The sequence below is a fragment of the Phoca vitulina genome, unplaced genomic scaffold, assembly GCF_004348235.1.
Source record: "Phoca vitulina isolate PV1807 unplaced genomic scaffold, GSC_HSeal_1.0 scaffold30, whole genome shotgun sequence".
Taxonomy (NCBI): domain Eukaryota; kingdom Metazoa; phylum Chordata; class Mammalia; order Carnivora; family Phocidae; genus Phoca; species Phoca vitulina.
Window position 1 is genome coordinate 374,591 of NW_022589733.1, and position 69,195 is coordinate 443,785.

The 69,195-nt window shown below is 40.3% G+C and overlaps 1 protein-coding gene across 1 annotated transcript; it reads right to left on the reverse strand.

The window, feature by feature from the left end:
- Positions 1-15,235: 15,235 nt before the first annotated feature.
- SHCBP1 (SHC binding and spindle associated 1) lies at positions 15,236-43,659 on the reverse strand. Its single transcript, XM_032424425.1, has 13 exons — positions 43,551-43,659; positions 39,996-40,163; positions 39,704-39,819; positions 38,056-38,264; positions 32,595-32,687; positions 29,404-29,637; positions 29,145-29,313; positions 28,728-28,848; positions 25,563-25,694; positions 24,806-24,924; positions 18,873-18,959; positions 18,351-18,492; positions 15,236-16,575 (listed from the first exon to the last, which is right to left on the reverse strand). Exons 1-13 carry the CDS (start codon positions 43,657-43,659, stop codon positions 16,250-16,252), a joined length of 2,025 nt encoding a protein of 674 aa, XP_032280316.1. The 3' UTR covers positions 15,236-16,249.
- Positions 43,660-69,195: the final 25,536 nt, after the last annotated feature.

The following is a 69,195-nucleotide window of genomic DNA, read 5'->3' on the forward strand; positions in this document are numbered from 1 at the left end:
TTAGTATGCCTAACACCTTCAGAAAGTTTTTTAGAGATCTAAAATAAAACAGTATGTGAGTTCCTAAAAGCCTTGATGGAAAATATCACCAGCTATCATCTAGAGAGCTGCCTCTAGCTCAAGGGCCAAGTATAAATTAAGGATACTTGATTTTGCAAGAACATTCACAAGTAACTGCAATGTATTATGCTTCCCATGAAAATAATGCATAGATTCTAATTAGTTTTTAATTGCTTGCTAAATTGGTCCTTTTATTCAAAATGTCCTTTAAAGAGCTACCCATGAAGATTATTTCCAATATTTCAGTAAGAAAGTTGTCAGCCCACCTGGCCTGAAAGTAGTAAAAGCTAAGCTCCAGAAGTAGGTACACATGGTGAGCTCACACAGGCTTCTTAGTAAGGTAAGAGTTTGCCAACCAGCCATGACCTCACCCACATAAATAAGCCTGAATGCAGAAAACTCTTAATTTTGGCTGTAAGCAAATGAAATTAAGGTTGACTGAGATTCTGGAATGTGTATGTATTCAGCTGAAAGAGTTAATGCCTTGTGATACTACCCCACCCACATTCCCCTTTCATTAAATATTTCAAAAATGTTTTTATGGTCAAATACTAACTGTTCTAGGAAAGATTTCAACAGAAGTGAGCTAGAGAAACTCAGAAATTTGAACTGGTTACCAATTGGTTACTAATATAGAGTCCCTCACTTCCTTTGAAAATGGTTCCAACCAGGAGGATTCAAAAAGAGTTCCAGTTTTAGTCAAGATTGAGTAACAAGTATCAGATCTACCATCCTGCCTTAATAAATAGAAATAACTAGAAATCTGGACAAAATAAATGGAACAATGGTTTTCCAGACATCAAACAACACAAGACTGTGTGTGATACCTGAGAAGAGAAAAAAAGGGAAGTTTTATAATTACACTAGTCTTGTGCCTACAGGCACTTTTCAGTCCTCAACACAGGGAGGGGAAACAGACGCCAGTTGATTCATGAAGGTAAAGAAACAGAAATCCGAGTTTAGGAGACAAGGCAACCAGAATTTTCCAAGGTGGAATACTGGAAGAGGGAGAGGCACAGAGAGCTCTGGAAACCTGCAGTGGGTCACCTTGAGTATTGGTTGAGTACCAATCTGTGTATGTGTGAGAACTACCCAAGGCTGGGGAAAGGCCACCAGAAAATAATAAGCAAAAAAAAAAAAAATTGACTCCTACCAGCCAGAGTGAAAAGATCTTACAATACATGTGGCACCAGATAGAATTCTAAAAGGGGGGGATGGTGGGGTGGGAGTAACTTAGCCCTAGAATAAAAGCTGCTCTGGTCTTGCCCAACCAAAGCTTAACAATAAACAGTAAAAGGATCCAAGTGATTCCAAATAATGGCATTCCAGAAAAATATCCAACACTAAAGGAATAAAACAAATTACAGCAATAACATAAAATTCATAATGTCCAGCACCCAATCAGAAATAATGAGACAGCAAAGAAACCAGAAAATATGATCCATAACCAAGAGAAAAATCAATCAATAGAAACAGACCCAGAAGCAATAGAGATGATAAAGCTAATAAATAAGGATACTAAAATAGCTATTATAAATATGCTCTACATATTCAAGAAAGTAGAATATGATCGTGGTGAAAAGAGAAAGGGAAGATATTTTAAAAAGTCCTCCCAGGGGCACCTGGGTGGCTCAGTCGGTTAAGCGTCTGCCTTTGGTTTGGGTCATAATCTCAGGGTCCTGGGATCAAGCCCCATGTGGGGCTCCATACTCAGTGGGGCGTCTGTTTCCCCCTCTCCTTCTGCCCCTCCCCCCACTTGTGCACGCACTCTCTCTCTCATATAAATAAATAAAATCTTAAAAAAAAAAAAAAGAGTCCTCCCAAAATACCATTGTGGGATAAAAGATATATCTGGGGTGCCTGGGTGGCTCAGTCTGTTAAGTGACCAACTGTTGATTTTGACTCAGGTCATGATCTCAGGGTGGATCGAGCCCCACATGGGGAACAGCGCTCAGCAGGGAGTCTGCTTGAGATTCTCTCTCCCTCTCCCTCTGCCCCTCCCCCACCAAATAAATAAATAAATCTTTTTTTTTTTTTAAAGTGCAGAAGAAAAGACTGGTAAACTTGAAGACACAGCAATAAAAACTACCCAAAATGAAACACCAAAAGAAGACTGAAAGATGAATAAAGCATCAGTGACCCATGGGACAAAATAAAACAGAGTAACATGCATGTATTAAGAGTCAAGGAAAGAAATAACAACAACAAAAAAAAAACCTTCACACAATGAAGAAGTACAATAAACTCCATGCAGAATAAACATAAAGAAGTCCACACAAAATACAGGATAATGAATTGCTGACAACCAGTGATAAAAACTAAAACAGCCAGGAGAAAAAGATATATGACAGCAGTCTACTTGTCAGAAACTATGTAAGCCAAATGGCAATGGAGCAACATCTTTAAATACTGAAATAAACTGTCACTTTAGAATTCTCTAAGCAGCAAAATTCATCTTTCAAAATTGAAGACAAAATAATGACATTTTCACGAATGCTAGAAGAATTCACTGTCAGCAGACCTGTACCAAAAGAAATGATAAGGGAAGGTATTGAAGTTATAATATGATACCAAATAGAAATTTGGATCTACACAAAATGATAAACACCAGAAATGGTATAAATGTTAATAAATATAAGAGATATTTTAAAAATCTTTTTGAAGAATAATAGTTCAAAGCAAAAATAACAGCAAAATATTGAAGAGCTTATAACATATGTAAAATATTTGACAGCAATAGCACAAAGGATGGAAGGGGGAAATTTCCAGACCTTACATATAAGGTGATAAAGTATTATTTGAAGGGGGCGTAGGGGATGGGATAACTGGGTGATGGATATTAAGGAGGGCACATGATGTAATGTGCACTTGGTATTATATAAGACTGATGAATCACTGAACTCTACCTCTGAAACTAATGATACACTATATGTTAATTGAACTTAAATTTTTTTAAAAAGGAAAAAAAATAATTTTAAAAAATTTATTATTTGGTTTTTGGAAAGATGGCGGAGGAGTAGGGGACCCTATTTCAACTGGTCCCCGGAATTGATATCTACCAGACCACTCTAAGCACCCACGAAACCAGCCTGAGATGTAAGAAGATCTGGATCTCTACAAACAGAATATCACAGGCAGTTGGTTTCAAGGGACGAAGCAGGGAGCCCTGATTCCGCGGGCAGATATCGGAGGATAAATGGCAGCGGGAGTGTGCCTGGTCGTGGGGATCATACACCGCCGGTGAGCGACAGCTTCACGCACTGGGGACAGGGCACAGACTCGCAGACCAGTAGTGGCAGGGAAAGGACTTTAGGCAGCCCCTGGGGCAGAAACCCAGAGCGGTGGGGTCATACGTTAGAACTGGGAGCAGCTGGCAGTTTTAGAAGCACAAAGGGCAGAGACGTGCCCTGACCTGGAGGCAGGACTGGGAGTACTGCGGAGGGACGCACAACCCAGGACGCTGCAGTTTATAGCAGCACAGACAGAAACGGACACGGTGTGGCCTGGGGAGCTCACTGAAGAACAGACTGAGGTCTCTCTGCTCTGAGGCAGAGGGTTGGAAACAGTCTCTTCTGCTCTGACTCGTGGAAGAGATGCGGAAAGCCGCCAGGGAAAGCCGCCAAAGAACAAAAGCCCCAAAAACTGTTTCCCGCTGAGCCCATCCCCCGCCACAGGGGGGCAGGGCAACTCCGCCCAAACAGGGTTGCCTGAGTAACAGCGTGGCAGGCCCCTCCCCCAGCAGACAGGCTGGGAAAACAAGAGGCCAGCAATCCTAAGGTCCCAAGAAAACAGGTGCATCTTGCTTGGGATCTGGTCAATAATTTGGACTCTATACATTCCCTCAAACACCCATCAACAGAATGACTAGGAGGAGGAGCCCCCAAAACAGAAAAGACTCAGAGATTATGACTTATGCTGCAGATTTACAAATGGATGCAGATATAACCAAGATGTCGGAGATGGAATTCAGGCTAGTAATTGTGAAGACAATGGCTAGAATGGAGAAATCAATTAATGGCAACATAGAGTCTCTAAGGGCAGAAATGAAAGGTGAATTGGCAGAACTTAAAAATGCTATCAATGAGATCCAATCCAATCTAGATCATCTAACAGCTAGGGTAAGTGAGGCAGAAGAACAAATAAGCGACCTGGAACACAATATAATAGATAAAAAGGGAAAAGAGGAGGCCAGGGAAAAACAACTCAGAATCCATGAAAATAGAATCAGAGAAATAAGTGACACCATGAAGCGTTCCAATGTCAGAATGATTGGAATCCCAGAGGGAGTGGAGAGAGAGAGAGGACTAGAAGATGTATTTGAGCAAATCATAGCTGAGAACTTCCCTAATCTGGGGAAGGAAACAAACATTCCCATCCTAGAGACAGAGAGGACCCCTCCCAAGATCAAGGAAAACAGGCCAACACCCTGGCATGTAATATTAAAACTCACAAATCTTAGAACCAAGGAAACCATCTTAAGGGCAGTTAGGGGGAAGAGAGTCCTTACGTACAGAGGGAGGAACATCAGAATAACGTCAGACCTATCCACAGAGACCTGGCAAGCCAGAAAGGCCTGGCAAGACATATTCAGGGTACTAAATGAGAAGAACATGCAGCCAAGAATACTTTATCCGGCAAGGCTTTCATTTAGAATGGATGGAGAGATCCAGAACTTCGAAGAGCGGTAGAAACTGAAAGAATATGTGACCACTAAGCCAGCCCTGCAAGAAATATTAAGGGGGTTCTATAAAAGAAGAAAGACCCCAAGAGTGATATACAACAGAAATTTACAGGGACAATCTATAAAAACAACATCTTCACAGACAACATGATGACAATTAATTCATATCTTTCAATAATCACTCTCAACGTGAATGGCCTAAATGCTCCCATAAAACGGCACAGGATTGCAGATTGGATAAAAAGACAGGACCCATCCATATGCTGTCTACAAGAGACTCATTTTGAACCTAAAGATATATCCAGACTGAAAGTGAAGGGATGGAGATCCATCTTCCATGCCAGCGGACCTCAAAAGAAAGCTGGGGTAGCAATTCTTATATCAGACAAACTAGATTTTAAACTAAAGTCTGTAATAAGAGACACAGAAGGACACTATATCATTCTTAAAGGGTCTATCCAACAAGAAGATCTAACAATTGTAAATATCTATGCCCCCAACATGGGTGCAGCCATCTACATAAGCCAACTGTTAACCAAAATAAAGGTTATATTGATAACAATACGTGAATTGTAGGAGACCTCAATACTCCACTCTCAGCAATGGACAGATCATCTAAGCAGAAAATCAACAAGGAAACAAGAGCTTTGAATGATACATTGGACCAGATGGACCTCATAGATATTTACAGAGCATCCCACCCTAAAACAACAGAATACTCATTCTTCTCGAGTGCACGTGGAACTTTCTCCAGAATAGACCATATACTGGGTCACAAATCAGGTCTCAACCGATACCAAAAGATTGAGATTATTCCCTGCATATTCTCAGACCACAATGCTCTAAAACTGGAACTCAATCACAAGAAAAAATTTGGCAGAAATTCAAACACTTGGAAGCTAAAGACCACTCTGCTCAAGAATGTTTGGGTCAACCAGGAAATCAAAGAAGAACTTAAACAATTCATGGAAATCAATGAGAATGAAAACACATCGATCCAAAACCTATGGGATACTGCAAAGGCAGTACTAAGGGGAAAATACATAGCCATCCAAGCCTCACTCAAAAAAATAGAAAAATCCCGAATTCACCAACTAACTCTACACCTTAAAGAACTAGAGAAAAAGCAACAAACGGTGCCTAAGCCATGCATTAGAAGAGAAATAATTAAAATTAGAGCAGAAATCAATGAATTAGAAACCAGAAACACAGTAGATCAGATCAACGAAACTAGAAGTTGGTTCTTCGAAAGAATTAATAAGATCGATAAACCACCGGCCAGACTCATCCAAAAAAAAGAGAAAGGACCCAAATTAATAAAATTATGAATGAAAGAGGAGAGATCACGACTAACACCAAGGAAATAGAAACAATTATTAGAAATTATTATCAATAACTATATGCCAATAAACTGAGCAATCTGGATGAAATGGAGGCCTTCCTCGAAACCTATAAGCTGCCAAGACTGAAACAGGAAGAAATTGACAACCTGAATAGGCCAATAATCAGTAACGAGATTGAAGCAGTGATCAAAAACCTCCCAAAAAACAAGAGTCCAGGGCCTGATGGATTCCCTGGGGAATTCTACCAAACATTCAAAGAAGAAATAATACCTATTCTACTGAAGCTGTTTCAAAAAATAGAAACAGAAGGAAAACTTCCAAACTCATTCTATTAGGCCAGCATTGCCTTAATCCCCAAACCAGGCAAAGACCCCATCAAAAAGGAGAATTTCAGACCGATATCCCTGATGAACATGGATTCCAAAATCCTCAACAAAATCCTAGCTAATAGGATCCAACAATACATTAAAAGGATCATCCACCACGACCAAGTGGGATTTATCCCCGGGAGGCAAGGGTGGTTCAACATTTGCAAATCAATCAATGTGATAGAACACATTAATAAGAGGAGAGAGAAGAACCATATGGTCCTCTCAATTGATGCAGAAAAAGCATTCGACAAAATACAACATCCTTTCCTGATTAAAACTCTTCAGACTATAGGGATAGAGGGAATATTCCTCAAGTTCATAAAATCCATCTATGAAAAACCCACAGCAAATATCATCCTCAATAGGGAAAAGCTGAGAGCCTTTCCCTTAAGATCAGGAACAAGATCATGCCCACTCTCGCCACTATTGTTCAACATAGTACCAGAAGTCCTAACAACAGCAATCAGACAACAAAAAGAAATAAAAGGTATTCAAACTGGCAAAGAAGAAGTCAAACTCTCTCTTTTTGCAGACGACATGATACTTTATGTGGAAAACCCAAAAGACTCCACCCCCAAATTATTAGAACTCATCCAGCAATTCAGTAATGTGGCAGGATACAAAATCAATGCACAGAAATCAGTTGCTTTCTTATACACTAACAACACAACTGTAGAAAGAGAAATTAGAGAAACGATTCCATTTACAATAGCACCAAAAACCATAAGATACCTCGGAATAAACCTAACCAAAGAGGTAAAGGACCTATACTCTAGGAACTACAGAACACTCATGAAAGAAATGGAAGACGACACAAAAAGATGGAAAAATATTCCATGCTCATGGATCGGAAGAATAAACATTGTTAAAATGTCTATGCTACCCAGAGCAATCTATACCTTCAATGCCATCCCGATCAAAATTCCAATGACATTTTTCAAAGTGCTGGAACAAACAATCCTAAAATTTGTGTGGAATCAGAAAAGACCCCAAATTGCCAAGGAAATGTTGAAGAAGAAAAACAAAGCTGGGGGCATCACGTTGCCCGATTTCAAGCTATATTACAAAGCAGTGATCACCAAGACAGCATGGTACTGGCACAAAAACAGACATATAGACCAATGGAACAGAATAGAGAACCCAGATATGGACCCTCAACTCTATGGTCAAATAATCTTTGACAAAGCAGGAAAAAACATGCAATGGAAAAAAGACAGTCCCTTCAATAAATGGTGCTGGGAAAATTGGACAGCCACATGCAGAAGAATGAAACTCGACCATTCTCTAACACCATTCACAAAGATAAACTCAAAGTGGATGAAAGACCTCAATGTGAGACAGGAATCCATCAAAATCCTAGAGGAGAACATAGGCAGTAACCTCTTTGACATCGGCCACAGCAACTTCTTTCAAGATACATCTCCAAAAGCTAGTGAAATAAAAGCAAAAATGAACTTTTGGGACTTCATCAAGATAAAAAGCTTCTGCACAGCCAAGGAAATAGTCAACAAAACAAAGAGGCAACCCACAGAATGGGAGAAGATATTTGCAAATGACACTACAGATAAAGGGCTGGTATCCAAAATCTATAAAGAACTTCTCAAACTCAACACCCAAAAAACAAATAATCAAGTCAAAAAGTGGGCAGAAGATATGAACAGACACTTCTCTGAAGAAGACATACAAATGGCTAACAGACACATGAAAAAATGTTCATCATCATTAGCCATCAGGGAAATTCAAATCAAAACCACATTGAGATACCACCTTACACCAGTTAGAATGGCAAAAATGGACAGGGAAAGAAACAACAAATGTTGGAGAGGTTGTGGAGAAAGGGGAACCCTCTTACACTGTTGGTGGGAATGCAAGTTGGTGGAGCCACTTTGGAAAACAGTGTGGAGGTTCCTCAAAAAACTAAAAATAGAGCTACCCTATGACCCAGCAATTGCACTTCTGGGTATTTACCCCAAAGACAGATGTAGTGAAAAGAAGGGCCATATGCACCCCAATGTTCGTAGCAGCAATGTCCGCAATAGACAAACTGCAAAGAGCCGAGATGCCCTTCAACAGATGAATGGATAAAGATGTGGTCCATATATACAATGGAATATTACTCAGCCATCAGAAAGGATGAATACCCAACTTTTACATCAACATGGATGGGACTGGAGGAGATTATGCTAAGTGAAATAAGTCAAGCAGAGAAAGTCCCTTATCATATGGTTTCACTTATTTGTGGAACATAAGGAATAGCATGGAGGACACTAGGAGAAGGAAGGGAAAAATGAGGCGGGGGGGGGAATCGGAAGGGGAGACAACCATGAGACACTATGGACTCTGAGAAACAAACTGAGGGTTCTAGAGGGGAGGGGTAGGGGTATGGGTTAGCCTGGTGATGGGTATTAAAGAGGGCACGTACTGCACGGAGCACTAAGTGTTATACGAAAACAATGAATGATGGAACACTATATCAAAAACTAATGATGTATTGTATGGTGACTAACATAATAAAATTTAAAAATATATATATATAAATATATTATTTGAAGGTAATACATGTATATTGTAAAACCTAGAGCAGGGGTCAGCAAACTCAAGACACAGGCCAAATCCAGCCTACTACCTGTTTTTGTACAGTTCAGAGCTAAGAATGGCTTTCACAATTCAGAGGGAGTGGAGGGTGGAAAGGAGATGTAAGACCATATATGTCATACAGAGCCTAAAGTATTTACTATCTGGTTCTTTAGAGAAAAAGTTGCTGAGCCCAGTCCTGAAGCAGGATTTCTCAACCTTGGCACATTTGACATTTTAGGCCAAAATGTCATTCTGTGATGTGAGGGTAGTCTTGTGCATTGTAAGGTGTTTAGTAGCATTCCTGGCCTCTACCTAATAAATGCCATTAGCACCACTCCCGGCTGTGACAACAAAAATGTCTCCAGACACTGGCAAATGTCCTTTTGGGACTGGGGTAGGAGGCCAAACTTGCCTGTGGTTGATAACTATTGCCCTAGAGCACAACTTAAAAAAAAAAAGTATAGCTAATTAGCCAAATCTATATATATATATAGCTATATACATTAGCCAATAGTAAGGATTAAAGGGATCCACTAAAAAATATGTTTTAAGCCCTCAATCCAAAAGAGGGCAGGAAAAAAGATTTTTAAGATAAGACATAAAAAACTGTAGAGAGCAAAATGGAGTGTCTCGTGTCAAGCAGGAGCCCGTGTCAAACAAGGACACAAGCAGGTAAGGTCCTGCAGCTAGGAGATATCACCAGGACCTGCGTCAGCTGAGACCCCCACCCCCCAGAACTGATAACGAGCAGAACCAGAGAAGGTCTGCAGAGACCCAAAACTGATTAAATCCCTTTAAAAGGGGATTTGGGCAGTAAACCATCAGACTCTTCACACCTGACCCCTCTATGTCTGACCACTTAAAAAAGGCAGCTGCCCCCTAAGGCTCTGCCCGATGGGTCTCCGAACAGAACCAAGAGCCTTCCCTGCTTGAACATCAGAAGCAGTCAGTGCCGAGAGCTGACCCCGACCCGACCGAGCCCTTATCTCAACTGCACCCCCACAGACCGACTTCGCGTTTGGTTCGTTCACTTCCTGCACCCTTCTGTTAGCTTGTCTGTTGTGTGGCTTGTCTTCTGTCCTGCTTTGTGTGCTGTAAAAAGCCAAGTTTAATCACTTGGTGAATTGTCATTGAGTTTGGAATCCTGAACCTGCTTTATAATTGTGATTTAACTTCGCTTTATGATTGACTAAAGCTGACACCGTGGAAAGACACAACTCGTGTGTGCACCTTCTTAGCGTGCTCATGACAAAAACACAAACCATAAAAGAAAATATTGATAAACTGGACTTGATCAAAATTTAAATTTCTGCTACTCAAATTATACTGTTAAGAAAGTGAAAACCCAAGCCACAGATGGAAAGAAAATATTTGCAAAACATATATTGGATTAAAAACTTGCATCCAGAATTAAAAACAAACAAAACTTACTACTCAATAAGACAAATAACCTGATTGGGGCAGGGGAGGGAATAGGCAAAAGATTTGAATACACACTTCACCAAAGATAAAGAAATGGCACATAAGCACATTAAAAAGATGCTGAACATCGGGGTGCCTGGGTGGCTCAGTCGTTAAGCGTCTGCCTTCGGCTCAGGTCATGATCCCAGGGTCCTGGGATCGAGCCCCGCATCGGGCTGTCTGCTCAGCGGGAAGCCTGCTTCTCCCTCTCCCACTCCCCCTGCTTGTGTTCCCTCTCTCGCTGTGTCTCTCTCTGTCAAATAAATAAATAAAATCTTTAAAAAAAAAAAAAAGATGCTGAACATCATTAATCATAAGGGAAATGCAAATTGAAAACACAATGAGCTATCACAGCATACTCATTAGAACACTTAAAATTTTAAAGACTATGTCAAATATCAAATATTGGAGAGGATGTAAAGCAACTAGAACTCTCATATACTGACGGTAGGGAAGCAAAGTGGGATAGCAACTTTGGAAAACAATTCGGGATTTTCTAACAGAGTAAAATGTGCACTTACTAATCAGCTTAGCAATCCCACTCGTAGGTGTTTACCCCCAGAAAAATGAAAACCTATGTTCAGACAAAGACTTTTACTCAAATAGCCTTAGCAACTTATCCATAATAACCAAACACTACAACATTCAATGTGGCCCATCAACTGGTGAATGAATAGATAATACTCAATATCCACACAATGGAGAACTACTCAACAGTAAAAAGAAACAAACTAGTGACACATTAAACAATATAGATTTATTTTAAGCATATTATGCTAAAATTAAGAAGATGGGCACAAAAGATTACATACTGAGTCGTTCTTTTTACTATGTACTCTAGAAAAGGCAAAAATGGTGACAGAAAGCAGATCAATAATCTCTAGGGTCCAAGCATTGGGGGAAGGGATTGACTGCAAAGGAAAATGAAGGAAATTTTAGAAATGATAGAAACACTCAACATTGTGGTTTTGATAGTGGTTACACAACTACATACATTTGTCAAGACCCCGAGAATTATATACTTAAAATAGATATTTTTTGGTATCCAAAAAACTGATAAGAGCAGATTAAAAAAAAAAAAAAAAGCTCAGTAGCCAAGAAGGTTTTGAAAAATAAGAACGGAGTGGGAGTAAGACTACATTTTCCCCAAGTCACCTTACTAGGAAACACCTTGCTATATGGAAGGTAGCCAGGAAACAGTTTTTCTAGTCACATTTGATTGAGTACTAGTGATTTGGATCTTGGTAACAGAATATACATTTAGCTGGAGATTATTAGCCAGTAGTACTTAAGCCAGAGAGTCAGAAGTAGACAAACAGGGGAACTTAATAAGATTCCAAGAGGGAAAAGGATGAACCATTCAATAGATGGCATGGAGAGAACTCACTAACCATTTAGCAAAAAAGAGTTCTATATCATACCATACATAAAACCATATTACAGATGGATTAGAAATGTAAATTTAAACAAGATTATAAAAGTACTAAAATATAAAATATTTTTATAATCTGGTGATAGGTAAGCTTTATGTAAACAAGTCACAAGACCCAGAAGAGCAGATTTGACAATTAAAATTTAAAAATTTCAGTGAAACAAAATATCATAAACAAAGCTCAGATAGCTCAAGAGATTATTTTATATATATACATGTATACTACATATAAGCATATACATTTTTGGGGCACCTGGGTGGCTCAGTCGTTAAGCGTCTGCCTTCGCCTCAGGTCATGATCCCAGGGTCCTGGGATCGAGCTCCGCATCCGGCTCCCTGCTCGGCAGGAAGCCTGCTTCTCCCTCTCCCACTCCCCCTGCTTGTGTTCCTGCTCTCGCTATCTCTCTCTCTCTAATAAATAAATAAAATCTTCAAAATAAAAAAAAATATATACACTTTTATGTAAGTATGCTTATATGTAATATGCATACTATATATGTATGTATATATATACATGCTTGCAATATAAAGGATTAAAAAACACCCTATATAAAACTCTTATTAATAACAAAGTCGAGCCACCCAATAGAACAATAGACAAAAGATAACAGGCAATTTTCTGAAAAATAGATATATGAAAATATAGTTAATGATAAAATATCAAATAAATAGTAATCAAATAAACACAAGTCCAAATTATTTTTTCACTCATGAGATAAGCAAATTTTTTAAGATTTTAAGTAATCTCTACACCCAAAATGGGGTTCGAACTTACAACCCCAAGATCAAGAGTTGCATGCTCTTCTGAGCCAGCCCAGTGCCCCAAGCATATTTTTTTGACAATATTTGGTACTATCAGAATATGGCAAACTGTCACTCCCACATACTGGGCAGAATATAAGCCAGTGCTCGTTTTCTTAATGAACAGTCTGGCAATAGCTATCAAAATTTAAATCCACAACCATCAACCCAAAAAGTCTTCATCCAATAATTTTTTTTAAGATTTTATTTATTTGTCAGAGAGAGAGAGAGCACAGGCAGGGGGTGCAGCAGGCAGAGGGAGAAGCAGGCTTCCCACTGAGCAAGGAACCTGATGCGGGACTCCATCCCAGGACCCTGGGATCATGACCCGAGCTGAAGGCAGATGCTTAACTGACTGAGCCACCCAGGCATCCCTTCATCTAATAATTTAACCACAGAAAATCTTAGAGATGTCACACGTGTTGCATTGCATCCTTTTTTGTGTCTATTTGTAATAATGAAAAACTGAAAACCTGAAAGCCCATCAACACAGGGGAATATGTTAAGTTATGCCTCATCCGTCTCTGGCGAGACATCTATGTTTTTGCCTCCAAAGCAGCCCTTCCATCTGCTTCTAGAAACAGAACCTTTTCCTCTAGAAACTGCTCTTTCACCACCTAGGGAATGAGTCAATCACGAACTTCGACCCCTCGTTATGTGACTCATTGAGAGCAGATGGCACCATCCCTCAGGTTTCTAGTGACTGGTCAAAGGACAAGCAGATACTGGCAGAACCAACCAGACATTACAAGGTCTCTCTCCCTTCTGGGGCCATAAAAACAGGCTACTGATGGCCATTTTTGCCACCACATGGAAAAAGCCAACCTGAGGATGAAGCCAACACCAGGAAAGGCAGAATTAAAGGATAGAACTAACCAACCATGCCCAAAATCAGCTCTAGTCTTCAGACCTACTTCCAGCAACCAACCCTCATCAGCCTGAGTTGGGTTTCTATCACTTATAAATGAAAGAATTCTGACAATGGAGTTTAACACAATCAACAAAAAGAATGAGATGTATCTGTACATACAGACATAGATTTCTATAATGTGTTAAAACAGCAAAAGTAATTTTCAGAGCATTATATACTATGTCTTTTTTATTGTTTTTAAAGGATATGTATTTTTCTATTAATAGTGAAAACTGGGAAAAGAGGAGAATGTTCACTTTAACACATATAAGACTTTAAAAATAGGGGCGCCTGGGTGCCTCAGTCAGTTAAGCATCTGCCTTCGGCTCGGGTCATGATCTCAGGGTCCTAGGATCGAGCCCCGTATTGGGCTCCCTGCTCAGCGGGGAGTCTGCTTCTCCCTCTCCCTCTGCAGCTCCCCCTGCTTGTGCTCTCTTGCCCTCTGTCAAATAAATAAATAAAATCTTTAAAAAAAAAACTTAAAAATTTTGTACATATATGTAATTTTTTAAGTCATAGAATAAAATGTTTTAAAATTACATGCTAGGTATAAAATTTGCATCAAGGCCTAATCATCAGTTTCCATAGAAGCCTATGGAATTTTTTTCCTAGAAAGTAATAGAAATAAAAAGAGTAAACTGAATTACAAAGCAACGTAAGTGGGATTACCCCTAGGTACTCATCAAAGTTCTATAGGTAAGTTTCCTCAACCTCCCTCCGAAGAGCCAAATCTGATAAGTGGGTATTTCTCCAACCTCCTACAACTAGAAATGGCAGAAGTCCTAGAAAAGTGGGATGGCCACACTTGAGAGTAAATGACCTCTGGCTGAATGAATGAAAATACATTCATGTACATATCTGTGGCATAAGAGAATAAGAAACCAAAGGAGATACTTCTAGAGAATCTCAAATACTCAAATCAAGGTACAAAATTTTGCTACCTGCCATAAATTCCAAGATTACACTAAGAGCAGACCACAAGGATAGGACATATGGTACTTCAATCAACATTGAAGATAGTCCTTCTTCCATGTCAATGTTTTCATCTCAAATGTCAAATCCACATCCTTCCAGAGCTCTCTCTCTACCCCCTGTACTAAGTCACCTAAAGTGTTCAACTCTTCACAAATGAGGCAAAATGTACTCTACATAAATAAGAATGCCTTAGGGCCTACTCACTAATAACTTATCACGTGAATAAAAATTAATATAAGTTTAGATTTAAACTAAGATAGAAATGAAATCTAAAAACTATCATGCTTTAAAAAAGAATAAAGAAGGTATTAATTTTACTTATCTTGTTACTGGTCATTCTCTTGACACTCCAGCAAGTTACAATATATGAAATCTAAACTCCAAGATAAAGTGGAAATGTGACTGGAAAACCAATTTGATTTTTTTAAAAAGTTGAATAAGTGATTTTTAAATCAGTATTTGGCTCAAGTTGATGCAGAATTAATTAGCATTACCTCTGCAACAGGATTTAAAAAGAGTAAAAGAAAAATGCCTTTCAATGGTCAAACAAAATATCCAACATAAATTCTTCCACATTTAGTAGCATCTGAAAAATAAGAATAATGTATGCGAATTTAAGAAATAAACAACCACACTGAAGAAAAAATTTAATACTCCTTCTGAAACGCTAAAAAGATAAAAAATTTTGTGTGCATTCCAAAGGACCACACATGCTACACAGCACTATGGCCCATAATGCGTCTGGAAAAATATAACAACATTCAATTTATTATTTTATCATTTTAATTTTAATAAGCATATTAATGTCACATATACTTTTTAAAAATATAAATATTTTTAAAAGCTGTGTTTTACAATACAATATTCAAGAACACAGAGCTGATACATATTGTAAAAGTAATCACTGTGTGTAAGACATTTGAATTTGATCAGAATACTGTTATGGTGAAAGAAAAACACCTTCTTTTTAATCATTCATATTCAGCAACAGTGAAAATGCTCTACATACGCATTGGCTCTGAATAACACATCTCATATGTTTCAAACCTGCCATGCTATCTATTACTGTTTTGATGATTACATAGTTCAACACAAAAATGCATCCCACTCAGATTCTCAATAATAAGTCTGATTATGCAGATAACCTCCCAATCATAAAAGCTTTTATTTTAAGACAAGTATTATGCAAATGCAGCATGGAAATCAGACTTGCTGTAATTGGGAGAAAAAGACAAGTGTAAGAACCCTGCACATTTGACACCAATGCATTTCTGCGCACTCATCTTGCATTCTCTGACTTTTTTCCTCATCTTTGAAGTGCTAGGTTAAAGTGTATTTACACTAGAAAGTTACTGATAGGCTTAATAATATGACAGAATGATGTGTTTGAGAAAGCAAGACTTTCTAGATAAGAAATCTTTAAATATTTTCTATTTTATGTTTTTATGACCTTTCTTATACAGAGGGAATGTTTCACGTGCAACACCTGCAGATAGAAATAGATGTACATTTCACTCAAACCCAATCAAATTTATCTAATATAAAATCCAGACATGAAGCGAACTATGATAGCAGCAGTGATTCTCAGGACAGCATGTGCAAAATCCAATATTTTGCTATCTATTTACATCATGGTGGTCAGAAAAGAAATGTGCCAAAACTCCCTTTCCCATTCCACTTGAACTGGTTGCCCACAATTGAAACAAACATCTCCTGTGACATTAAGTTGTCATCAGCTTGTGTGATCCCCAGTTCACTCAACCTTTTCTTCTTCATCTGGCCCTTCTGTGTGGAGGCAGCAACTAGTTCATTTACAATTTCACAGTTGCCTTCAACTTGCTCAGAAAGGCTGGATCTTGCATAAAGCTCCATTTTGCCAGTTGCGCACTGAATCAACTCTTCTAGATCCACCCTTTCCGCTGTGCCTGCCTCCTCACTTGTCGGAATTTTAAGTGCTCTATTTTCTGGAGAAACAAATTATAACAAAGTTAAATGTACAAAATAACCCAACAACAACAACAACAACAAAAATATATATATATATATATAAAATATATATATTTCTACATTCTATTAGAGCTTTCAAGTGTTTTCTGCCAAGGATTCCTGCTGTCATCCGACTGGATTCTACAAACTCTTTGCCATTAAGTATCTCAATGAACAGCTGTCTTACTCTTTGTACCAAGGCTTTCTGACCCTCATACAGGATTACCAGTTTTGAATTCTTTTCTCTTATTATCCTAGAATCTCATTCACTCAACGGACCTTTTTTGGGTATTTACCTACTAAGCGTGGTGTAAGGAGCTAGATGCAAAGATTAATAAGACAGTGCCACTCTTCCTAAAAGAACTCCCGCTCTAGCAGCTAATGCCAGCATTATGAGTGTTTATAGAGGAGCAGAATTCTGGATGGTTCCTATGATGCCCAATCCCCGGTGTTACTTTCATGATTGTTAAATGGCAAAAGGATTTTCTGCATGTAATCAGCTGACTTTAAGAAAATAATTCAGGTGTCCCTAACCTAATCATATGGACTCTTTAAAAGCAGGGTTTTCTCTGGCTAGATGAAGAAGAGGAAAGCATGAAGAAATTCAAAACATGAGAAATTTGAAGGATGAGCAAAATTTCCCTTGAGGGAGGTTCTCTTAAGGAAGGTTGCTGAGATAAAGAGGTTATGGGGCAAGGACCTGACAGTGGCCTCTAGAAGCTGAGAACAATCCCCAGCCAACAGCAAAAAAATGGAGACCTCATTCCTACAGCCTCAAGGAAATGGATTCTGCCAATACGAATGAGCTCAGAAGCAGATGTTTCCCCCCAGAGCTCTCAGATAAAAGCCCATTCACCTTAATTTCACCCTGTGAGACCCTAAGTACATAATGCAGCCAAGCCCACCTGAACTTCTGACCTACAGAACTGTGAGAAGAAAAAGACCTCACAGAGAACTGGAGTGGGTCCTGATGGCTGACGAGGACTACTTTCCTCACCCATGCCAATGCTTAATCCCTCGGACTGAGATTTCATAGTAATCTAGGTCATGGCTTGAAAGTCATGAATTTCCTACTGAATGAGCTCAGCTTTGCTGCCAAGAAAAACAGCTGACAGAGAGGCATTACTTCTGCCAATAAAAAATAGAGATAAACGCCACGATCCCCTCCAGTAAGTGCAGCCCTCAAGCTGGGACACGCACTTCTCTGCCTCCATCTTTAACAAATGCCAGTGGGACCTACCACTGCTATCGTAGGCCCAGCTTTATTCTATAAATGTACAGAAAGCCAACCATGGTATGAAGGGAACTGTGGGACCAAAGAAACCACACACCAAGGTTTTGAATGAATAGGTGAACTAGTTGACCTTGAAAGTTTCTTTCACCCTGAGAGTCTTTCCCAAGCTTCTCTACCTCCATGTCCAAGCATATGCCAGTGATCTTTGTTAAGGAGAGGAAGACTCAGATCCTTAATCAAAGTTTAATGCTGAAATAAAGCAAACTAGATCTGGTTTTTATTTTTATTTATTTATTTTTAAAGATTTATTTGACAGAGAGAGACAGAGAGAGAGGGAACACAAGCAGGGGGGGAGTGGGAGAGGGAGAAGCAGGCTTCCCACTGAGCAGAGAGCCCGATGCGGAGCTCGATCCCAGGACCCTGTGATCACGACCTGAGCTGAAGGCAGACATTTAACAACTGAGCCACCCAGGTGCCCAATCTGATTTTTATTTTAAAAAATCACTAAATATAGCATACCTTCAATTTCATCTTGGACATTTTCCTGCAAGTCAGAGAAGATTGTAGGTTTCACCAAGACAACACCATAACCTTCATTATTATGTATGACATTATTCACCATGGATATTTTGGGAATGTCATAATGCTCATCTAAGAAGTCCTGTGACATTGAAAACAAATGTTTTAAGGAACTGTCATATTCAACACAGCCTGATTTTAAAAATCTTCTAACTTTTTTCAGGCTATTCTAAAAATAAAGGAGAAAGCTATGCTTATTAATAAGTGGTAGCACAGTCTGAGTGACACAGCATTCCTCTGTCATTTCTGCAGATCTATAGACAGCAAAGTATTCTCACAAAAGACCCTCAATCACCAACTACTAATATCAAGAGCATTATTAAGATGTATATACTGTTTGTGCTTTTCAAAACCAGAAAACAATAGAACTCAACATGGGAATTTAATGAAACATAACTATTTCTTAGATGAAACCATTCTAACTAACCTCCGGAAAGAGGGTGTTTTAGCAGGTGCACTCACCTTAATGAGTATCCCTTCCTTGCAGTGATGGATTTCATTGTCACTTAAGGTGCACTTACTCCCAGGATATATTTCTATACCAGCACCCTGCAAGTTACATTTTAAGGTATCATAATCAGTTTTTTAAAGGCAGGACTACAAGAGAAGGTTTATTACAATCACTTCTTAAACCTTAACACAGTGCAAATATAAAGTGTTTTACAGAAAGTTTTATTAGATATTTCTAACCTACATTTCCGTTTGCTCCATTTCCAGCAAGTTGTCTATCATTTATCACTTTCAAAACCATACACAGATACACATACAAAACACTGGCTAAGATTATCAACACCTGATTACTGTCCCACTCCCTTTCACTCTGGACAAGTCAGTTTTCTGATTCTGCCAAAGAAAAAGAACAAATTATTTGTTTTTGCACTTTTTTAAAATGAACATCCTCTCTGAGACAGTCAATTAGTTGGAGAACAGTATGAGTTTAGTAAATTTTTTTTTGCACTTATTTAAAATGAACATCCTCTCCGAGATAGTCAATTAGTTGGAGAACAGTATGAGTCTAGTAAAATATTGTAACATAAGGATAGAAAAAAGACCCGATATTTTTAAAAACACATCAGTTTTAAAACATCCCAACATAACTTAAAAATCACTTCTATGAGCTAAACAATTAATGGCCTCCACTACTACACACGTTAAAATTAGCAGCCAATTCAAGTGTCTCATTTATACAAAGTAACCAGAAAGATCCATGCATGGCCCAATTCTTTCATACTGTCCCTTGGGACCACATGGTACCAATTAAGAAGTAATAGTAACAGTAATAATTTATTTCCTGAAGTTATACTAAGCACTTTGGGAAGTAAAAATAATTTACTCAAACCTCTATAGTTATTTAAGAAATCACTTCTTGGAATAATTTCATACACAATATCACACATGAAGAAGAGCTGCTATTAACCATTTATAACACATCTACTGCATGTATATTGAGTTGTTTTTCTAAGAGTAATACATGCCATGAGAAAACACTTATTATTAATTCCCCCTTTGGGGATACGAGAACATATATGCCCACATAGCCCACCACACACCAGTGTAACTCTCTGTTAGGTAAAAGATCTGCTAAGTGGGCTTTCTTCCCCAGACTTGAGGCTGAAGAAGCTGGCAATCCATAAACACCAGACACAGACAAGAAAAGCCTCCTGAAAAGCCTGCTCTCTCTAGCCAAAGGACCAGGCAGCCCAGAGAGAAAACTTTCAGACAATTATAGCTCCATGCCAGCCAAACACCAAAGATAAAAACAGTGGCCCATCCCCATGCATGCTGGCAAATGCCAAGAGAGAATAGAATTCCACCTTCTCAAGGCTGTTACCAGGCACCCAACTCTCCCCATGGTGTGGTGTCAGAGAAGGCCAATCAAGAAGCCAGGATGTGCATACCCACCAGCCAATAACAAGGCCCTAGCAGCATCAGTGGAGACTACACACTCCCACCCGACAGTAACAAAGGGCCACTGCCCCTCCCCACTAGAGTGGTATCAGAGCAGGCCTGGTAGAAAGTCTGGACTTTCACCATTGCCCAATGGTAACAAGGCCACTGCTGTGGGCCACAGTGTCAGTGGACACCATGTAAGAAACCAGAATTTCCAACCCCTCTCAGCAGTAACACCTCCCCCATTCAAACCAGGTATCAATGGAGGCTAAATGGGGAACCTGGACTTCTATGACCCTCCACCTGGCAGTAACAAGGCAGTGGCCTCCACCCCATCCCTTCCTGCAGTGGTGTCACTAAAACAGAAGATCCAGGCTCTCATAATACAGTACAAAATACCCAGGTTTTAGTTGAAAATCACTTGCCATACAAAGAGCAAGGAAGATGTCAAACTGAGTAAGATGGTCAATAGATGCCAAAACCAAGATGTCCAGAGATGTTAGAATTAGCTGACAATCATTTTAAAGCAGCCATGTTAAAAATGCTTTAATGAGCAATTATGAACATACTTAAAACAAATGAAAAATGAAAGGCACATACAGAAATAGAAAGTCTCAGCGAAGAAACAGAAAATATAAAGGACCAAATGGAAATTTCAGAACTCAAAAATAACAAATAAAGAGCTCCGTGGATGGGCTCACCAGCAGAAAGGAAAAGACAGAGCAAGATTCAGCGAACTGGGAAGACAGAACAGAAATTACCCAATCTGAACAACAGAGAGAGAATGCACTGAAAAAGAAAAGTGAATAGAGCCTCAGGGACCTGTGGGACTATAACAAACTTACCAATATCAAGAATAAAATGAGACAGCAGCACTGACCCTGCAGACATCCAAAAATTAAAGGAATACTACAAACAACTCAAAACATGTAAACTTGACAACTTAGCAGAAGAGATGTCACCTGCCTCCCCAGGCTGGCGTGAGGCCTAAGAGGCTGGGCGGGAGGTGGTGCATATAACACCTGTAACACCAGAAGCCATGCTACCACTGCCAACAAACAGGAAAGCCCTTCACCACCACCCTGGTGCCCACTCACAGGGGCTCTGTAGCCTATGAGCATATCTGTTAACTCACCTCATACAAAATAGGTCATTTGAACAGCCCTATAACTACTAAGGAAATTGAATTCATAATTTTAAAACTGCCAAAAAAGAAATCTCCAGGTCCAGATGGTTTCACTGGAAAAACCTACTAAACATTTAAAGAATTAATGCAAGCTAGTGAAGGGAACACTTCTAAATTTGTTTTATGAAGCTAATATCCTGATACCAAAACTTGACAAAGACAGTGCAAATAAAGAAAACTTCAATATCCCTCATGAATACAGATGTAAAAACTCCTCACAAAATACTAGCAAATATAATACAGCAATATATAAAAAAATATACACTATGACTAAATTGTGTTTATTCTAGGGATGCAAAACTGGTTCAAAATTTGAAAAAACAATGTAATCCACCATTTCTTTTGTCCAAAAAGAAAAATCATGTAATCATATGAAATGATGAAGAAAAAACATCTGACAAACGTCAACACACATTCATTATAAAAATTCTCACAATACAGAAATAGAGAACTTCTTCAACTTGATAAAAAATATCTACAGGGCACCTCGGTGGCTCAGTCGGTTAAGTGTCTGCCTTTGGCTCAGGTCATGATCTCAGGGTCCTGTGATTGAGCCCCATGTCGGGCTCTCGGCTCAGTGGGGAGCCTGCTTCTCCCTCTCCCTCTGCCTTTCCCACGGATTGTGCTCTGTCTCTCTCTCTCTCTCTCAAATGAATAAATAAAATCTTAAAAAAAAAAAAAAGAATATCTACAAAAAGCCTACTTACCCCGTACCTAATGGTATAATACTTATACATTCTCCCTAATATCGAGAACAAGGTAAAGATGTCCACTCTGACCACTCTTATTCAACATAGTGCTAGAAGTTCTAGTCAGTGCCGTAAAGCAAAAAAAGGAAACAAAACCATACAGATCAGAAAGGAAGAAATAAAACTGTCCCTATTTGCAGATGACATGATTGTCTACATAGAAAATCCCAAGGAATCTACAACAACACTCCTAGAACAAAGTCAGGAAGGTCACATGATATAAGACAAAAGTCAATTCTGTTTCTATATAGTAGAAATGAACACATGGAATTGAAATTAAAAACACGAGATGACTTACAATCACTTAAAAAAATGAAATATTTACATACAAATCTAACAAAATACATACAAGACTTGTATACTGAAAATTATAGAAATGCTGATGAAAGAAATCAAAGATGTAAATAAATGGGAGAGACACAGTGTTCACAACATTGGAAGATTCAACATAAAAAAGATGTCCATCCTCCCCAAATTGATATATAGGTTTACTAGAATTCATATCACAATCTCAGCTAGATTTTTTGTAGATAGAGATAATATTTTTCTAAAACTTTTATTGAAAGGCAAAGGAACTAGAATAGCTGAAGCAATTTTAGAAAAGACCAATAAAGTGGGAGGAATCACTCTATCAGATTTTAAGACTTTACAGTAGCAGGTTATGGTGGAGGGATAGCTACACAGATCAGTGGAACGGAACAGAGAACCCAGAAATGGGCCCACACAAATTTCCCAGATGATTTTTGACAAAGGTGCAAAACCAATCTCTTGGAAGAAGGACAGGCTTTTCAAGAGATGATGTGGTTACAATTGATCTATGGGCAAATAAATAAACCTTAACCTAAAACTCACATGAACACCAAAATTTACTCAAAAATAGATCATGATCTTAAGTGTAAAATGTAAACTATAAAATTTTTAGGAAAAAAAAAAAAACAGAAAATCTTTGCGATCTAAGGCTGGGCAAAGAGTTCTTACACTTAACACCAAAAGCACTGCCCATACAAGGAAAAATTGATAAATTATACTTCATCAAAATTTAAAGCTTTGCTCTACAAAAGCCTGTGTGAAGAAAATGAAAAGATAAGCTATAGACTAGCATAAAAATCTGCAGGGGCACCTAGGTGGCTCAGTCGGTTGAGCATCCAACTCTTGATTTTGACTTGGGTCATGATTTCAGGGTCATGGGATCAAGTCCCAGGTAGGGCTCTGAGCTGGACACGGTGCCATGGCTGGACTTGGGATTCTCTCTCTCCCTCTCTCTCTGCCCTTCCCTCCCCGCCTGCTCGCAGATGTGTGTGCACGTTCTCTCTCTCTCTCAAAAAAAAAAAAAAAATCTGCAAAACAAATACCCACCAGAGGACTAGTATCTAGAATATAAAAAGAACTCTCAAAACTCTACAGTAAAAAAGAATAATCTAATTAGAAAATGGGCAGAAGTCACAAATAGACATTTCACTGAAGAGAAGGATGGCAAGTAAGCATATGAAAAAATGTTCCACATCACTAACCACTAGGTAAATGCAAATTAAAACCATACACCTATCAGAATGGCTAAAATTAAACAGTAAAAATACCAAATGCTGGTGAAGATATGGAGAAACTGTATCATTCAAACATCATTGATGGGAATGTAAAATGATAGAACTACCCTGGAAAAGTTTGACCATGTCTTTAAAAAGGGTATATAGTAGATGCAGCTACCATGTGACCTACAACCACACTCCCCGGCATTTACTCCAGAGAAATGAAAACTGTTCACATAGTAACCTGTGCACAAATGTTTGCTGCAGCTTGATTTACAATAGCCAAAACCTGGAAACAATCCAGATATCCTTCAACAGGTGAACAGTTAAATAAACTGTGCAACAACCATATGCTGGAATACTATTCAGCAATAAAAAAGAACAAACACTTGGTACCTACAACTTGGATGAAGCTCCAGAAAACTGTGCCGAGTGAAAAAACCCAATCCCAGAAGGTTATGATGATTTACATTTACATAACATTCTTGAAATAGTGAAATAACAGAAATGGAGAAGAGAGTGATTTAAAAAGTCTGAAGGAGAAGCAAGTGGATGTCGCTATCAAAAGGCAATATGCAGGATCCTTGGAATGACGGAAATACTCACTCGACTGAGTGGATGCTATCCTGTTGTGCTATTGTACTACAGCTTTGCAAGATGTTACAACTGGGGGAAACTAGTACAGAATACACATATAGGATCTCTGTATTACTTCTTACAACAACATATTATCTCAGCAATTCTCTCAAAACAAAAAGTCTAATTAAAAAACAAAAGCAACTGAGCTTCAATTGCTACAAAATCATTTATAAAGTTAAGAAATGTGAAGGGTCTAAATTTTTCAAAGTTACCACAGAGAAACTGAGATTTCTTATTTTTCTTCCTTATACAACTGAAATCTGCCTGACTTAGTACATAAAAGTGTCTGACCTGCTTTGAAGAAAGAGAACAGGAGTCTGCATTTACATGTTGGTCCGACATTTTGTTTATGTATTTAGAACTTAAACCTAAGCTACTTCCCCAAAGGATAAGAGATTTTCTTACCTTGGCACCATATAAATCCGAGTTCTTCATTAAAAATTCTGCTGATGTTCGCACTGTGACTCCTGTAGTTTCACACTGCAGCACACAGTTTTCCAATGTGGTCTTACCACGGTGAATGACTAGGATGAAAACATGCAGTCAAATGCTTTAAGTAATGTGTGTTTCCAGTATTAGAAATGGTCTAGAGCTGACATTAGGTGGTCTAAATATTTCTCTAGCTACCATTTAAACTTTGTTACTGGAATTACAAATTCATAATATACAAAATAATGACTAAAATCTAAAAGCAGCATTCTTAAAAACAAATGAATTGATCTCAGAAATGCAAAATCAGGTTAAAAAGCACTTTCCATTACCAAAAAAGTATGAGAAAGTAATGAGTATCTTGGAAGGGAGAAAAAAAGGAGACCCAATTTAAGAAAGGGGAATACAGATTCTAGAAAACCAATACCAGCACAATGTGAATAGAGCTGCATTGAGTCTAGGGCTAAGTCAAATACAAAGAACACAGACCACAATATTGGAATGTTTAAAAGAAAAAAAATGATCACAAGGAAACCAATATTAAACTAACAAATTTTCAAGAACAGACTAAACTATTTTTTAGAGTAAGCTTCCTAAGTCATCATGTTATGTACATAAATAATCAGCCTTCCATATACTCAAAAGTGGTTTATTAAATTGCATCTTCCAGGAAAAGTAAAGTTTTCTTTTAAAACCTGAAACAAAATAATACAGGAAATATTCAGATACTTACTCAAGATTCCTTCTACAGCATCATGCTGAATAAATTTTATTCCTGAGATTTTAATATCCACACCTGTACAATCCACAAAAGTATCTCCTTTGCCCCTCTTTTCTATCACAATATCATCTGGTAGACCATATCCTAAGGAAGAGAACAAGAGCATTTAAGATGGGTGAGGGGAAATGTCTAAACATAAAACTGCTACAATAGATTTCTCTATTTCAATGGCTCCAAATGATATGAGACCAGTCAACCAAGTTGCATTTAAATAAAATCTAATTATCTCCCCACATATCTTGTTTAATTTAAACCAGGGTATACAGCTCTTAATAATAACAATTCCTCAATTTGCCCCCATATCAGGAAGACTACCCTATCAACCAACTCAGACTAACTCAGCACTAAATTTGCTTATAAAACTGCTATATAAAAATAAATAACCCTAAATACAGCTGGTTCAAAAAGCTTTAAAGCATTTAACCCTTATAGGTTTTTTCCCAACTCTAAAATTCTATTATTCTAATATAAATTAGGTTTAAAAACCTAAGTATTTCTCAAGATTTTCTAATTTTAGTAGTCTCTTAGACTGACTTAGAATGTGACAAACTGACTTAAAACATTTTAATTATTGAAAAAATAGGTCTACCTTGTGAACCAATAAAAAAACATTGGATCTCTACAAATCCCAAACTAATAATACAGGCCAGACCTCTGAACGGGAGTACAAAAAACTGGAATATCAGAAAACTAGAGAAGTTGCCTGACTTTTACCACAAAACAAAGCACACAGACAAAGCTGTAAGAAATAACTCTCGTTGTCTAAGATGAGTCTTTGCTTGAGTAAATGAAAGCGGTCACTACATTAAAGGCAAAACCAGTGAAGTTGTACTCAAAGGACACAGACAAGCTTTCAGGGGCACTGAAGGAGAATGCAAGAGGACTCCATACTCGGGAATGCTGCCAGTGGTGGACTCTGGATGACTGGATTATGAGTATTTTTTTTCCCTGATTCTTTTTGTGTCTGCCTGTAGTTGGAACATTTTCTTTAATAACCATTGTTTTTTATCATCAAAAAAATTAAAAAATCAAATGTCATATTGAGAAAAAAACAGATTACTGCATAAACAACCTACATATTCTTAGTAGTTTAAAACATAAAACCATCACTTAAGTGAATATATGTTCTAAACAAGAAAGAAAAACCCTACTACAAGTACTGTTAACACCCTACACACAGTAGGTACTCAATTATATACCTCCTGTGATAAGTGTTAGCTATAGATCAGAAAAGATATCAGATAACCTTTAATCTTACTCATGAACAAGTACTCCATAAATTCACATTAGAGATACCATAGGATTTCCCAAATTCTCAGAAATGCCTTCTGTCAGTAAATCTAGTTATCTTTACACTTAACTATCAGAATTCTATATGGTTATTTATTATACTTTGGCAATTTCATTATTAATATCCTTACCAATCTAGGAAGAACTCTTATCCACCATACAATCTATAATATCAATGCTATTTTCACTAGGCCAAAAAGTAAAGTGTTTTTATTGCAGTGATTTATCCTGCAGATGTGTTATTTATACACACACATCTATTATATATCAAATATTGGAGAGGAGAAAGAACAAAAATTACATACATAAAACAAAAAAGGGGGTGAGGTGATGTACTAGTGAACAGCAGGAAATTAAACTCCCAGCCTTGCTTCCATTAAGAAGTTTTGACAAGATAAAGATAAAGAACATAGCTTAAGCAGTTTGTGAACAGCTGCACAAGTCCCAAAATGATAAACGATTTTTTGCATTACAAGCTTTATTGCTAACTTGAAGCTCTTTTGGTAAATAGTTGAACAGGTGCATCTAAATTTGACATGTTATGGAAATACACAGGACAAGATGAACAATTGTAAAGTAACCTAAATTTAGGAATCACTCTAAATGTACAATAAGATTATGACTGCTAAAAAGTTATTTTTAATAGAATCTTTCAACATAAATGTTCTCAAAAGTACTTTGGTTACGATACGAAGTGTAGAACTTGACATTCAGCAAGCTTTTATTTATTTATTTTTTTCTCTAGAGAGAGAGAGTGCAAGAGCATGAGTTGGAGAAGGGCAGAGGGAGAGGGAGAAAAGCAGACTCCCCACAGAGCGTGAAGCCCATAGCTGGGTTTGATCCCAAGACCCTGAGATCATGACCTGAGCCAAAACCAAAAGTCAGACACTCAACTAACTGAGCCACCTTTAAAAGCCCCTCAGCAAGCTTTTAAATAATTAATAAGGATGCCTGGGTGGCTAAGTCTATTTGGCATCTGCCTTCAGCTCAGGTCATGATCCCGGAGTTCTGGGATCGAGTCCCTGCTCGGTAGAGTCTGCTTCCCCCCTCTGACCCCCACCCCTTGATTGTGCTCTCTCTCATTCTCTCTCAAATAAATAAAATCTCTTAAAAAGAAAATTAAAAATAATTTAAAATAAAAAATAAAAAATTAATAAAAGATTTTTGGTCCACTTTCAAGTTGGACCTATACCCATGCAAAAATATGTTAAATTTAAAAACAAAAAACAAAAAAACATGCATCAACATATTTATAACATATAAGAAATAAGAGTAAGCAAGAAATAAAAAATACTAAACTCTAAAAAAATATTGCTAGGAAAAATTTTTATTCTAGAAATGAGATTTCCTCTTCATAAACCACCTACAATCTAGAAAATATACTTCTTCCTAATGGTCTTTTTTTCTCTATGTGCTTGTTTTCCCCAACACATACAAAGAATCATACCTCAAGTTGCTCAAACATGGAGTCAATCCCCCATACACTTTATTTTTTTTTTTTTTTTAAGATTTTATTTATTTGACAGAGAGAGCACAAGCAGAGGGAGAGAAAGGGAGAAGCAGGTTCCCTGCTGAGCAAGGAGCCCAATGTGGGACTCGATCCCAGGACCCTGGGATCATGACCTGGGCCGAAGGCAGCTGCTTAACTGACTGAGCCACCCAGGTGTCCCCCCGATACACTTTAAATACTTTTAATATTTTAAGGCAACTCATTTGAAATCAAATGGATTAAATCATATTCTTGGAGCTTCCAACAAGATCAGTGACTTACTGTTTTCTTAAGCGTATCATGCAAGAGAGTTTGGTTGCAGGATATCCCAGACTCACCTTCCAACTCAATGGAATCAGCAATGGCGAATGTGCCATGTACCATGTAATGGCCAGGACAAACAATCACAGTGTCCCCTTCATAGCAGGCATTTATAGCAGACAACGGGTCACTATGGAACTAGAAAACAACAACAGATTGCAAATATACACCCCCCAAAATGGCAACCTACATATCACTCCAGGTACCCTCCTGCTTCACTTTATAAAGGGAGCCCAAACTGCATACTTAAGTATCTCCTCCTGATCAACACGTGCTTGGTAAGTCACTAATGCTGATGAAAGGCAGGGCTCTCACTACCACCCATTTCACAAATAAACAACTCTGGTAAGCTCCTGTAAACGCTTTGTAGGATTCAGGAAAACCGGAGTGAATTAGAAGAAAAAAAGCCACCTGAGGTAAAAACCTCCTTTTACCTGAATTTCTGTTTCCTCCTTACAAGGCTCCTGACAAAGCCTGTCCCTGAGCAGAGACCGCAGCAGACCAGTCATCATGGTGGAGGAGACCACATGCATGACCTTCTGACCATTTGGACGAATGCCCTTTGCTTGGATGTTCGAATTCTTCTGATAACCAAACACGTATCTTAGAGAAACCAACAGACCCATCAGTTCTTAGTAAGACAGCTGGTTAGAAAAGATGCCAACTAACTAAGAATAACAAAGACACACATACCTCAACAAAGGATTCTCAATGAGTTTTAGCTTTTGTTTCAACTGTTCAATCTCTGAATACAATTTTAACCCTTCAACCATGGAGATGTTTTCCTGCTCAGAATCAGAGTTACAATTTGACAAACTGCTTCTCAGATTTAAAAATGTCCTGTAACTCTCCTCACATTGGGACAACAGATTGCGGTAATCAACAATAAGTCCTGAAGGAACTCGGTCTTCAAGGATGTCATAATGCCTGAAAGTTTAAAAGCAAATTGAAATCCACTGCCTTTCTGACACATTTTCCTATCATTAAAACAGCCCATTTAGTCCTCAAAGACCAGAAAGAAAAGCATTTTATCGTACATAACTCAGGTACATGTAAAGTCTTTCTGAATAGCACTCTATTATAAGTGGAAGCTATTGAAAGTTTTAAGGACCACTTCATTAAGGTCACTAACTTTTCTTGTTATGGGGAGTTGCTGGGTTTTGTCCTTAGATCCAAGCATTTGTGCTTTAGAAACACTGAAATTCACATTTTACCATTTGTAATCATTATTTAATAAAAAATTATGTTCTCGTATATTAGATTCTTAATAAGCAGATGTCAGAGGGCAATCTGGGGATGTGGGGTGGGGGGGAGGGACGTATCCCAATAGTTTCACAACAATGTTGAAGATTACCATATTTATAGGATCAAAAATTAAAAATGATTCAAGCATTGGCTTTAGTCCTTCCTCACATTTAAAGCACTACAGCACAAAATTATGCTGAATATTCTCTTAGGAAGATTATTACAGTATGTTTCAAAAACGTAAGTCTTTGAGATTCTCAGAAAAAAAATATAAAGCTGCCATTACTAAACTAGAGAGTGATTAAAACAAAATAACCTTGTATTGGACAACCTTATTGGCACTTAAAATTTATTATTAGTTTATATACCTTCTCAAACATATAGACAGAACCAAAAGTATTTCTAGATGCAATAAAATAATTTATGAATGTAGTACAATCACATTAATGGATGTGAAATTAATGGATTTGAAAATAAACTGCAATTTTATTGTCATTACCTATAGTTTTAAAATAATTGCTTTATTTCTCAGTTAAAAGTGTATTGACTAGCTATGCCTGAGGCCAGAGTTTTTCAACCTTGGCTGCATATTAGAATCACTGGGGAGCTTTTAAAAATACAAATGCTCAGGTCCCCATTCAGACCAATTAAATTGGTCTCTAGAAGTAGAGAGGTTTTTTTTAAAGTTCCTTGGGGATTCTAATGTGCAGTCAAGGTTGAAAACCATTGCCTTAGATGATGTTTTATCAAGTTAGTCATGCTCTAAATAAGATAGGGGGAAAAACAAAACCACATCCTAAACAAATTTACATGAAATTACAGTTAACATTCAAACAGTATTTAAAATAAATAAAAAATAATTTTTTTCCACTTTTCAAGGAAATGAATTAGGTGAAGCTTGAAAAGCATGGATTTTGTCTGCTTTGGTTAATCCATACTCATTTAAAGATATTCTAGAAATCCACTTTGCAAACAAACAATTGGGAACCAAACCACTGACTGCTTGATCAGGTCTATTAAGTTATGAAGATTAAGACTCAAATTTTAAAAGAAGTTTTTTAGCATTTCCAATATCCATGCCAATCACCTTATTTCTTCTCATTAAAGTGATACTTTGTGGTCTGGAAGCAATGAACCAACATCTGTGTCTCAGACCCGTAAGCTTTGAAGCACAGTGTTTTGAATTAAAAAGGAAAAACATTTACCTTACAGTACAAAATCAAGACAATATGGCTTGATTCCCTTTAAATCCTGCCTGTTGATAACACTACTCCTATCTTTGCCTAGGGACCTTTTATAGAGTCTGCCTACATTTGATAACATTCCAGTTTCCCCAACAAGTACCGTAGTTTCTTCTCCATAACTGAAAACAATTCCTCCCTTAGGCTTTCCCACCTGCCAGTGATGTACAAGGTATGTATGTAAATCATTTCTTGTTTTAACATGTAAAGCAGTCAACTCAGAATACAGTCCCTTCCAAGATCAAATTTGCTAGATACACAATACTCACCTACCATTACATTTCACTTCAATCAAAACCAATCATTGCTTTCTAAGAGCAAGTGTACCAAAACTAGAAAATATGTAAGCTTATTGAAATCCTGGCATTTTATTGAATACACTATGGGAAAACAGGAAATGCACAATGGAAAAATTGGAAAGGCTAAATAGAAATCATACATAATTCTAAATCAGGTAAAACCATTAACCAGATTTTTCACATATTTTTTTTACTTATTATTTACTATATAAACCAAGAGAAACTTACTAAATCTAATTGGGTTCCACAAAAATGTAAAGGGTAACTGCCTTATCTCATGTAACCAATCATCTTTCACAGAGGAAAAAAAATTTTTTTTGAGTGCAAGTTCTAATTTCTTATTGCAGCACTGTCTTTAAATTACCACTTATGAATACAAGAAAAATTACCTGGTCTTAGAGTACCATCTAGTGGAAATCTGAATGAACATTTAACAAAATCAGTGCAGAACAACTACTTGGGTTGCATGGTTAAGCTAGGTTTTTTATAACGTAAGCATTTTTCCCTATTAAAATATGACAAATTAGAAAAAGAATGTGTTTCAGTATTTAGGAAATTTTTATGCACCACCAATATTAACTGTTTAGTATTTTCATCCATTTGTCAAATAAGATTCAAGGACAAGAACTTGACAAAACACCCTGAAATAATTCTGTTAGTTTAACCTAGTGTGTTTTACTGTAGGAACTTAGAATAAAGCCAAATATTTTTTAAAGTACTCTTTTAAAAATTAAAGCAAAAGAAGTCTTCTATAATTCAACTAATTTCACTATTTTTCAAACAACTGTCTTTGAATTTAATACAGAGCTTTTTTCTTAAAACACATTAGCTCAACTGAGTTTTATTTAGACTTATAAAACAGTTAGCTATTTAACTTCAATGTCCCTGAACTCTGCTGTTACTCAGTTTATAAACTATGAGTAGGTTACTCTGCCCTTGCACAAGTTTCATTTAATAACTTTTCAATGGGTTATACTATTTGTATGGTGGCCTGTTCTTCTGTGTGTGGGCCCCTGAAGTATATATACACCAGATGGGTAAAATTAAACCATGGACAACAATTTTTCCAACATGCACAAGGTCACTAATAAATACTTACAATCTCAGTCGAGGTTCAACACATCTGACAAAATAATCATACTCATCCTCCTCTTCTTCATCCCAGCTCCTCCAAATGTTTTGATAGAAAAACCTGAAAGGGAAATTCATATCATTCAAATTCAATCACTGGCTCAGTGTTAAGGTTCTGGAGGGGTGCAAGCTAAAGAGTAAAACAAAACTGTATCAGCTCCAGTAGACAATGTTGCATAAATGTTAGACTCCATAGTCAGGAGTCATAGAACTTCTATGGATTGGCTAAAGAAATTTTTCTACAACACTGGTTCCATTATGATCTTTAATTAGAACTATTTATTGGGGTGCCTGGGTGACTCAGTTGCTTGAGTGTCTGCCTTCAGCTCAGGTCATGATCCCAGAAACCTGGGATCAAGTCCCAGGTCGACTGAGCAGGGAGTCTCCTTCTCCTTCTCCATCTGCCCCTCCCCCCACCAGCTCGTGCTCTAAATAAATAAATAAAATCAAAAAAAGAAGAAAAAGATTTATTGACGATCTATAATTGGGTGGATGGTAGTGCCATTTGTTAAGACAGAAAAGACTGGTAGAGAAACAGGTTTAGGTTAAAAACAGAGTTGTTTTCTCCATGTTTGAATGGAGATGCCTATCTGACCTCCAAGTGGATGATGTCAAGAGTGAAGATGAATATACAAGCCCAGAGCCCAAGGGAAAAAGGTCAGGGCTAAAAACATAAATCTGGGAGTTGTCAGCATATTGATGGCATTAAAGCAACGGATGAGATCATCTAGGGACATAATATAAAGCAGCAGGTCTCAAACCTGGCTGCATGTTAGAATCCCCTTGGAAGCTTTTAAAAATTGGTTCCCAAACCTATTCCAGACCAATAAATCAAGAGTCTTTGGGGGAGTTGGGGGTTAGATACAGAATTCAATTTTTTTAAACCTCTCCAAGTGATTTAACAAATTTTTATTACGGAAAATTTCAAACATATACAAAAGCAAGTAGTATAATGAATACCATGTATGCATCACCCAGCTTCAACAATTATCAGTGCATAGGCAATCTTTTTTCATCTCTACCCTACCCACTTACTTCTCTGCTCCCCACCCCCACCGTCCCAACACTGGATTACTTTAAAGCAAATGTCAAACATAGAACATCATTCACAAAATTTAGTATGTAGCTTTAAAATAAATCTTTATATCAAGAAAATGTCATAATTCCCTTAATATCCAAATATCCAGTTAGTGTTGAATTTTCCCTATTTGTCTCTTCGGCTATTATTGCTGTTGTTTTATCATTGGCTTGTTCAAGTAAGGATCCAAACAAGGGTCAACCATTGCATTTAATTAAATCACTTTTATTCTACAGATTATCCCCCCCCTCCTTTTCTCCTTGTAATTTATTTAAGTTTTCCACACTCTGAATTTTATTGATTGCATCCCCATGGGGTCATTTAACATGTTCTTCTGTTTCTTTTACTTCTGGTAAACAGACAGTAAGATCTAAAGACTTGATCAACTTTAGGAAAGATTTTTTTTAGCAAGGGTACTTAAAAGGAGACACAATGTACTTCCATCAGGAAGTATATGATACCTGGTCATCTCTTCTGATGATGAGGTTAAGAAACCATTGGATTCAGGTTTGTCAGCCTGATACATCCACTACCAAGTTCCCCCTGTGAGTTTTTAACCAATGATGTAGTAGCCAATCATGATCATTGCCTAGAACCTTTATTTATTATAAGTTGTAAAATATTAATATTCTGATCCTATCATTCTTTCTTCATGTGTTAGAACACTCCTATAAATAATGATCAGAAGAGCCACCACCAAAAATAGTGGGTGGTTTCTTTTCTTTTTTTTTTTTTTTCAAATAATGCTTAGAAAAAAGTGAATTTACCTGTAATCCCACTATGAGAGAGAATTGTTTTCAACAGTCTGGCATAAACATGCTTTCCAGACTTTGTCTCCATGAATGTGTATACATGTGTATATGTAGGTGTGTGTGTGTGTGCATGCACACGCTCATGCACACACGTGTTCTCTTTAATTAAAAGAGGACAATACTATACATGCTGTGGGGCAGATTGCTGTATGCACTTAACATAAAATCCTAATAACCTGGTCTTTTATATAAATTTGACCAGCAGAACGATAATGAGTAAAGGCAGCCAGGGGAGGCAGTAACAGTGGTCCATCCGATGGGTAAGAGAATTTATCAGTGGCATTGTTTATGAACACCAGAGCATTGTGAATAAAAGCACATTGATTAAAAAAGAAACACTCCTATAAAATAACAATTCCAGGTGATTCTAATGTGCTTCCAAGGCTGATTAAAGAGCGAGAAGGGTAACTAGTCTAGGACGGATCCCTGGGTAACTCCAACATTTTAAAGTTTTGAGCAAGAGAGGAAAAGCAGGCCAAGATGACTAAGAAGCTGGAGGGGAGTGTGTTAAAAAGATGGGAATGATCAAATAACTAGAATGTGACCAAGAGGGAAAGCAAGATATGATCAGAGAAGAGGTGATGGGGAAGGAGAACGTGGAGGACTTTGGTGACCTCAAGCACAATTTCAGTGGGGCTGTGGGGCAGAAGCATTACTGGAATGCCAAGAAGTGCAGACTGAAACTACACAGAACTCTGTCAAGAAGTTCTGCTGTGAAAAGGAGCAGTGAAAATGAAGCCATCTCTTAATCCTTGTAGATTGGACTGCCAGTTTCTTCATCCTCTAGAGTCATTTTTCGGTTGTTGTTTGGTGCTTTTTTTTTAAGATTTTTTTTTTTTTTTTTTTAATTTGAGGGAGAGAGAGAGAGAGCACAAGAGCAGGGGGAGGGAGAAGCAGACTCTCCACTGAGCAGGGAGCCTGACACTGGGCTCGATCCCAGAATCCTGGATCATGACTTGAGCCAAAGACAGACGCTTAAAAGAGAGCCACCCAGGTGTACCCTATAGAGTCATCTTTAAAAAAAATGAACCTGAGCATGCCTTTACTCAATTAAAAAAACTGCTGGCTCCTGCCCTCAGAATGAAGTTCAAAATCCTGAGCGTGGCAGTGTTCCATGGGTTCACAATCTGGCTCTAGAGCTCCTCTCTTGCCTCAGACCTCCTACATGCCAACTCCCATTTCACAAGCTCTTGCAAACCTCCGTGTGACATGCTGGTCAGGCTGTCCATCTTCTCCACCTGGTGAGCTTATACCTACATTTCAAGACCCAGCTCAAGTAGTAAGCTCACCAGTACCATACTGGACATTCATACACCATTCACATCTACACCTCCTCCGGTGTTTATTCCCTCAAGACAGAAACCTTGACTTCTGCCATATCCACTCATATCTCCTCATCCCCCAGATCCACTCCACCATCAAGTCCCAGCCATCCTACCCTGTCGGGAAGCCTCCATGTGTCCTCTCCATACCCCACTCCCGTCCACTCTCTTGCCCCTCACCTGGTCTTCCTAGTCCATCTCCCTGCATTTGTTTTCCACACAGCAGCCAGAATGAACCTTTTAAAACAAAAAGCTGATCCTATTCACCTTTGAATAAAAACCTTTCAGTGCTTCCCCAGTGCTCTTAAAGACAAAAATGACTAACTGGCTGACAAAGCCCTGCATATTCTCCCTCCTGACAACCTATAAGCTGGTTTCCTAAGCCTCCCCCATTACTGTCTGTGTTCCAGCCACACTGGCCTTTCAGCGCCTTAAACTTACTCAGCTCCCGAACCTGTTCCCTCCCCACCTCTGCCACAGTCCCTTTCCACCTTGCCAACACTTCAGACCCAAGTTCAAATGCCATTTCCTCAGGAGACAACCATGTAACAGTCAGTGACCTATTCTTAGAACACTCTACCTCTTCACTGCACTCACTGCAGTTTCCAATCACATATACACCGTTGTGTGATTAAGATTCATCTCCCACCTTTAGATTGACAGCCCCCGGTGATGGTGATTGTGTCAGTTTCATGTACCAGTCAAATCTCCCCTTCAATTCAGGACCCAGCACTTGAATATTCATTGAATAAACAAATGAGAACCTGAATAATTTGAAATTTTCTGGGCATTGACCAGAATCTGAGCCTTCAAAATGAAGAATAAATTTAGCCAGGCTCACCTTCAAATAATACCATTACTAATTCTAAATACTAGTCTTTCTACCAACTTCAATACCCCTAGAGATTAGCTCCCTGACTCTTAATTTCCTAAACTCATCAATTATCCCTTTACCTTCAAATGTTTCAACTGACAGATTTTTTCCAAGTGAGAGAAACATAAGAGAATTATTCTGGTTCTGGACAAAAGCCAGTTGTTTAGATTTATATTGCTTGGCCTAATACTGAACATATAGGGTTAAAAGTTCTTGGATACAATTAGAAATTTTCCATAAGATCTTGGAAGCAGGGCCCGAGAAACATCCTGCTTCTTTGTAGAGCATTCAAATTAAGCTCAGCAAAACCAGGTTAACTAATGGTTTAAAAACTGAAAACTATAAGACATTATGCCACACTATTAATATGATCATTATATTATCCAGTCTCCCAGTTCCTAGAGGAATAGAAGTCCATTTTTAAATAGACAAAAGTCAGCCTTCCTTAGTGAATATACTTACAACACAGAAGATCCAAAAGAACTATCTGTATCAGGAACTATCTGACAAAAGATTTATCTGATGATGGTTATCAGAGGGGAGGTGGTTGGGGAGACGGGTGAAATAGGTGATGGGGACTAAGGAATGCACTTGTGTGATGAGCACAGGTGATGTATGGAACTGCTGAATCACTATATTGTACACCTGGAACTAATATAATACTGTATGTTAACTACACTGTACTTAAAATTAAAAAAAAAAAAACCGCTCACCACTTAATCCAGGTAGGAGCTTTCCTTCTCACTCAAAGGACAAGGAGTGCACATGTTCAAGTGGAAATCAGGTATGCCAAAAAAGGTTGAAAGGCATGAACATATACCCTAAGGATCCTGAAAATGACCTAAGAAGACACGTTCTTTGGCCAGATACATTCTTGGGGCGGGGGGGGGGGGGCCAGGGGGGAGTGTGTCTTTTATCGGTGCACAAGACATGGTGTACCACCTACCTCACTTTCTCTCCTCTCCTCATATTCAAGTACATCAACCATAAACCTTAGCATCCACAACTTTTAAGAGTTTCTAAACATATGCAAACCAAATGAAGAATCCCCTATCCTTTGTTAATATTTGGGGACACTGAATGAAAGCCATACAGGAATTCTGTGTATTTTTTTCAACTTTTCTGTAAGTCTGAAATTATCTCAAAATGAAAATTTAAAATGCTTTTTCAATCTTTTTAATTTAAAAAAGATTCCCCTATCTTTGAGTATTTTAAAATACTGCAATGACCAACTTTATAGTATGAGTTTTAAATCTGGGTATATAACACAGACCAGAATTACTGCATTTCATCCAAAGTTTCTGGCCACGAGGTTATTTTTATCAACTCTCCTCTCTTCCTACCTGACATGTTCAATTGCAAGAGCTGTCTGGTCAAATACTCCAGAATCATCAAACACCACCCACAGCTCCTGCAGGGGCAACCGATGTTCCTTCAAATTGAGGAGCTCATTCATACACTCCAAGGTAAAAGAGCTCACTTGAGATTCACAGAGATATGGGTCGGCAAGCCTCACTGCTGCCTTCAAGGCTGCAAAGTCCACATCGGTGACCTGAAATTTAAAATAATATGACTTACATGGAAATCAAAATTAAGATACTTAAAAAACACTACTAGTAGCCTGATTTTTTTTTATGTGTGTAATGGGAACAGGGAGCCTTCTTCCATAATATAAAAAATAAACAAGAAGGGCCTAGCTCTTACCCAAATGGAGCTTACACTGTAACTGAGGAGACAAACAAGACGGTGATGAGCATGTGACAAAGTATAACCAGTAGGGGTGGTGGTCTGGTTTTGCTGGGATGGTCGGGAGAAGTCACTTCTTAGCTGTGATGTACAGGACGAAAGGGAAGCAGCCATCTGAAGAGCAGGAAGGTGAAAAGGCCCTGTGGCAGAGAAAAGCTTGGCGGCTGGAGTAGCAGACAGGCAGTATTTTTTGCTGGAACCAAAGGAAAGAAACGGGCCGGGAGAGGGGCAGCAGGAGATGAGGTGAGAGAAAAGGGCAAAGAGATCAGGACAGAAAGGGCATTGGAAGGAGCTTGGATTTTGTATTCTCTAGACAATGAGAAGGCACAAAGCCAACACCAGGGCTTTGGTAAATGCAATGCATTCGAGGTTTTAAGCAGAGGAATGACACATTTCTCTTTTAAAACAATGACTTTGACAACTTTTAGAGAGTGGATCAGGGTGGAGGTGGGGGGTTGGACGTGGACAGCCGACAGGACAGATGACAACATTACCGTAACCAAATTAACAGGCCTTTACTGCAATCAAAGATATTAACATAATACAAAATTTAAATCACCAGGAACAGCTGCAACCCACTGCCTCTTCCATAATCACTGCAGTAAATGATATCAATTTCTAAAAGAGCTGCAGCAACAACTTGTATTCTCACTCCCTGGTTTAACATTTTAGGTTAACAGGGTTTTCTGTGGTCCAGTTAACAAACACTGAGAAAAATTCACAGCTGTAATTAGAAAGCAAATTTAAGGTAAAAGGACCAGTCAGTTGAAAAATAAGATTGTTTTTACTTTTGACAATGGGACACATTATCAAGAGATTGACCATATATCTACAGATTTGTTAGGCAAAATATAGGCCAGTTTTAAAATGCCTGCTTGGTTTGAGTTATTTAATGGGCTACAACTAAGAAGGTAAAAAATTAATTGAAATTCCACCGACTTCATAATGAGACCTCTTTATTTTTTAAATGGTCTCAAATACCTCCTCCACTTCATAGGTTTATAATTCATTTCCCCTTGTCAAAGGACACTGGAACTTTAACCATCTCAATTCCCTGGTAGCTCCTCCTTGGCTGCCTTTAAAATTTGCAGAACACTTCATACACCATGACAATTAGATGTGAAAAACATGCTATTTTCAATCAGCTCATAAACTTTAATTAAAAATAAGCACTTTGGCTGTAACAGTCTGAAGGAAAGTGCTTTTAGCTAGAGACAAATGTCTTAACAACAGAATTAAATTTACCTCAACCAGCACCTCAAACACATTAGTGTGCCAGACTGCCCGCCATCCAGATGGTTCAAGGACCTTCTCCAAGAACTCAGCTGTGAATTCTCTTACTTCAGAGGCCTTGCAGTCAGCTACAAACAGATTAAACACAATAAGAATTGAGACTGCATAAAGCAGAGAAAAGTTAATAAATCCACTTTCTCAATACCAACTGGCAATCTGGAGACTGAGACAGACAATCTACTTGCAAACTGAAAAGATAAAAGCAGGGAAAAAAAAAAGGAAAAGAAAAGAAAAACCTACTCACCTAAAATGTAATCTTGATAAGCTTTGAATCGCTCATAGAACAAAAGTTGACTTGTCTGGAATATTTCTGGGAAATGAGTCTTTCCTGAAGGCACAAAACTTGGTAAACTAGAACCTGGCTTATCATGATTGCTACAATCACTGCATGAATCTTCATCTTGGAACAGACCTAAAAGAACAAAGAAAATAAGCAGGCTTAACTATCCTAGACACTTCCAGTGCTTATAGACTGCTTCTAATTTCATATCCTTGCTTAGAAATTCCAAACAAAATACAAACAAGGATTTGGGTGTTTTATTTACCTTTATCACTGTCAGAAATTAGTTTTCCAAACTTGAAAATATCTCAAAATCCAAGTTCTACTTCAAAACAATAAGAACTTAAAATCTTTCATAGGTTAGGTCTTTGTTGTTCTGTAAAGTTTTTCAGGGAGGCAGAGAAAAAGGGTCTTTTGATTCACTAGAAATCACTAAAGATCTCCTTCAAAGGTTAAAGCTATGATTCTTACTATAGTTAGCAACTTATAATGGTCAAATATCTTAGTTATTTTTTTTTTTCCCAAAACAATTCCATAAAGCTGAATTAAAGTTAGGAGCTGGTTTCCTATATTCCTTCACAAATGAGCTGAAGCGGGCGCCTGGGTGGCTCAGTCATTAAGCGTCTGCCTTCCGCTCAGGTCATGATCCCAGGGTCCTGGGATCGAGCCCCACATCAGGCTCCCTGCTCAGCGGGGAGTCTGCTTCTCCCTGTCCCTCTGCCTCTCCTCCTTGCTCTTGCTCTCTCTCTCTCTCTCAAATAAATAAATAAAATTTAAAAAAAATAAAGTAGATATTGCCAGTGAGAAATATTTTCTTAAAAAGAAGAATTTGGGGCGCCTGGGTGGCTCAGTCGTTAAGCATCTGCCTTCAGCTCAGGTCATGATCCCAGGGTCCTGGGATCGAGCCCCACATCGGGCTCCCTGCTCGGCGGGAAGCCTGCTTCTCCCTCTCCCACTCCCCCTGCTTGTGTTCCTGCTCTCGCTGTCTCTCTCTGTCAAATAAATAAAATCTTTAAAAAAAAAAACACACTCACACACAAATGAGCTGAAGCCTCCCTTTATTTTCTGCAATATCAGTCAATGGCCCCTCAATAAACAGGGATGAGAGATTCTTAATAATGCGTAAGGTTTACTTCGCTAAAGCTACTTCGCTAAATGTTCCTCCTGATTTCAGTGATTGTCTAAAGAAAGGATTAGAAAATGCTAATCACATTAGGTTTGGGCTCTATGTAATTATGTTTCATAAGGCATGATTTGGTCAGTGGCATATCTAATTCTGATTAATACGATGTTTTTAATAGACAAAACAACTACTAAATAAACAATGCTGAGGGTAGCATTTAAGCTGGCAAAATAGTTTCCACAGGTTGTTTCAGGAAGGATATCTGAGACTATTATTAACAGCAATCTTTCTCTCCACCACACCCCACCCCACTGCCCCCTGCTCCTCATATTTTCTCCTTCCTTCGACTTCTTTGCCTCTATTCAGGCCACCAGAACTACTTGACCCCACAAATGACCCACAGCCTACTCAAGTCTACTGCTCACATGCCAATGCACATGAGCCTCAGAGGACATCAATACCTCACTAGCTGTGTGGCAATCTCTCTGTGCCTGTTTCCTCTCCTATAAAGGGAAGATGAAAATAGCATGCCTATTTCAATTAAATTAATTAAATAAATTACCTGTTAATCACTTACAACAGTACCCATCAAATAGTATATATAAATGTTTATTAAAGAAATAAGGGGCGCCTGGGTGGCTCAGTTGTTAAGTGTCTGCCTTTGGCTCAGGTCATGATCCCAGGGTCCTTGGATCGAGCCCTGCATCAGGCTCCCTGCTCAGCGGGAAGCCTGCTGCTCCCTCTCCCACTCCCCCTGCTTGTGTTCCCTCTCTCGCTGTGTCTCTCTCTGTCAAATAAATAAATCTTAAGAAAAAAAAAAGAAAGAATACCTTCTCCTCACACCCATTAGGATAGCTATTATCAAAAAACAACAAGAAAAACTATCAAGGAAACAAGTGTTGGTGAGGATGTGGAGGAACAGGAACTCTTGTACACTGCTATAGGCAATGGAAAATGGTACACGGCTATGGGGAACAGTATGATGGTCCCTCAAAAATTTAAAAATAGAATTACCATCTGATTCAGCAATTCCACTTCTGAGTATATATCCAAAAGAACTGAAAGCAGGATCTCCAAAAGATATTTGTATACCCATGCTCATTGCAGCATTATTCACAATAGCTAAGAGGTGGGAGCCACCCAAGTGTCCATTATTGGATGAATGGATAAGCAAAAGGTGATATCTACATACAAAGGAGTATTATTCAACCTTAAAAAGGAAGGAAATGCTGACACCTGCTACATCATGGACGAACCCTGAGGACATTTCATGAGGTTAAATGAAATAAGCCAGTCACAGGAAGACAAATACTGTATGAATTCATTGATATGAGGTACCTAGAGTAGCCAAAGTCATAGAGACAGAAAGTATAATGCTGGTAGCCAGGGGCTGGGAGAGGGGAAGACGGGGAGTGATAGGTACAGAGTTTCAATTTACAAGAGGGAAGAGTTATGGGGAGGGATGGTGGTGGCAGCTGCACAACAATGTGAATATATTTAATCCCACTGAACTATACAATTAAAAATGGTTAAGATGGTAAACTTTATGTGTATTTTAACACAATATAAAGAAGCAAAGAATACCTTACTTCGGCACAATTCTTTACAGCCACTTTGAAAGTACTACTTTTCACACATTATTTCAATTCACCTTCAACATTCTGTAGGACCATGGCTCTGTTTTCCAGATAGGAAAACCAAGGCCAAGTGATTTTTGCCAGTTAACAAGAGGGATTAGTAGTGGAATTAAGTCACATGTATGTTTTCTCCGTTTGCCAGGACTCTTTCCACTACATAATCCCACTGAAAATGTTAAATGAAAAGTCTGAACAGCTTAAAATATGAGGAAAAAACATAACGGAATCTCCATAAAGAGGCAGACAGGACTGAAAATTATACTTGGGCTCTATTTTTAGACTCTGCCCCATCCTGGCTCCCCTAACTTTGGGCGTGTCAGCTACTCTCAGTGCTCAGGGCAGCTACTGAGGCCAAGGGTTCACGTTTCTTTTCTTTTGGGAAAGGGTTCGTGATCTCCTCTGAGAATGAGATGAAAAAGAGGAGACGTCTCTCCACAGATGAACGCGCAAAAAACAAAACCCGGAAGCCCACCCAGACCTCCAGGTTGGAAATTCCTGAGCGAGCCCAACCCCCTTCCGTGTCAAGGAAGCTGAAGCCAGATGGGGAGAGAAGGGGAGATGCCCAGGGTACCTCCCGACTTTGACGTTCTGAGAAGGGGTCGGAGCCTCTCACAGTCACCGCCGCCACCCTAGCCGCCGGGTCCGGAAGGCCGATAAGACCCAGGGGCCCTCGGAGGGTCCCGACGCCCCAAGCCACCGCGGCGGACACGGTCGGCTGCTAGGAGGCGGCTCCTCGGACCCGACGAGACGGGTACTCACCTTTCTCCAGAGGCGCTGGCTCCTCCTCGACCGCCCAGCCCGTGCACTCCGGCTGCGGAATCATAGCCTGCGACCCCAGCCCGACACCCCCCAGCAATCCGTCAGCCATTTCAAATTTCCGCGGGCAGCCGCCTAGCCCGGTAACAAGGTGACGCAGGCGTTTCTGATTGGATGGTGGCCGAGGCTCTCGGGCCAATTAAAGGAAAGCGTACGTTGCCCCATTTCCGAACGAGCTCCACCCTCTCCAGCCTCCTCTAATCCCGGTAACAGCGCCTTTGCGCCACCTGCTGGGCGGGCGGACCGCTCTTCCCGTCCTCGCTCTTGGTCTTTTGTTTACTGTGAGTAACGTGGACAAAATTGAACTGAAACGTAATTTGGGATGATTTTGAAACATTACCAAGCCATGCCTGGAAATGGGTATTAGCATAAGAAGCACTGAATTGGGGATCAAAAAACATAGCATTTAGACTTGTTTCTGCCATTACGAGTGGTATTATCTTAAGCAAGTCACTTGACCCGTCAGAAGGTCATCTTCAGTTGTAATAGTGTATTGGCCTAGGTGGCTGTGAACTTTTCATCACTAAAAATCAGCCTCAGTGTCTCTCAACATCCCCCCCCAACCTCTCTCTCATTTGCTATGTATGCACACACACAATATTTTCAAAGAATGTCAAATCAAATTTAGTAAGTAAAAGTATGTTTTACCCATAATTATTAATCAAAGCTAACTGTAATCTCCAATAATAACAGCTAACATGTATTGAGTATTGTGTGCAAGACATCACCTATACTATCTTTTTTTCCAGTTTTATTGAGAAATAATTGACCTACATCATCCTATAAGTTTAAGGCATGCAGTGTAACAATTTGATTTACATATATTGTGAAATGATTACCACAGTAGGTCCAGCTAACATCCATTTTCAAAGGTAGCTACAATAAAAATAAAAGAAAGAAGAAAAGAAGAAAAGAAAAAAAAAATTTTTCTCCTTGTGATGAGAGGATTTAGTCTCTTAACTTTTCTGTAGATCAGACAGCACTGTTAGCTATAGTCATCCTGTTGTATATTACGTACCCGCATTATTTTATTCAATCTTCAAAAAAATCCTGTGAGACAGGAAATGTTATTATTCTCATTTTACATTTGAGGAAACAGAGTCACCAAGAAGTAAACTAACTTGTCCAATTTAACCCAGCACAGTCAAGATTATAAACCAGCCAAACTCCGGAAGCCACCCCTTTATGCTTCAGCTGGGCCATGACCTGTCAGAACCGAGGTGGGCGGGTGATGGCAGAGGTTACCAGAACACCAAGTGGGCTGGTCCCACAGAAGGCCAAGAGCCTGGTTGTGACAGGCTATGCAGTCTTTCATAGGGAAAATGTATCCACTTACTGACTTGAAGGAATACCTTGGGTAAAGTCCCTCAGATCCCTTATGACTGAAACAAAATGAAGCCAGAGGAGGCAACTGTGGAAACCTGCACTTAATTCCACTACCTTTTCCAGGAAATACGATTTCTTTGACTCTTTTGTACAGCATCTGACCTTACACTTATTCATTCACCGAGCAAATATTTATTGAGTTCCACAAGGTGAAAACACACAAAACAAGAAAAATCAAGACAAGCATCAGCCCTTGAAGATGAAGCTAGCTTTCTCATTATTGTCCTTTTAGCCCTCCCGCCCGCAAACACCACAGGTAGCAGGATTTCTCCTCACCTTTTTCCCTCAGCCCTGGAGACAACATAGCTCTCTTCTTGTTCAATTACCAAATATTTCATCAGCTGTCAAGATATTACCCAAACCAGTGCTTCTGGAAAAGTCTTGGAAAGGAACAGGAGACCACAGAGTCAGAGACAAAATATCTATGCTGCTGCAAACTCCATTAAGGACAAATTATTTATTAAACTGGATGCATTTCCAAACCTTCATCAGTGTTTATTCATTACTTGCTCAATCATATCAAAAGTTTTTACAGTTTTCCCCTAAGTGGAGACCTGTAAGGTACACACATTTCTTCGGAGTTTGCCTTCCCTACCCCCTCTCTGTTATCCTAAGGAAAGGATTTTTTTCCTTCTTCCTTTCCACTTGTGGCCTATCTCAACCTTCCACCTACCCTAAGTTTAGGATGGCACCCATTATTCCCACTCTTTTCTATATCTTTTCTTTTTTCACATATTTTATTTTATTTATTTATATGAGAGAGTGAGAGTGAGAGAGATCACAGAGGGAGAGGGAGAAGCAGACGCACAGCTGAGCAGGGAGCCCAATGCGGGGCTTGATCCCAGGACCCCGAGATCATGACCCGAGCTGAAGGCAGACGCTCAACTGAGTGAGCCACCCAGGTGCCCCTCTTTTTTATATCTTTGCTCTCTTTCCCACCACTAGGTCCTTATATTATGTCTACACAAGGACTCAAAACTAACTGCCTTCCCCAAAAATCTCCCCAAAGTCCGGTTGCAATCCTAAGATACAGCCTATGTGCTTTCTTTCTCTATAGTGCATTCCTCTCCTGCTTTCCTGAGGGCCAGTAGCTCCCTCCATCACCCTCCACTTCACGGGAGCACTGACTGCCCAGCACCCCTCCTCTGTCGTCTTTCCTCCCTTGGCGTCTGGTTGCTCACTCTCCTGGTCTTCCTTCCTGCCCTTGTTCCTCTTCCTTCCCCTCAGGTTCCCTAAACCTAGGGGTTTCCCAAAGGCAGGTCCTGACTCCACCTTTCTCAGGAGGAAACATAAGTGAGTGAAGAGGGCCAAGGACTGTGGCAATCACTGTAAGCACACAGGAAAGTGGATTTGCTGATTCACTTGACAAATAATAAACATATAGAGTGTAGACTAAGTGCCAGACAGCGTTCTAGATTCAAGGGAAATGGGCAAACAAGACAGGTAAGGCCCCTGTCTGCATGGAATTCACAGCCTAATGAGGATACACAATGAACAAGTAAAAAAAAAAAAAAAACAATTAACAAGAGTCTATTATGAAAAAATACTAAAAATAAAATAAAATTTAGTGATATGATAGAGAATGATGAGTGAAGAGGAAAAATTCAGATTTTTATGTGAAAATGCCTGATTTTCAAGTAACAACTATTTTTTTAAAAAACTTAAACACTATGCAACCCAGAAAAACTTATTTCCTAGGCCAGCTCTGACCCATGGGCCACTAGATTGCAGCCTGTGTTCTAAGCCCCAACAACTCAAAGTATAGCCCAGGGGCCAGGAGCTTGTTAGAAATGCAGAGTCTCTCCCCCACCCCCAGATCTGCTGGATGGGAATCTGCATTTCAACAAGATCCCTAGTCCCCGACGACATCATTCATATTTGACACAAAGCCCTTCACACCTGACTTCTCTCCTGCCGCCAGTTCAGTTTTCATCTTTCTGCTGGAACACTTGACCTGGAATTCTTGCCCCTGATTCACATTCACTGTGCTGTAAAGCCAAACTCAAGTGCAGTTTACCTTCCAGCATACATGACACTCATCTCACTCCACCTTCCCTGCCACAGCCCCATAGGGCCACCACCATCTCCCATTCAGGCTGTCAAAATGGCATCTGGGAACTCACCCTGTCTGAGAAGACTTCCCCCACCCTCTCACTTGCTTCCAGAATCAATTGCTCCCCTTTCACTGCTCCTACTACAGGGGTCTCAAGCATAAATGCCCAGAATGGCCAGGCAACTGACATAAGAAAAGAAGTGGACCCCTGTGTGAGTCCTATAGGAAGTAGTGATGGACCCCGTGTTGGCATGTTGGTTTTCCAAAAGAAGCCAGAAATCTGATTTTTATAAGAACTCTCCCATATTAAAAAGTTGGCAACTAATTTTAGAAACTTAAACACTGTGCCAGCCAAATAAACATATCTGTAGAACATCAGTTGGCAACTTCAGAGATTTAATCTACTCGCGACATTGATCAGAGACATTGCTATAGGTTCTTTGAAGACAAGTACCTCGTCCCATTCATCTCTGTATTGCTGGCACTGACGACTAAACTTCACTTAGTAAAGGGACAAACTAAATTAATACTGCTCCTCTTATATAAAATGTGTGAAGAGAGACAGATAGACAGACAACAGGCCCAAAATGGAGTCACTTGGGCTAAATTCACATCACCAAACCTAGATTTAATACCTAATCTAACTGCAGTTTCAACCTCTCCCAGGACTGTAATCTTAAACCATAAAATCTGGAACTTCCCTGTTAGAACTAGTGAGGTAATCCACTTGATAGACCCCTTCTGCCCCCAAAGTAGGATGAGGTCGCACTTCTTCCTTGCCCCTGTCCCCTTCTGCTTATAAAATCTCCCATTTTGTTCAGCTTTTTGGAGCTCCTTTCTATCTGCTAGACAAGTTGCTGACCTATTCATGAATCACTGAATAATGCCCATAAGATCTTTAAGGTTTATTCAGTTGAATTTTGTTTTTTTAACAAATGTAATATTACAACACCATTAAACCAAAGGCTCAGGATTAGAATCAAGTGGCCGGGGGCCTGGACCACTCCTGCGGCTGCTGCCCAAAGGCCTCCTGGAATCACAGACGAATCATTAGCCTGTTTCCTAAGTCAGAGTCACTGAAGGCTACCTGGATTGAGGGCCCTCGGCTCCCAAACCAGCCCACTACCTTCCCCAAGGACAGAAACCCCTCTAAGCTGGTGGGTGATTCTTTGTATAGCTGAAGGCTATGACCCTCTGGGAGACAGGGGTGCACTATAGTCCCACTAAGCCAATATAGAAGGTCACTGCCCATCCACATGAACGAGTTTCCAGGAGCAGACATAAATCAGGATAGGCAGTGCAAATTCTGACCAACACGGATGGGTACGGAGAGGCCCCAGAGCCTGGGAGGGGTCCCACTGGAAGAGGCTTGTCCCTCCACCTGCTGTTGTAGGGAGCTCCATGTGGGCCCAGGGTGGGCAGGTATTCCACGATGTCCACTCTGGGACAGGGAGAGACAAGATGCTAGGTCTCTGCTACTCTGATTTGAAAGTCTGGGGACCCCATTAACAAGAACAAAAACAAAGCAAGCAAGCCAGGCCTGAATTTTGGGTTGTATTTTCCACTAGAGGGCAGCTTAAACTTTCAAAAGAAAATAACTCTTCAGCACTTGGTAAAACGTTGAGTTCTCTCAGCAAGTCTCCTCTTGAGCCTCCAGGCCCTGTGTGAGGCTCTGGGATGGGAAGGGAACAAATAAACATAGCTCTTCCCTCGTGGAGTTCACGGTCCAGTGGGAGAGAGACATATTAAACAAGAGAACACTCCATGAATGTGAAGTCAGAACCTGGTATAACTACCGTTAAGGAGAGAGAATCCCAGAGCAGGAACCTCTTTGCACTGGGGGCCGTGGGAAGACCTCACTAAGGGGAGGATACTGGGCTGAAACCTTCAGGATGAGGCAGAAGCAGCCATGGTAGGAGGTTGCAGGGGATTCAGGAGGATGAGGGGAATCCAGGAAGGAGAGTCGGGTGATGCAAGAAGAGGGCAGTCCCAGCTCTAGAGGCTCTGAGGCAGGAGAGAGTTCTGTGTGTTGCAGAAACAGAACATAGTCCTTCAGTAGAGAGTGTGAGGGAGGAAGTGGCTCACAAGACGACTGTTGGGGTAACAAAGCCTCAAAGGCCATCTTTCGTAAGAAGTTCAGATTTTATTCAACATGTAATGGGATACCATTGATGAGCTTCAAGGAAAAAGAGGTGATTTGACTGGCGCTCTGGCAAAAGCGTTCTGGCCGCTGTACTTAGAATGCATTGCAGAGGGATTTGGGCATTTGGGTACATCTGCTGCCTGCCCACATAGATTGTGTAAAACACAGGAACACCCCACATTTGCACAGCGCTCTCCAGTTTGCAAAAGTGATTTCACTTGATCCTCAACCCTCTGCCCAATTTCTTTCCCCCTCCGACTTTACTATGAGATGTTTACCTGGAAGAAATTTGTTCGGTGAATTCTCATGAGTCAACCAAAGTCAGAGGGATCTGTAAATGGGGGAGTCTGGATTCTAACCAAGGTCTGCTGGACTTCCAATCCAGGACTCTTCTAATCTTGACGTTAACCATCTGGTCCAAATACATATTACTTTATATACTTGTGTAGATAGATATAAATATATTTATACATCTGTATTTTTATTTTATTTAGTATTTATTTACATTTGTCTAACATATCAAGTAAAAGTGATTCCTATATCCTGATCTTCAAAACCCTGTAGAGAATAGTTCAGGCATTTAGCTCTCTATATGTCTGGACATATGCAGTCTAGGGAACTAGTACAGGTCAGATTTGGAAAATTATTAAGAAAATTCAGAAGCAGAAAAAGAGCGAGTGCCGCTCATCTAGCCCCCCCCCCCCCACTCCAACTCTTGGACATCACCAACCTGCACAGCCCAGTGTTTATGTTTACATTAACCAACTGTAAGAACATAGATGAGTACTTCTGCTTCTAGCTGGGGATGAGTAACGGGGACTAAACTTACGTTCTCACAATAAACAACAAACTGGACAAAATATATGAAACAACAGTTTTCAAACAACAGCTGTTGCAGGACCATGGTCCCTGAGAGAAGAGAAGTGAATGGCATGAATCCTGTGACTGCCCTGCCTTTGTACCAGAGGCAGTTTCCTGGTTGTGCTGTATGAAAGGGGTCTTAAGCAGAGTCTGGCATCTCAGAGCTGAGGACACAGAGATTGGAGTTTGGACAGACAGGCTTGGGATTTTGAGGAATGAAGACCAGGAAAAAGAGCCGATCACAAAAAAACTTCCAGCAATCAGCAGAAAATTCCCCTCTGGTCTGTTCCTGAATACTGAGTCACAGATGCATAGGGTGGGACTTCAGGAGGCACGGCCAAGAAGCTCTAAGTTAAATAAGTACTCACAACTCACACAGGCCTGAGAGACATTTGACTTCAGACCAGCCAGAAAGGAGACTCCTCAAAGGACTAGTATCTAAAATATATAAAGAACTTTCAAAACCCTGCAGTAAAAAAAAAAAAATTTAATTAGAAAATTGGCAAGAGACATGATCAGACATTTCACTGAAGGAGACTTAAGGATGGCAAATAAGTACATGAAAAAAATGTTCAGTATCATTAGCCATTAAGGAAATGACAATTAGAACCACAAGAGGAAGGGCGCCTGGGTGGCTCAGTCGGTTAAGTGTCTACCTTCGGCTCAGGTCATGATCCCAGGGTCCTGGGATCAAGTTCCACATCAGGCTCCCTGCTCAGCAGAGAGCCTGCTTCTCTCTCTCCCTCTGCTGCTCCTCCTGCTTGTGTGCTCTCTCTCTCTGTGTCAAATAAATAAATAAAATCTTAAAAAAAAAAACACACAACGAGATATTACTAACACCTGTCAGAATAGTTAAAATAAAAAATAGTGAAAACACCAAATCCTGCTGAGGATACAGAGCAACTGGATCACTCAAACATTGATGGCAGGAATGTAAAATGGTAAAACTACTCTGGAAAACAACTACTCTGGAAAACATTTTGGCAGTTTCTTAAAAAAAACTAAACATGCAACTACTATATGACCTACAATTCCACTCCCCACCCAAAAAAATACTGCTTCCAGCCCCTGTCAACCACTGATCTGCTTTCTGTCACTACAGATTTGTCTTTTCTCGGTCTCATATGAGTAAAATCATATAGTATGTTTTCTTTTTGTTTTTGCCTTCTTTAACTTAGGATAATGCTTTTGAAATCCACCTACATTGTTGCATACAACAGTATTTCCTTATTTTTATTCCCATTGTATGGAAGTTTTCCCCACAATTTATTTAACCATTCACTTGTTGTTAGGTATTTATGTTGTATCACATTTTTGACCATTATCAATAAACCTTTTATGAATATTTGAATATGAGTCATTTTGTGATCATGTCTTCATCTTTCCTGAGTAAATACCTGGGAATGGAATTTCTATGTCACATAAGTATGTGTTTAACTTTTGGGGAAAAAATACCAAATTATTCCTTAAGTGGTGTGATAGGGAATTTTATGTATCACCTTCACTGGGTCATGGGGTGCCCAGATATTTGTTCAAACATTATTCTGGGTGTTTCTATGAGGTGTTTTGGATGAGATTAACACTTAAATTCCTAAACTGAGTAAAGCAGGCTACTCCCTAAGGTAGGTGGGCATCATCCAATCCACTGAGGGCTGGAATAGAACAAATACTTATTATATATATAATATATAATATATATTATTGGTTCTTTGTTTCTAGAGAACCCTGACTAATACAGATTTTGGTACTGAGAGTGGTTCTAGAGGAACAGAAATATAGGGATGAATTTTCTGAATTTGTCCTGGGATTTCTAAAATTGACTCTCTAATCTGATTAGATTTAAAAATACCAGTGGCTTCTATTTCCAGTAAAGAGAGCACAGATAGTCCATGGTGTGACCTGGTAATCAAGAGATGCAAAATATCTCCATTGGATACTCCTAATAAACCACTTGTAGGAAGCAAGAAGCTGAGGGACTGTGTATATGATACTTTTGAACATTTTTTTAAGACTAATGAATATAATGACATTGGTTGGTTGCTCCCATATCACTGGGCAAACTACATAGAAAAAGATAAGCTTAGGGATCTAAATTTCCAGATCAAATGCCACATAAATGACCTGAAAGCTTCCATGTATGCCCTGAAACAGACCCTTCTCCCCTGTAGTTGCAGGGCTGAGATTGTTGAAAAACAAAGACAGAATCTCACCTTGCCACTGGCTGAATTACAAGGCAGGTTGAACTCCCAGCCTCACAGGGGTCTACTGGTAAGGTGAGGGCATTGATTGGGAAGCAAAGGGATCCTATAAGGTGGAAGAGGGATGTGTCAGAAACATTGATAAAGTTAGGGACATTGACCCCCTAAATTCTGATGGATCTTTGCAGTGGAAATGGTCTCCCCAATCCCAATGGAAGCAGCAGCCTCTCCACCCCTGTCAGAGGATATTAACCCTGCCCTGTCTAAGGAAACTGTAATGGCCTCCCCTAAGGCACTTGCCTTGCAAGACAATGCTGATTCTCCTCAGGACTCATCCCCACCACCCCTTTTGCTTCTTGACCTATAACTAGACTCAAGTCTCACCAGGTCCTTAAAGGTAAAGAACAAAGTGTGACCCATGAGGAGATATGCTATACTCCAAAAGAACTAATTGAGTTTATACAAGCAGAAATCCATAGAACATGTGCCTAAATGAATACGAGGAGGGTGGGATAATGGTGGAAGTAACATAAAACTGGATAAGGCCAAATTTATTAATATGGCCTCAATAAGCAGAGATTCTGCATTTAATGTAGCAACTCAGAGAATTAGAAAGGACTTTAACTTGGGTTTTGGCCACAAAAGGTGGACCCAGTGAACAAATTGGAAGTGCCCAACATGCTTTGGTTTAATGAAGAGGTTGGGATTCGAAGCCTTAGGAAGGTTGGAATGTTAGAATAGATTTGTCATTTAAGACCTACTTACCCACACTGGAGGGTTCAGAAAACATACCTTTCACCACTACTGTGAGAAATAAATTTCTGAGGGCAACTCTATCCTTGAAGAGCTCCATAATGACTCTTCCTGTAGGCCAGACCTTGCAATGGGCACTGCAGCCACTGAATTAGGAAACCTAAATGCAATGGGAGTAATTGGGTCCTAGGGTGGCAGGGGCCAAGTGAGGGCACTCAACCACCAGAAGAAAAGTGGGCGTGGTTACTGGTAATCCACAGCAGAGTCAAAGCTGCGATCAGAATGGTCTGACACAGATCTATGGTGCTGGCTAATTGATCATGGTGTTCTTAGAAGTGAAATAGGAAGCCAACAGAATTCTTACTGACCTGTATAAGCAGAAAAATTCTGCATGGAGTAAATAAAAGTCTAACTTGAACCATAAAAACATAGTCACTGTGCTTCAACCAATTCCCAGACTTGAGCCAGTTTACACACCCAGAGTCCCTTGAATGAAGAGGAGGATGGGTCCCCTTACTATACTGCCAAAATTTTATACAATTAATTTTTCTTCTAGCCTTCCCCAAAGGGACCTACACCTTTTTCCAGGGTAACTATGTACTGGGGAACAGAAAATAAGCAGAACTTTGTGGGACCTCTAGACACTGGCTCTGAACTGACTCTAGTTCCAGAAGACCCAAAATGTCACTGTGGGTAGGGCTAATGGGGGTCAAATGATCAATGGAGTGTTAGCTCCAGTCCACCTCACAGTGGGGCCAGTTGGTCCCCAAACCAATTCTGTGGTCATTTTCCCAGTTCCAGATTTCATCATTAGAATAGATATACAAAGCAAGAGGCAAAATCCCACATTGCCTCCCCAACCTCTGGTATGAGGGCTATTATGGTGCAAAAACCAAGTCTAGTGAAGGTCACTAGAACTGCCTCTACCAAGGAAAATGGTGAACCAAAAGTAATACCACATTCGTGACAGGATTGCAGAGATTAGTGCCACCATCAAAGACTTGAAGGGTGCAGGGATAGTGATTCCCACCACATCCCCATTCAACTTGTCTATTCAGCCTGTGCAGAAGACAGATAAATCTTAGAGAATCACACAGATTATTGTAAGCTTAACCAGGGGGTGACTCACATTCCAGGTGCTGTGCCAGATGTAGTTTCCTGGCTTGAGCAAATCAGCACATCCTCTGGTACCTGATAGGCAGCTATTTCTGCATCCCTATCTGTAAGACCCACCAGAAACAGTTTGCTTTCAGCTGACAAAGCCAGCAATACAATTTTACTATCCTACTGTAGGGGCATTATCAGCTCTCCAGCCCTGTGTCATAATTTAGTTCACAGAGATTCTGATCACCTTTCCCTTGCACAGGATACCACACTGGTCCATTATATTGATGACTTTATGCTGATTGGACCTAGTAAGCAAGAAGTAGCAACTACTCCAGACTTATTAGTAAGACATTTGCATGCCAGAAGGTGGAAAATAAATCTAAAAAAAATTCAGGGGCTTTCTACCCCAGTGAAATCTCCAGGGGTTCAATAGTGTGGGGCATATTCATAATGACATTTTTCTAGATATGTCTCCTGAAGCAAGGGAAACAAAAGCAAAAATAAACTATTAGGATTACATCAAAATAAAATGCTTCTGCCCAGCAAAGAAAACAATCAACAAAACTAAAAGGCAATCTACAGAATAGGAGAAGATATTTGCAAATGATATCCGATAAAGGGTTAGTATCCAAAATATATAAAGAACTTATACAACTCAAGACCCAAAAACCAAATAATCCAATTTTAAAATGGGCAGAAGACATGAACAGACATTACTCTAAAGAAGACATCCAGATAGGCAACAGACACATGAAAAGATGCTCAACACCACTCAGGGAAATGCAAATCAAAACTACAATGAGATGTCACCTCACACCTGTCAGAATGGGCTAAAATAAAAAACATAAGAAACAACAAGTGTTGGTGAGGATGTGAAGAAAAAGTAACCCTCTTGCGGATGCCTGGATGGCTCAGTCAGTTAAGCGCCTGCCTTTGGCTCAGGTCATGATCCCAGGGGCCTGGGATTGAGCCCTGCGTCAGCTCCCTGCTCAGTGGGGAGCCTGCTTCTCTTTCTCCCTCTGCCATTTCCCCCACTTGTGCTCTCTGGCTCTATTTCTCTGTCAAATAAATAAAATCTTAAAAAAAAAAAAAAGAAAGAAAGAAAAAGGAACCCTCTTGCTGTGTGGGAATGCAAACTGGTGCAGCCACTCTGGAAAACAGTATAGAGGTGCCTAAAAAAGTTAAAAACAGAACTACCCTATGATCTACTATCGCACTACTCGGTATTTACCCAAAAAATAGGAAAACACTAATTCAGAAGGATACATGCACCCCTGTGTTTATAGCAGCATTATCTACAATAGCCAAATTATGGAAGTAGCCCAAGTGTCCATTGGCAGATGAATGGATAAAGAAGATGTGGTATATATACACAATGGATTATTATTCAGCCGTAAAAATAATGAAATCTTGCCATTTGCAATGACATGGATGGAGCTGGAGAGTATAATACTAAATGAAATAAATCAGAGAAAGACAAATACCGTATGATTTCACTCATATATGGGATTTAAGAAACAAAACAAACAAACAAAGGAAAAAAAGAAAAGAGACAGAAAACAAATCAAGAAACAGACTCTTAACTATAGAGAAGAGAACAAACTGATGGTTACCAAAGGGGAGGTGGGTTGGGCGATGGGTGAAATAGGTGATGGAGATTAAGGAGGACACCCGTCATGATAACCACCAGATGATGTATGTAGGTGTTGAATCACTATATTGTATACCCAAAAATAATATAACACTATATGCTAACTATAATGGAATTAAAATAAAAACATAATAAAAAATAGTGTGGGGCATACTGAGATATCCCTTCTAGGACAAAAGTTAAGTTACTCATCCAGCCCCTCCCACAAAAGAGACATAATGCCTAGTGAGGCTCTTTGGATTTTGGAGGCAACATATTCCTAATCTGTGTGTGTTACTTGGGCCCATTTACCAAGTGACCCAAAAAGCTGCTAGTTTTGCATAGAGCCCAGAACGGGAGAAGGCTCTGCAATAAGTCCAGGCTGCTGTGCACGCTGCTCCACCACTTGGGCCATATGATCCAGCAGATCCAATGGTGCTTGAAGGGTCATTGGCAGGTGAAGATGCTGCCTGGAGCCTTTGGCCAGGCCCTATAGATGAATCACAGCCCAGATTCCCTAGATTTGGGAATCCTCTTGGATAATGACCCCGTTTTTGAGCAGGTTCTTCACCTGCTACTGGGCCTTAGCAAAGACTAAACACTTAACCCTGGGTTAGCAAATTATCACGCAAACTGAGATGCCCATCATGAACTGGGTGATATTTGACCCACCAAGCCATTACATGCACAGTAGCACTCCATCATCAGATAGAAACAATATATACCTGAGCAGACCCTGATGGTGTAAGTTACATTAAGAAGTGACCCAAATATCCATGATCCCCACTCCTACAACACTGCCTTGTCTCTCCTAGCCCGAACCTATGGCCTTGTGGGGAGTTCCCTACAATCAGTTCACACAGGAAGAAAAGAGTTTTCCGATGGTTCTGTACAACATATAAGCAGCATTTGAAAGTGAGCACCTGCAGCATAACAGGGACATCCCTTAGGACAGTGGTGAAGAGAAGGCCTCCCAGTGAGCAGAACTTCAAACAATCCACTTGTTTGTTCACTTTGTGACTGCATATAGATTCATGGTCTGTGGCCAATGATTTGGATAGTCAAAGGCTTGGAAAGAACATGATTGGAAAATTTTTGACAAAGAAATTTGGAAACAGATATGGAATAGACCCCTCTTAATGAGTATAAAAATGTGAAGATATTTTGTGTCCCATTTGAATGTTCACCAAAGAGTGACCTCAGCAGAGGATGATTTTAATAATCAAGCAGATAGGGTGACCTATTGTATGGATACCAGTGCTCCTCTTTCCCCAGCCACCCTGTCATTGCCCAGTGTATTCATGAAGAACATGGCCATGGTAGCAAGAACAGAAGTTATGCATGGACTTCCACTCACCAAAGTGGCTTCAGCCACAACTGAGTGCCCAATCTGCCAACAGCAAAAACTTATACTTGAGTCCCAGAAATGGTATCATTCCCAGGGTGATCAGCCAACTACCTGGTGTCAGGTTGATTACCTTGGACCACTTACGTGATTCTTCTTGTTCTTACTGCTATAATACTTACTCTGGATATGTACTTGCCTTCCCCGCATGCAATGTTTCTGCCAAAACTATTATCCATGGTCTTATAGAATAGCTTATCCACCATCGTGGTATTCCACAGCGCATTGTTTCGGATCAAGAAACTTCACAGCAAAAGAAATGTGGCGATTGGCCATGCTCATGGAATTTTTGTCATGTTCTCTACCATCCTGAAGCAGCTGGTTTGACAGCAGAATGGCCTTTTGAAGACTCTGTTAAGCACCAGCTAGTGGCAATGCATTGTAGAGTTGGGGCAAAGCTTTCCAAAAGGCTGTATATGCTCTGAATTAGTGCCAATATATGGTACTGTTTCTCCCATAGCCAGGATCCATGAATCCAGGAATTCAAGAGGTGGAAATGAGAGTGATGCCACTTACTTTTACTCTTAATGACCCATTAGCAAAATTTTTTCTTCCTGTACCCACATTACACTCTCCTGGCCTAATTAAGACCTAATTAAGGTCTTAATTCTAGTGGGAGGAATGCTTCTGCCAAGAGACACAACAATGATTCTATTGACCTGTAAGATAAGACTGCTACCAGGCCACTTTGGGCTCCTCATACCTCTGAATTAACAGGCAAAGAAGGGAGCTATTGTGCCATCTGGGGTGATTGATCCTGATCACCAAAGGGAAATTTGACCAGGGAGGTAAGGAAGAGTCTGAAATACAAGAGATCCTTTAGGGTGTCTCTTATATTACCATGCCTTGTGATTAAAGTCAATGGAAAACTACAATAAGTCAATCCAGGCAGGACGACTAATGACCCAGCCTCTTCAGGGATGAAGATTTGGGTCACCCCACCAGGTGAAGAACTATGACCAACTGAGGTGCTTGTTTAGAGCAAAGGGAATCCAAAATGAAGAGTGAAAGTTGTTATAAATACCAGCCACGAGCATGTGACCAGTTACAGAAACAAGGACTATAGTTGTCATGAGTATTTCCTCCTTATTTTGTTATGAATGCACTTGTGTACGTACACACACACACACACACACACACGTTTTCTTTCCTCTACCACTCCCTAGCATGTAATATAAGATATGTTGATTTTATTTATTTTTTAAGGTATTTTTATTTATTTATTTTTGAGAGAGAGAGAACAAGCACGAGCAGGGAGAGGGGCAGAGAGAGAAGCAGGCTCCCCGCTGAGCAGGGAGACCGATGTGTGACTCAATCCCAGGACCCTGGGATCATGATCTGAGCTGAAGGCAGACGCTAAACCAACTGAGCCACCCAGGGGCCCATATGTTGACTTTAAATCATTGTATTTATGTCACAGGATATCAAGAAGAGTAAGCATTGTTCACAGATTTTACCTCCTTTTCTGGGGAAGGGGTTAGTGTGTTTTTCGTTTGACACAGGATTGTTGTGTCATGGTAGGTGGAATTATGACCTTGTTATTGTCTTTGTTTGGAGATTAAGTGTGGTTTAAGGAAATATGTATGGGTGCCATGTCAACAAAGGTGGACTTGTGATTGTTAATTTTATGGGTCAATTTTATGTGCTCAGATATCTGGTTAAACATTATTTCTGGGTTTGTCTGGGAGGATGTTTCCAGAATTAGCATTTGAATCCCTACACTGAGTAAAGAGGATTGCCTTCCCCATGTGGGCAACATCATCCAACCCACTGAGGGCCTGAATAGAACAAAAAGGTAGAGGAAGGGAGGATTTAGAGGAAAAGACACAGAGGGATGAAAGAGGATATGGCACCTCTCTCTGCCTGAGTGCTGGATGGGACATTTTTCAATTCCTGCCCTTCGGACTGAGACTGAAATCCATACCACCAGCTCTCTGGTTCTCAGGCCTTTACGTGTGTGTGTGTGTGTGTGTGTGTGTGTGTGTGAAATACATATATATGTATGTGTGTCAAATATATATGTGTGTGACAGATATGCACACACACACATGCACACAGTATGGATATACATTTCAAATGAGGACCCGCTGCCAATCCTTGGATTCTCCCACTGACCCAAGACTGCAGCAAGTCTAGACTGCATCCTTCTCCCTGCCCCTGAAGGTACCCCAAGGTACCTGGGAAGGAGGGTAGCAGGGGCATTACCTCACCTTCCTTTAGCTCAGCCCCAAGAAATCCCACTGAGCTGGTCCAACCCTAACATGGACAGAGCAGAAGCATGTGCCACATCCAATCTGATGACTCCAGAGCAGGGCAGACTCTCATGATCATCTGATTTGGAGACAGCCATATTTTTAATTGAATGCCTCTTTATTACTTTAGATGCTTGTAACTAAGGGACATTGATAGTAAAATAAAGAAAGTAATTAAAATATTATAATTTACCCATGGCCCCAATTAAAGTGACTCACACACCCCAGATTTCTGTGTCCCATTCACCAGAGCTCAAGGTCACCTTCTCTCAGACACTGGCCCTGTTCCTTCCACTTGGTATTTATGATCCATTCTCCATGTCTTTGCAAATCTTACCCACCTTCAAGGCACAGGACAAGCCCACATCCTCCAGGGAGCCTTGTTTCCCTTCCTTGTTTGCTCTCCTCTGAACTTTTTCTAGTCATTAATCCAACCTCTAGATCTTATTATTTGATGAGTTGAGAAAATAGCACATATATTACTCTATCACAAATATTTTATAACAATTTGATAACTGCATTTCATTATAATTGATTTCCTCTGTAATCCTATATATTTTATTTATGCACTTAAAATATTATTCTGTAAAAAGATCCGGAGGCTTCACCCAGTGGGATCATGGCACAGAAGAGGTTAAGAATTTCTGTGGATGCAATCATACTTCTGACTCTCCTATCAGCCCAGCTGAGGGCAGTCTGGGGCCTGGAGCAGCTGGAGGAGCAACTGTCAGGACCAAATGCAGGAGCATCCTCAGCAACCATCTCACCTGCCCCCTGGAGAGCACTTCCAAGAAGGCCCTGTGGTAATCAGACCAGCAGAGAGCCCTCTTTATGGCAGATGGAGGCTCTAGCTCTTGTCAGACAATGTTACGGAGAATACTAGTTGTCAGGTGAAAAGAAAACTTTGGGCTTAGCCAGCTTGGGCGCCCCCACTGGGACCAAATAGCCCTATCTGTCCTTAACAATGACACCAGGGCCACAGGGCCAACTCTGCTGCTTGCTGGACCACAAGATGGGCCAAGAGAGGCGGCTACAGACTGAATTTCTGTGTTCCCCCACCCCGGCCAAAATTCAAATGTTGAAACCTAACCCCCAATTTGATGGTGTTAGGAGGTGGGGCTCTTGGGAGGTAATTCAGTCACAAGGGTGGAGTCCCCATGAATGAGATCAGTGCCCTTTTAAAAGAGAACCCAGAGAACTCCCTTCCACCTTCCACCATGTGAGGCCACAGCAAGAAGAGAGCCACCTATGAACCAGGAAGCAGGCCCTCCCCAGGCATGCCTTGATCTTGGACTTGATCTACCAGTGTCTTGCTCTTGAACTTCCAGCCTCCAGAACTGTGAGAACTACACTTCTGTTGTCTATAAGGTACCCCGTCTACGGCATCCTGTTACAGCAGCCTGAAAGAGGCAGAACTTTCTTCAGTCCTCCCCTGCATCCAGATTGTTCCTGGATTCAAATCCCATATCTGCCACTTACCAGTTATATGTGGCTTTGGGCAAGGTGCTTGATGAACCTGTGCTCCTGCTTCCTCACCTGTAATGTAAAGGATAACAGGAATACCTGCCTCTTGGGACTGTCAGGAGATAGCATGAATTCACACACAGGTCCTTTATGAGAGAGCCTAGCATGTAGTGAATAGTGTGTGAGTGCTGGCTTTTGTTGTTCTGTTGCTATGTATTATTTCCTACTCAGCCACCCACTCTTTGAGTGACATGGGCACATTAGTACCTACCCCATAGAGGTCTGACACCTAGTAAGCATTCAATAGTTATCCATTATTGTCATTTTCACCATGATTTCCAGATCCAAGGGACTGACTTTAGAAAAAGAAGATTCCAGACACAGGGCCTTTGGCTCAACATTGTGGTGTTGGTGTCCTAAAGGAGCCATTGCAAAGAATGATAACCCTGGATTTAGGGGCCACAGTTTGACCTGTGACATAGCCTAGCTCACATTACAATGAGGATGGAGATGAGTCTAACCAAACTGACTGGTACATGAGCTGCCATCATACTCAGAATACGGAAGACTCTACCTTTCCTTTCTGTCCCTGCCTCCCACATCCTTCCAGGACTAACCCCACCCTGTCTGGGAAGCCCAGTCTGCCTACTCCAGCCCTCAGGATACCTCCCTGTTGTGAGGTTCTCAGCTCTGGCAGTCCACACCTCAGCACTGGGCCTTCTGCTGGCGGGTGAACCAGGCCCCAAGCACCTCAATGGCAAAAAATTAACTCCCCTGACCCTTTGTCTCATTGATACCTTCTGACACAGGGCATCTATAATGCAAGCTTAAATAATTCATTCCTGATAGATTGATTAGTTGATCAGTTGCTGGACTGGAGGCCAAGAATAGCAAGAACTTAACTAGTGATAAAGAGCCTGGGGGGGGGGGGCGGGGAGCGCCTGGGTGGCTCAGTCGTTAAATGTCTGCCTTCAGCTCAGGTCATGATCCCGGGGTCCTGGGATCGAGCCCCGCATCAGGCTCCCTGCTCGGCGGGAAGCCTGCTTCTCCCTCTCCCACTCCTTGCTTGTGTTCCCTCTCTCGCTGTCTCTCTCTCTCTGTCAAATAAATAAATGAAATCTTTAAAAAAAAAAAAAAAGAGCCTCAGGGATGTTGGAAACATACAGTATCTATTCTGTGTCTGGCTTATTGACTTATGGTTATGAACTAGATCTATGTGTATCAACATGGATACATCCTAGAAACACTGTTGAATAGAATTAACAAATTGCAGATGATATGCTAAACCTACTGGAGTGGTCATTAATGCTGTCTACCAAATATTTCCCATTCTCCCAGGCACAAGATTCTCGCTCCTTGGAGTTAGATGAGGCCATGTGACTTGCTTTGGCCAAGACATGACTTGCTTCTGGGTGGAACCTTTAAGGGACAGTGCAAAATTCATCAGTTTTTCCTTCTTCCTCTCTTGGCTTCCATCAGCCTGAGTCCCTCAGTGACGCCAATAAGTAGATCCCCATTAGAGATACTTATCAAGCATGTGTTGGAGTAAGAAATAAATGTGTTAAGCCACTGAAATTTGGGAATTATCTGTTACCAGAGCAGAGCCTAGCCCATGGGCATGTGCCCCCCCACACAAACACACACACCAACTGATACATCTTTTTAGTAAGTAAATAAATAAATAAATAATTTTTTAAAAAAAAGTAATTATTCAATAGGTCAAATTTCTAAAACTGGTAACAGGAGTGAGTCATGGGATTAGGGGTGGTAGTCAAAAGAGATTTTAGCTTGTATAGAAAATGATCTACTTTAAAAAGTAGAATAGATCTTATTTGATTTTATAATTTTTTTTAAGATTTTATTTATTTATTTGACACAGAGAGCACAAGCAGGGGGAGCTGCTGCAGAGGGAGAGGGGGAAGCAGGCTCCCCGCTGAGCAGGGAGCCCGAGGAGGGGCTCGATCCCAGGACCCTGAGATCATGACCTTAACCGACTGAGCCACCCAGGGCACCCCTGATTTTATAATTTAAAAAATTACAAAACAACATGGTTATGCCCTCTCGTGTCTTCAACGTGTCCTTTCTTTGACTGGTAGCCACATAACTGCTGTCACAGGGTCATGACCATATCCTTGTCTAGTCAACTTGCTCAGCCCACTGCAACAGACAGACCCTGCGAATCACAGTAGCGAGGAGAGGTGTCTAGCCGAACTGTGCAGGCCAAGCAGCTGCCTCAACACGGGACAATAATGCTGCCTTGGGTCCCTGGGAGAGCAGCCTCTTTCAGGTTCAGGATGGATTGGGGGGCGGGGAGGGCAGCGGGCCGGAGTTCTTTCCGGGCATGATACCAGTCATATAGTGGCTGTGTGTTCTCTCTCTGCACAGCATCTCTTTGGGGAACCACCTCTCACCTTGTTCAGTCCCACCACTTCAGGGACAGCAGACGAACCAGGCCAAGCCAATCAGGGAACCCCATTCTGCCGGCTATAGTGATTGGCTCAGGGATGGGCACATGACCAAAGCTGACCAGTCAGAATTCTCTCCAGGACTTCTGCTAGAGCCAGAAAGAGGAGCTTCACCTTTCACGAGGACCACCAGCTATGAGGATAACATCAGCTTAACACTGCCAGAGTCATATTTGCCTGCCCATGGAAGAGCCTGCCTGAATAAGATGATACAGAAGAAACCAGCCAAGAACTACAGAAAAAGGGAAGATTCCCGGGAACAAGAATTCATTCCCTGGGTCCACCCGTGCTGAAGCCAGATTCATACAAATACATTCACAAACACACACGCGATGATCTTCCTGACTTCATGAATCAATAAGTTCCATTTTTCTATGTGGTTTAAATTAACTGAATTGGTTTTCTGCCACTTGCGAATAGAGGGGTCTCTCCTGATTCATATCATGCTCCATCTTTTTCAAAGCTCCTTTGCAGTCCATGTGGTCCTCACATCATCACTATAGAGTGAATGCAGCATAGATTCTTCCACTATTTTACCAAAAGGGAAACTGAGGCCCAGAAAGAAGCAACTTGCCCCAACCCTACAACACTTAGTGTCATTGCCAGGGCTGATGTCAGCATCCTGACTTCCTCATGCAACCACACTGCCCTTGAGTCCCTATTTATATTCTCTGCTGGGAGTCTTTCATCTGCAGGTTGGTGATGGCAGGCAGGGGAACCACACTCTTCCTAGCTGGAAGTAGGACAGGCACATTAATCTCTCCAATCCAGGGATTTTGAATTCACAGATACAATTAGCACAATCTGTCTTTTGCAATTCAGCCTCTGCTGTTAATCATTAGGTCATTAACCTTCACTCTGATAACAAGCTCATGTTTAATTCAAACAGGTCTGTTTCCAAGGCAATCAGAATCTCCATCACCTTCTGGGAAGGGGTTGAGGGGTGGGAATGGTGCGGGGAAAGAGAGGGAGGTTCTGGACCTTTCTCTGGCTTTCAGTGAGTTTTGCCTGATCTCAAGAAAATAACACTGCAGCCTCAGACAAATCATTCTGGTGAACTCCTGGGCTTCAATTTCTCCAAATGAAAAATGAAGAGTTTAGCCTAAACTCAGCTCCAAGATACCAGAGCAGTTTCGAGAGTGGGCCACGGGCACACAGCCCTGCACCCTCCCTGTTCCTCCTCAACCAGGGCAGTTATATTTTTATATGCCTTTTAAATTTTATTTTTACTGTAATATCATCAGAAACATAACCAGTACATTCCTATTGTAAAATATTCAACCAATAAGGGTAAGTTTCCTTGGCCTCCTCTCCTAATTCCATTTCCCTTCTCCCTACCCCCAGAGGTAACTTACTAGTTTAGAAGAGTTTTACCCTTCCAGGCCTGTTAATACATACAGGCATACTCTGAGAAAATGTGTGAGAGTTCTTTCAGTTTTTTTAAATAAATGTAATTTTGAAGATTTATTTTTTAACTTGTTATTTGAACAATATATCTTGAATATAGCCCATCTTAGTATCTAGAATTCTACATTATTCTTTTTACAAGTCACTTCATTGTCAAGGCTTTGAAATAAATCAGTAAAACATTTCCCACTTTCCTGTAGTTGGTCCGTTTTCTTTCATGGTTTTCCAAACCAGAAAGCCACAGAGAATCACACTGATGGGTTTAATAGATAATGAAAGCAGTCATTTGTTCAAGGTGAAGGTCATTATTGCATACATTAGTTAGCACCAAAATTTTTCTGACTTTTATGTGTGTGTCTCAAAAACATCAGAAAGAAAAAGTGGAGAGTGTTTGAATGATCTCCAGAGGGCAATGTTGCCCTCAGTGGAGCAGACTCATTAGCTTCCCATCAGTTCTGTAAAGTCGCTCCTGGGGGGACCTAAGCTCATTGACCCTTCATTTCCTTGGTGATGATATAACTTCCCTCCAGACCGGCAGCTGCCTTATAGGCTTACCTCTTAATCTGGCCCTGTCAAGTCTTTCAGATAAAAAGACAAGAGGGTGGACTACAGAACAAGGCCACTCACTGATTGGGCAAAGCTATGACCCAAACTGCCACTTTTCCTAAATCTGGAACAAGGCCCATAGCTCCAGGCGATAGGACCTGGAATGACCCAGTGAGGGAAACAGAAGATGAACACCTATTCTTTGCATGTCTGAACCAAGTTAGGGAGACTCTCTATACACAGCCACTGAGGCAACCTCTGTTGCTACTTGGTGATGAGCAACAAAAGCAGACTGGCCAGGGGTGCCTGGGTGGCTCAGTTGTTAAGCGTCTGCCTTCGGCTCACGTCATGATCCCAGCGTCCTGGGATCGAGCCCCGCATCGGGCTCCCTGCTCGGCAGGAAGCCTGCTTCTCCCTCTCCCACTCTCCCTGCTTGTGTTCCCTCTCTCACTGTGTCTGTGTCAAATAAATAAATAAAATCTTAAAAAAAATAAAATTAAATTTTAAAAAAGCAGACTGGCCAACTGAAGTAAAACTCAGCAACAACAGAAATAAACCGTGGAAGCATAAAGAATAGCTCAAAGAATAGAAGAAAAGCAAAAGGACAGGCATTAGGAAAGACAGGTTCCAAGGAAGCTCTGGGTTTGGAGTGAGCAGTCTCTTTGAAGGGGAAGTCTCATCCTCCCTCAGGATGATGCTCTTCCCCAATTTTCTATCCTTATGCCATCTGCTCAAGATTCAAATTCCTAGTAGATTTCAACTGGCTAATTTCAGTCCTATGCCCATCCTCTGGCTGGGTGAGGGCAGGCACCTTGAGCACCCCATTAGCTCCCATGGGTAGAAATAGTTTACAAGGAGAACTCAAGATTACACTGTTACCAGAAAGGGGGGAAGATGTATGCTGGGGAAGGGAAAAAAAAAAACAAACCAATGCCCACCCTGTTAACAACCATTTCACAAATATTGAATTGACCCCAGTTCCCAATAGAGGTTGGACAGAAGAAGGAGAGGACAAGGTGGGAAAGAGGAAGAGGGTAAGGAGGAGGAGGATGGAGAATGAGAAAGTTGCTCTGAGAGCCCCAGGGGCCACCTTAGGCTGTAAAGCCTCCCCATGCTGTCCCTGGGCTCAGTGACCTCCTTACAGCTGGACATGGTGCCCACGCTGATTGGCCCCGCCTCTGACCCACCACCTTTGGAAGATCTCTTTGCTACTGGACATTTTTCTGACTTTCTTTGGGTTTTGTCTGTCTTAAGAAAATAACACTGTAATAAAATATTCTGATTACCCATAACCACAGACTCAGATCTGCAAAGAGTTGACAATCGTTTTTTTTTTAACTTGTAAGTACAGAAAAGCAGACAGTAGAATATTTTAAAAGCCACAATTTTCTCCCAGTCTTTTTTGTTTGCAAAGATATAAAAATCACATAATGTAGTTGGAATTAGGCAATATACAAGTTTTGTGACCTGCATTTCTCACATTTTCCTGCCACTAAAATTCTTCATAAACATAATTTCAATGTCTGTAGAATACTCCACTTTATAATGACGTTATAATTCATTTAATGTGAATTTTTAAGAGCTTAGAGTATCTATTCAGAAGGACCTGAGTTGAAATCCCAGGTCTGCCATTTACTTATTGACCCTAGGCATATTGCTTATCCTACACGGGTCTCAGTTTCATCTGTAACTTGGAGATAATAAAGAATGCCTCCCTCCTAGTTTGTCAAGAGGATTAAATAAGAGGACACATGTAAAGCTCTTGGCACAGGGATATCCAGGGTAAGCATTTTCACTGGTATCATTAGTTTTTTTCTAAATTTTCACTGCTATTATTAGAGGATTTTTTCCTTCAAATTTTTGCAAATGTAAATGACTCTGTGATGAAAATCCCAGCACAGATTCCTGAATTAGAATTCCTGGGGTATGCACTTTTTCAAGGTTCTCAGTACAGTTTGCCAGACCACCCTCCTGGAAGGTCGGCCAGCACCCAGCTGGCTTTCGGTTATTGGCAATGATGAGGGAGCAAAAGGCAAGCTGAGGATAAAAGCACAAACTGACACCCTACAACCCCCCACCCACCCCCCAGGTGGGATCTGTGTGACATTCCTCAGGCCCTCTTGGCTCCTGGCTGCCCTAAAACTAAGGGAAGGAAAAACAAATGGTTAACTAATAGAGATCACAGTCCTGCAAGACCTGAGTCTTCAGTTTACAAATGTCTTAGTGATTTACAAGGAAAAAGCATTCTTATCAATAGCCTAACTTTCAGAGACCCACAGACTCAGTTTCTTGGAGCCCTAACATCACCTCCCCTCCATAGTGATGTGGGAAACAAAGGTAGGAGGGAATGTAAATAAAATTAAATTTCTTTATAACCTGCAGCCCATGGACAAATGCTTGAGCTAGGCAGAGTATATCATTCCTCCGGGAAACTTTCAACTACCCTAATGTTAATGCTTTGCTGTAGGGGAAAAACAACCTTAACTTGACAATAGCCAGGCCTCCAGTATCCTGAGGGTCTTCTTTAGCAGATGAAAGTCCTTTTGGACACCTCCCTTTTTCCTCACCTCCCCCAACTCCCAAGTGTATAATCAGCCATTCCTCACAACCCCACTGCGTCAGCTCTCTCCACCCACGGGTCCTGTCCCTGTGCTTTAATAAAATCACCTTTTTTGCACCAAAGACATCTCAAGAATTCTCTCTTGGCCGTCGGCTCTGGACTCCAACAACACACTCCAAAAACTGTATCAACAACAAGGTCTGAGTTTGTCTCTCTGTGTCTCTGTGTGCCTCTCTCTGTGTCTCTCTCTCTGTGTCCCTGTCTCCTGCCCCCTCTTTCTCTCTCTCTCCCACCATGTTATCCAGAATCCTGTTTTGATGGCGTCCTGACCCAAGCCCACAAGATGGGGGCTTGCTTATCTGAAATCCCAGAGGAAACCAGCACCTGGGGCCTGGTCACAGAGGAAGAGCCCAAGATTCAAATACCATTTTTCCTCTGCAATTTGAAGGCTGTTTCAGTCAGCCCGCCTGAAGTGTCTGCATTGTAGACTGCTTGTTATCTTCATGCTTTCCTCATTTATCCATCCAGATGGAGCGATTTCAGGAGCATTCCTTACCATTCTGTGCATCATTTTAATTTAGTCTTTTTTTTTTTTTTTTTAATGTATGCCTGCCTGGCCCCATCGGTGTCTTTTTCAAAGAGGTGGTTTTGTTTCTATGGCAACTGAGGGGTCTATTGTAATCAAACATTGAGCCCCATTCAATCGCAATCTTCTCATCCCCCTACAGTTTGCTCTGGTGGTTATGCTGTATTGTGATGCTTTTCTTCTGCATCCTCTCTCAGGCTGTTGCATTAGTTTCGCTGTATTGGGCAGAGGCCACTCAGAATGCTACTTTAGCTGGCTTACGGAAAGGCACTAAAAACTTTATGTCCACCTCAAATGCCAAAGTCAAAATGCATGTGCCTAATTGCCCTTTTAAAAGAGCAAAAACCTCCAAGAACATTTTCCTCAACAACAGTCTCCTGTCCTTATTGCCTTTGATTTACCCATCTGACTCCCAAATTGTACTAGGTCTTTCCAAGCCAACAACAACAACAACAATAATAATCATATGCTACCATTTATTGAATTCGTACTATGTGCCAGACACTGTACTAAGTCTTTTTATTATCACTAGTTATAATCTAATTTTTGAATAAACAATAAACTCGAAGTTTCCAAATTTTTTTTAAAGGTTTTATTTATTTATTTGACAGAGAGTGAGAGCATGCGCACAAGCAGGGGGAGCAGCAGAGGGAGAAGCAAGGTCCCCGCTGAGCAGGGAGCCCCACGTAGGACTCTGGGATCATGACCTGAGCTGAAGGCAGACGTTTAACCGACTGAGTCACCCAGGCGCCCCGAAGTTTCCAAATTTTAA

Bases quoted from the DNA above. Each gene is read 5' to 3' on its own strand.
- SHCBP1 (XM_032424425.1), bottom strand. From the start codon at position 43,659: ATGGCTGACGGATTGCTGGGGGGTGTCGGGCTGGGGTCGCAGGCTATG. The intron at 38,265-39,703 runs GTAAATTTAATT...TTTAAATTTCAG, and splicing joins TGTTTGAGGTGCTGGTTGAG to GTCACCGATGTGGACTTTGC. The intron at 16,576-18,350 runs GTATGCTATATT...TTGTTTCTCCAG, and splicing joins TGTCCAAGATGAAATTGAAG to AAAATAGAGCACTTAAAATT.